Below are 72,089 nucleotides of genomic sequence, written 5' to 3'. Positions count from 1 at the left end.
CGCTTTGACATTAGACCAAAATTTCTTAGGATTTTCTGCCAAGTCAGTATATAGAACTTTACTTTCGAAATCATTGAACGCCTCTCGCATAGCCCTCCTCACACTACATTTCGCTTAGCGTAATTTTTGTTTGTCTGCAAGGCTTTGGCTATGTTTATGCTTGCTGTGAAGTTCCCTTTGCTTCCGCAGCAGTTTTCTAACTCGGTTGTTGTACCACGGTGGCTCTTTTCCATCTCTTACGATCTTGCTTGGCACATACTCATCTAACGCATATTGTACGATGGTTTTGAACTTTGTCCACTGATCCTGAACACTATCTGTACTTGAGACAAAACTTTTGTGTTGAGCCGTCAGGTACTCTGTAATCTGCTTTTTGTCACTTTTGCTAAACAGAAAAATCTTCCTACCTTTTTTAATATTTCTATCGCCTCGAGTCGGTTCTCTGTTTAACTGCTCAAGGTAGTTTTCAGATAAAGCACTTAAAAAAATTTCACTGGATTCTTTGTCCCTGCCACCCGTTATGAACGTTTGAGTCTCCCAGTCTATATCCGGCAAATTAAAATCTCCACCCAGAACTATAACATGGTGGGGAAATCTACTCGAAATATTTTCCGAATCATCCTTCATGGGCAGCTGTACCTGTACACGCCATCCAAGCTGTTTTTGACTCAACGCCCAGGCGTATCAAGGCTTTTATTACAGCTAGAGGTGGTTGTTCTGGGTACTGATTTCTCAGCATTTATGCACCCAAATTGCGTGAAAATGTAATCACATGTCAGTTCTAGTATAATTCATTTGTCCAATGAATACCCGTTTATCATCTGCATTTCTTCGTGGTGCAGCAATTTTAATGGTCAGCAGAGTAGAAGGCGTGGAACTAATGCAGTCATCCATTAACACGGTCGCATGCAGTGTTTGGTAACTACAAAAACAGGATAGATTAGGTGAATGAGAAAATACATTCAGCTTAAAAATTAAGATATCTACCTTAAATCAACTTTTTAAAAGTTTGTTTCCGGTGTAAGGTGTCAACTGAGCATTTGACAAACACCTGTGGGTATTAGAATGTCTCGCATTGGCTAGAACGACAGTCAGTTCGCCTACCACGACTTCATACATTGAGGTGCCAAAGTCATGGGACATCGATATGCACACACACGGTAGTATCGCGTTTGCAAAGTAGAAAAGGGCAGTGCATTGGGGGAGCTGTTGTTTGTACTCAGGTGATTCGTGTGAAAAAGTTTCTGACGTGTTTATGGCCGCACAACAGAAATTAACAGACTTTTAATGCAGAATGTTAGTTGTAGCTATTCCGTTTCCGAAATCGTTAGCGAATTCGGAACTCCGAGACCCACGGTATCAAGAATGCGCCGAGAATACCAGATTCCAGGCATCACCTCTCACCATTTACAAAGCAGTGGCCGACGGCCTTCACTTAGCGATCGAGAGCAGCGGCGTTTGCGTAGTGTTGTCAGTGCTAACAGACTAGCAACACAGCGTGAAATAACTGCAGAAATCAACGTGGGACGTACGACGAACGTAACCGTTTGGACAGTGCGGCGAAATTTGGCGTTAACGGGCTACGGCAGCAGGCGACAGACGCGAATGCCTTTGCTAGCAGCACATCACCTGCAACGCCTCTCCTGGACTCGTGACCCCATCGGTTTGACCCTAGACACAGGAAAACGATTGTCTCGTGAAATTAGTCTCGATTTCAGTTGGTGTGATGTGATGTAGAGGAGTAAGTATTTGGACGCTAGAGATGGAAAAAACGATTAAAGAAAAAAAAGAAACTTTGAAGATCTATGTAAATAATCGCACTAATAAAAAATAGAGCGATTATAAAGAGAAGAGAAATAACGTGAAATGCATCTCAGAAAGCGCATGCAGAATCATAGCAACGCTTTGTTAGCAATAAAGACCATGATTTACAAGGCGGACAAACAGACACTTATAAAGTGATGAAATCAGTCAACAGACAAGAAAATGATCGCATACGTGTTAGTAATATAGGAGAGAACGAAAGGATAGCTCATTACAAAAAAAGTTTTGGTATGATGATGTTTCAATTCAGATAGTACCTGAGCTAAATGTCACAAACGGCCTGGACAATATTGATATGAGAGATGTGACAGAAGCTATAAAAGCTACAAAAAATAGGAAATCCACTGGTCTGGACGGTATTAATATTGGACCGAGGAAATACGGAGCGTTATTCCCGCATCTCAGACTTCATATGTTGGAGAAATAAGAAGGTACCAAAAGCCTAGTCCAAGGAATAGAAAAGCAACTGGAATCACTCAACAGAGGAAAGTCCACTGGACCTGACGGGATACCAATTCGATTCTACACAGAGTACGCGAAAGAACTTGCCCCCCTTCTAACAGCCGTGTACCGCAAGTCTCTAGAGGAACGGAGGGTTCCAAATGATTGGAAAAGAGCACAGGTAGTCCCAGTCTTCAAGAACGGTCGTCGAGCAGATGCGCAAAACTATAGACCTATATCTCTGACGTCGATCTGTTGTAGAATTTTAGAACATGTTTTTTGCTCGAGTATCATGTCGTTTTTGGAAACCCAGAATCTACAATGTAGGAATCAACATGGATTTCGGAAACAGCGATCGTGTGAGACCCAACTCGCTTTATTTGTTCATGAGACCCAGAAAATATTAGATACAGGCTCCCAGGTAGATGCTATTTTTCTTGACTTCCGGAAGGCGTTCGATACAGTTCCGCACTGTCGCCTGATAAACAAAGTAAGAGCCTACGGAATATCAGACCAGCTGTGTGGCTGGATTGAAGAGTTTTTAGCAAACAGAACACAGCATGTTGTTATCAATGGAGAGACGTCTACAGACGTTAAAGTAACCTCTGGCGTGCCACAGGGGAGTGTTATGGGACCATTGCTTTTTACAGTATATATAAATGACCTAGTAGATAGTGTCGGAAGTTCCATGCGGCTTTTCGCGGATGATGCTGTAGTATACAGAGAAGTTGCAGCATTAGAAAATTGTAGCGAAATGCAGGAAGATCTGCAGCGGATAGGCACTTGGTGCAGGGAGTGGCAACTTGTTCAAAAAAATGGTTCAAATGGCTCTGAGCACTATGGGACTCAACTGCTGAGGTCATTAGTCCCCTAGAACTTAGAACTAGTTAAACCTAACTAACCTAAGGACATCACAAACATCCATGCCCGAGGCAGGATTCGAACCTGCGACCGTAGCGGTCTTGCGGTTCCAGACTGCAGCGCCTTTAACCGCACGGCCACTTCGGCCGGCGGAGTGGCAACTGTCCCTTAACATAGACAAATGTAATGTATTGCGAATACACAGAAAGAAGGATCATTTATTGTATGATTATATGATAGCGGAACAAACACTGGTAGCAGTTACTTCTGTAAAATATCTGGGAGTATGCGTGCGGAACGATTTGAAGTGGAATGATCATATGAAATTCATTGTTGGTAAGGCGGGTACCGGGTTGAGATTCATTGGGAGAGTGCTTAGAAAATGTAGTCCATCAACAAAGGAGGTGGCTTACAAAACACTCGTTCGACCTATACTTGAGTATTGCTCATCAGTGTGGGATCCGTAGCAGGTCGGGTTGACGGAGGAGGTAGAGAAGATCCAAAGAAGAGCGGCGCGTTTCGTCACAGGGTTATTTGGTAACCGTGATAGCGTTACGGAGATGTTTAATAAACTCAAGTGGCAGACTCTGCAAGAGAGGCGCTCTGTATCGCGGTGTAGCTTGCTCGCCAGGTTTCGAGAGAGTGCGTTTCTGGATGAGGTATCGAATATATTGCTTCCCCCTACTTATACCTCCCGAGGAGATCACGAATGTAAAATTAGAGAGATTAGAGCGCGCACGGAGGCTTTCAGACAGTCGTTCTTCCCGCGAACCATACGCGACTGGAACAGGAAAGGGAGGTAATGACAGTGGCACGTAAAGTGCCCTCCGCCAAACACCGTTGGGTGGCTTGCGGAGTATAAATGTAGATGTAGATGTAGATGTAGACTAGCTGAGAGCCAAAGTAATATATGTCTTTAAAAAGGGCTTCAAAAATAAATGTAGTAACTACCAAGGTATAAGCCTCTGGATTCAGCCTATAAATCATATGGCAAAATTCTGAATGAAAGACTTAAAAATATCATGGAAAAGTTAATACCTGAAGAACATTCAGGTTTTAGAAAAGGAACATAAGCTACTGGCAATGTTCTTACACTGCAGCAAGTTATACAAAGCGGCTAGAGTTCAATACGGAAACCCGTCTCGTTTTTGTGGATATTGAAAAAGCTTTCGATAATGTGAATAGGAATATCACGGCTGAAGGAGGTTATCCATCTCAACTCATAAACGCTATTAGGAATCGACACACAAATATCAATATTGTTATAGATATGGGAAATATAACAACAAAGCCAATGAACACAAACATAGGAGTACAACAAGAATGCTGTATTTCTCCAGCACTCTTCAACGTATATATAATGCAGTTATCAGCAAACTGAAAATGTTGAACATAAACGGAGTTCTTTTACATCATGATACTAGATCAAACGTAATTTTATGTGCAGATGACTTAACTCTGACTGTAGAGATGACCTTCAGATGGGAGTCTATAAGTTGCAGCACACAGTCAAATTACAACCTAACATTGTCGGTAGATTAAACGAAAGTGATGGCATTTCAGGTCGGACTGTTGTATCCACGGACCCAACCAACCAACCAACCAAGTCGCGCACGCGCGACATCGTTGGCCACAGTTCCTGTCGCGGCCGTCGGCGTCTCAGGGCGTTACCGCCGACGGAAGAGGTCGCGCCTGTTGGAGTGATCGTGATGAGACGGTGGCGTAATGTAGCTGGCTATAGATTGCTTGGAGTGGCTGCCTGAAGAGAAACTAACTTCACGTATTCAGTGGCCGTTTATATTACATTTTTCTTAGTTGTCAGGCGAATGACTTGCCTGGTCCGCGGTCACGTGACGTTGTTACTATCGCTTATGGAGGACCTGCAGAACCTATGATGCCCGTGGTCTGTCCTATCGATACGACTTCGTCTATGGATACTAAAAATAGGATAAAAGCAGTCATATCATTCTTGAAGGAGGCGAGCATCTGACAAATTGAATGAAACGCTATCTGATGAAATGCATCTGGACGCTCCTACGTAGTGCATAATCGAACAATAGATGTCACTAGAGGCAGACCCGTGACTATAAAAAGCGGTGGGGAACACGCAAATATTGCTGAATGGTGTCCGCCGACTTAAGGTTGTGCCTCTTGACAGATGGAGCAGCTGTAGTTGAGAAGATGAAGAAATTCAACTTCTTTTAGGCAGAGAAAACCGCTCACTTCTGTAGCCTTACCGAACATATTTAGCCGATGTAGCAGCTTGTAGTCTGTTACTGTTGTTTAACACCACAAAGTGAGACACTTTTCTTTGATTTCGGAATGCAGCCCAACAGGAACAAATGTTTCCCACAGCACCGAGGCTTCTGAAACGTTGTGAGGCAGTTAAATACGTTGGCTCTCGGTTAGTGCGGTGAGCAACCACACACAGTCACTTAAGTTCAAAGTATAGGATTCAATAACTCTAGAGGATACATGAGAATTTGCTTGGTTTTACTTTTAATGAATATGAATTCGGTAGTAAATATCAGCTGTCAGTTGCACTGAGTGGTCACACGAGTGGAGGAAATCCGGGTAAAGCAGCCATCCTAAGAAAAATGTTGTTTTCTCTGAGATCATGTCACAGATAAGCAAATGAAATATATCTAAATAAACTGTATACATTTTGTAACAATAAAACAATTGCATTATTATTGAAACCCTTCTTTTGTAGTAGAAAAGTGAGATTAAAAGAAAGTTTGCAGGATGGCCACTTTGCCCATTACGTAGGGAAAAGTGGTCAGATAGCGAGAAAGGAAAAGTAAGACTCATATAAAATGGAATCTGGTTTTCTCAAGCTTGTGTTTCGATGTCTCTTGCTGAACTGTGTCACCCAATTCTTGCCTGCGACGTTTTTCTCTTTGTTAAATGACTGTGAAAGATTATTCCGTTCAGCAAGACGAAATGCCAAATGGCATATATCATTTACTTATATGCCCTAATATCATGTGTTCTTTAGCATCATGTTTCTTTAAGAACGCTTCTTTTTAGGGAGTTTTTTGAGACACTGAATAGTTTGGCTGTTGTGGCAAACGGGATACTTGCTTTTCTTACAGCATCTAATGCCTGTTGCGTAGCTTGAGGAACCATCATTGTTGCAGCGGTTTTCTTAAGTAATTTGATGGCATCTTAAGATACACCTGTAGTAAGAGGACACAGCTTGACTCTAAGTTTTTAATACACTAATGCCTTGGTACACTAACCGATGTTTTGAAACAATATAAATGCATCACAAAATAGGCGACTGGCCACTATGCCCGATCGACCCCCATTGCACTAATGGTTGTCTATATACGAAATTACATTATCGAAGTAATTCAAAAACACTTGGTATCGAAGGTGAAATATAACGTTTTACAATCATTGAAGCAATTAACTTTCACAGTACACATTTTTTAATACATGGACATGAACTGGTTATTTGCCGCACATCAGACGTGGAGAAAATACAAAGTATTTCAGTGTAGAGAAGCACGTGCAGCTGTCCCCAAGAAATTCGCTAATAAAACCAAAGAATTCTCTTTGAACGGTTTTAAATCTTCGCCATTAGGCTGTAGCAATCTCCAGGTGAATAAAATGAAGAGGTCACTCTAGTGTCTGTTAAACCGTTAGACAGAGAGCATATTGTGCTCCCGCTGCTGATAAGGCGTGAACACCGTTCGTTTGTTTTATATTTTTACGAGCATCAAACAGGAGCAACTTATGTTCAGTTATCTGAATGGTTACTAGTTCAGTTTTTAAATTTATTGCGTGTTTGAGTGTTTCATAGGCACAATCTAGCGTTCTAATAATTGCTGAGCACAGAGTTTTGCCGTCTTTGTTATGGATGGGGAATGTGATTGCTGTGTTCAGATGCGAACTGAGTTGTTGGCCATTCGCTCACAACTCCAGACGTTTGGTCACAGAGCTTCAGGCTGTTGCCAATGGGCATCACAATGGGGGACCGGAGGTGGGGATCTGAAAGACGCCCAGCATGTCCTGCATGTGCCTGGAACACTTCTCTACTGTGGCCGCCCCGGATACTTTCCGCACTGAAAGTGACCCTCACCCATGGTCGAGTGCGACTTCTTTCAAAGGTGTGGCAGGAGGAAAAGGCTTTCCGGGGACTGATTGGAGGGCCTCCCCAGTATGTCTGACAAAAAGGTTTCGGGCGCTATCTGTGGCTGACGAAGTCCCTGAGCCAGAGGCAGTTGCTCGCCAAGTTTCAGAGCAGACCTCTCGGTCCGCAAGGTCTGGGCATTCACAGAGGGTGGGCCTAATGGAAGTTGGGAGCTTCAACATTAAGTGCGCAATGGGGCTCCTTGGGGATATGGCTACCAAGGAGGGAAGGAATCCAGTATACATTCCGTATGCGTACTAGGCGCAGTTATTCCAGGTGTGGGAAGACTGCTTCCGGATGCCATGAAGAGCACAGGGTGCAGCCAGCTGCAGGTGGTTCATGTCAGTGCTAACGATGTGTGTCGCTTTGGATCGTTGATCGGAAGAGATTCTCTCTGGTTTCGGACGGCTAGCTCAAGTACTAAAGACCGCTAGTCTTGCTTGCGAGATGGGGGCGGAGTTCACCATCTGTAGCATCGTTGACAGAACCGACTGTGATCCTTTGGTATAGAGACGAGTAGAGGGTTTGAATCGGAGTCTCAGAGTGTTGTGCGGCCGTGTAGGCTGCAGATTCCTCGACTTACGGCGTAGGGTGGCGGGTTTCCGTTTTCCAAATGGTTCAAATGGCTCTGAGCACTATGGGACTCAACTGCTGAGGTTATTAGTCCCCTAGAACTTAGAACTAGTTAAACCTAACTAACCTAAGGACATCACAAACATCCATGCCCGAGGCAGGATTCGAACCTGCGACCGTAGCGGTCTTGCGGTTCCAGACTGCAGCGCCTTTAACCGCACGGCCACTTCGGCCGGCTCCGTTTTCCAACTAATAAGTCAGGTGCCCACTACACCCAAGAAGCAGCTGCACAGGTAGTGGTCCAGTGTAGAGGAGACTGGGTGACTTTTTACGTTAGAGCGTCTCGGGAAACTACAGAAAGGGCGTCAGTCTAAAAGGGTACAGGGCAAACGCAGGAAGATAGACCTAGCAACTATTGGTATTGTAGTAGTTGCTGGGAATTTAAGTCGTTGGGACATTTATATCTCTGATTAATAACACCCTTTGTAAGACATAACATGTTGTAAACTCTTTCGTTATATATATGTTCTGTAACTGTTAAATGTTGTGTTAGACTGCAAACCGTTGCTACTACTGTAATTCACGACATAAGAATTTGGTGCCGAAACCCGGGAACTGATTTCCAGGATTGCTGTTGTGCAACACGAATTTTGGACGCACGTCACGCCGCAGTACCACGAGGGGTTTACTGCAGCGATTTGTCACGACATGCAACAAACTCTCCGACGAAACAGCCTGTATACGCAGTTAAGCTCAACTGAATTATCACGCCACATCTTTTCTAATGCCATTTGCAATGGCAACTGATGTACTCGTATTATTGCCGCTCTATCATGCTATTGTAGCTGTTTGATTGGCGCCTTAGGGGATTATCAGATCTTACGTTACGCCTGTAGATTGTTTGTATCTGGTGCTGTCATCTGTTAGTTGTTCACTAGACTACGTACTATCTTGATCCGCTTAGACAATTGCAATCACTTCACGATGTCTGACACGGGAAACGCTGATAGCAACGATCAGTTACAACGCTTGAAAAGAGTACGGGCGGGAGCAAGTGCTTATGTTACACATATTTGAAAGGAAATACACAACTTTAACGACAGAACTACCATTGAAGATTATGAATATTCCAAAGATCGGTTGCAGGAACTATTGTGTACACTAACAGATCCTACACTATCTTCTCGATGACGCTGATTACGCTGCTGATATGTCCAGATGCGACGAATACGTAGACGCAGCCAAGCGCTCTGTCGTACGCACGTCACGGGCAATAGAGGGGAAAATTGCGAATTCCACGGCTCACACTACCATCCGTTGTTCCATCATCAGATTGCCCACTATAAAAGTTGTTTTCTGGAAATGTTGGGAGCTGGGCTCTTTTTTGGGAACAATTCCAGAAACTGATTGATCAAGATCCCACTGTATCCACCATTCATAAACACACATTTCTGCGTGGTTGCCTAGAAGGGGAAACAAAGTATTTGGTCGATGGTATTGCTGTGAACTCTGACACATAGGGATAAACCAAGAGAATCCTCACAACACACTATGGCGATGAAAATATAATTATACAAGCTCACCTGGATTATTTAGAATCTATTAAAGTCATTCTATTTCCGAATTCAGATATCCTTAATTCTACATTTGTAGACTGCAACCGCCGCATCCCAGCTTTGTGCGCGCTCGGGAAGAGGCAAATGCTTATGGTCGCTCTTAGCACCAAATATTCTCAGAACTTTTCCTGATGATATCTGCCGACTGTGGCTCATTCATGTTAAGTAATCCGGTCTTTCAGGAGGGGCATACTTCAGTTGATGGAAATTATAGCCTGCCGTTGTGGCCGAGCGGTTCTAGGAGCTTCAGTCCGGAACTGCGCTGCTGCCGCGGTCGAGGTTCGAATGCTGCCTCGGGCATGGATGTGTGTGATGTCCTTAGGTTAGTTAGGTTTAAGTAGTTCTAAGTTCTAGGGGAACTGGCCATTTGAATAATTTGGAATTTATAGGAACGGAAATAGACGCAGCGCTTGCTTCGCAGAAGATCCGCTGTGACACTAAACCGTTGACTTACACTCCTATAGCTGCAGCCCTTCATATCCGCACTAATCAGAAACAAACATTACCCAAGGGCAATAAACACTACGGTCCATTTTGCTTATTTTATGAAGAACGTGGCCATTGGGCCCAAGAATGTAAAAAAGTTACTGACCTCACTGAAAGAAAACAGAAATTGAAAAGTACTAACCGATGTTTTCTGCACCTAAAGAGATGACATAAAATGCCAGATTGCAGGAAGAAGACTAGGGCATTTTGTGCTAACTGAAAAAAACCGTATCACAAGTCGATATGCGTCGAAGGTACGACGTGTAAGAAAGCAACACAGAGCAAAGTCACTTCTGGTAGTAAAATAGACGCAACTACCCACCTTTACCTTCTTGCCAACTGCTCAGGTGAGCATTGTAGGACCAAAAGGACAAGTAAACTCACTTGAAAGCCAAACATCCTTCACAGATAAGTCATTAACATAAGATTCGAAATTGCCTGCCCTGGACTAACGGCAACTTAGCATTTGCACGTTCGAGTCTCATACCAGCTGCTCACGATGGCGTAGCCATGTCAGTTTCGAAATTACATGAGTGTGGTCTACTTCTACGACTCACATGAACGCGTACGAAAGTGACCACTACTTCACGCCAGAGTTCCACAAGACATTAAGAATGTAACACATCTCTGCACACTATAGTTAGCTGACCCACAGACAGATTCCCAAGAAGATATGTCCATCGAGCTATTAATTGGAAGTGATCATTACTGGAAGATTGTCTCCGATGATTTACCAATCCGTATTTCTAAATTCATTGTTCTGTTTCCCACCATATGCTTTTGGATCCTCAGTGGCTGCAGATCTGCCATCTCTGCCATTTATCAGTTGTTAACTTTGTACTTCATTCTCAAATGCCCACAGATGAGCAGTTGACGCGACTCTGGGAGCTAGATACTGTTGGTATAACTGCCTATCATGATGCAATAAAGACTAATAAAGATTATGCCCTCCTTCAAAAATTTCAGGCATCTTATCTTGTGCAGGATCATCTAAGAGTCACTCGTCTTCCTAGGAAATAAAGTATTATTTTATATTTTGAACACAGAAAGTGGATTTTGGAGTTTACATAAAAGTCTACTTAGAAACAATTCCTTAAAGTACACTTACCACGGTTTTACGTTGGAATGCATTAGAAAGAACGAAGTAGAACTCGTTCCTCCTGAAGACCCAAGTAACACCGTATTTTGCTTTCCACATCATGCAGTTAGGAAGCAGAAATTTACTACAATAAAATGGAGTATCGTTTATGATGCGTCTTCTCACAAGATCAACGCAACCTCCCTCAACAACACATTAGAAGCGGGACCAAATCTTCTGCCAGAAATACTTGTTGTTCTAATACGGTTCCGAATACATCCCGTGGCTATTACGAGGGTAAGTCAATTATTATCCGCAATTTAGTTATATTTTTGTTTATTTTGGTAGTACTGTCGTTTTACGGTGATGACGCAACGTTGTTTGTTGTTATATCTTTGCAATTTTCAAGCTGCTAGGTTAATTTCGTTATCGCTGCCGTGCTGTTAATAAAAAAAAAAATGGTTCAAATGGCTCGGAGCACTATGGGACTCAACTGCTGTGGTCATAAGTCCCCTAGAACTTAGAACTTAAACCTAACTAACCTAAGGACAGCACAAAACACCCAGCCATCACGAGGCAGAGAAAATCCTGACCCCGCCGGGAATCGAACCCGGGAACCCGGGCGTGGGAAGCGAGAACGCTACCGCACGACCACGAGATGCGGGCTGCTGTTAATCATGGCTGCTCTGCTGTCTATTTGCACCAAAGACGAGCAACGTCCAGTGATCCGTTTTTTGTGGCCGGAATACGTATCAGGGGCCGAAATACATCGAAGGCTTTCGATAGAGTACGGGAACAGTGTTTTGCCACAACGGAGTGTCTACGAATGGATTGAAAAATTCCGAAATGGTCGCACAAATGTTATGCACGATGAAGGAGCCGGACGACCGTTTACCGCCACAAATGAAGAAACCATTGAGCGTTCACGCGAAATGATCCTCTTAGACCAGGACCGGCCAAACGCTGCACAGTGTGCAGACGTGCGGAAGTGCTGCACATGTGCGCACGTGTGCGACAGCGAGCGACAGCGACATCTGTTATTAGACATGTGTCCTAAATGAACGGCGGCTGCTCCACTTCCCTGTTTATGTGGTACAAGCAAGAGCGTAACATACCCAGTCTCGTTTACCCCTGGTAACCGTAACCTTAACAGAGAAGTACTGAGAAATGGCAGGTACTGTGAAAAAGCAAAGGACGGGAGATCTATGTTCTCAGTCGTTTAAGAATGACTGGGAACTGCAATTCTTGTTTGTAGCCGTTGGTGAAAACTCACAGTGTTTGCTGTGCCGCCGAATAATAGGCGGCCAGCGTAAGTTTTCAATTGAAAGACACTACAATGCATATCACAAAGACGAGTGTAGTGTACTCAAGAGTGAAGAATGGCAAGCAAAATTAAATGTCCTTAAGAAAATGGATGAGACACATCAACTCGATTATCATTTCTCATGACGAGTGATAAACGTGTTTGGATTTATTCCTTTCATAATTAAAAATTATTGTTTACTAACTGTGCATTATTGCCTCATTCTGCTCCATGTTACATTATTATCAGGAAAGTTGGTCATTAAACCGATTGTTCCAATGTATACTTACATTTAGGGTTTTTTTTAATGTGTGAAGGGCTACGCTCAGCTGAAGTCGATAAAACATAACATTCATGTAATTGTCGGTTATTATGCAGATTTCAGACATAACTGATGAAAGATATAGCAATAATGATATTGAAATATCAGGTGATCATCGAGAGGTCTGCGGTTATGATTCTGTTCAGAGGTTAGTGAGACAGAAATTATGTGGGTGTAACTGAGGGCACCGAGAATTAGTTATAGGAAACCTTGCATTAGTTTAATGTTATTTGAAATCATGAATAAGGTTCGTTGGAAGTCGCTAAGTGCTCTCTTTCTTAAATACTAGATCAATTTTTTTTTCTTTATTGTATTTCAATTCCCCATCGGGGCGGGCTGGCAGCAGCATATGCGCTGCTCTTCAGCCGAAAGGCATAGAACAAAACAACAGAAGACATTTAAAAACAGCAAAGGAGAGAATAAGGTGAACATAGATAAAAAAGGGGGCAACATCATGGAAGGCAATAGACAAAAAACGGGGTGACTGTAAAATGGAGATAAAAAAACTGTTTAAAAGTAGCACACACAAAAAGCCACACACTGCGACGATTAAAAGAACACAAGGCACAGTAGGACTGGAGCATAATGGTATCGACGGATGGCGTAGCACATAACGTAACACTGACGGTGAACCTCAAGGCAGTACACAATTAAAATCACACCTCTTGACGCACAGGAGAAACAGCACTAAGCACAACACTGATGTGGCACACTGATGATGATCAATACAGAGGATCTGCCGGGCGCTAGGAGATGAGGGAGACCTGAAGAAGGGAGGGAGGGGAAGAGATGGGGGAGGTGAGCGGGGAGCGCGCTGAAGAGGGCCAGGTAGGGAGGGATGTGGGAAGGAAAGAGGCAAGTATGGGGTGCAGGGTCTCAGGGGAGCGGGGGAAGGAGGAAAATCCGCTCTGGGAGAAGGAGGGAAGAGGAAAAAGGGGGCCCTGGGGAGGGGGGGGGAACAAGGCCAGGTTACAGTTGGAAGGAAGGGTAGATGTCATGGCGAAGTTCGGGAGGGGGAGGCGTTTGTCCTGATGAAGGAGATGGAGGGTGTGGAGGTGGAGAGAGGGAGGGATACAGCGATAGAGGCGCGGCAACGGGCGGGGGATGGAGAGGAAGGAGGAAACCAGAGGGTGGGGGGGATCAAGCCTGCGAACAATGTAAAGGATGCGGAGATGTTGGAGGAACAGGAGGAGGGGGGGGAAGGGGATCAGTTCATACAGGAGCCATGTGGGGGAAGGAAGGCGGATACGGAAGGCAAGGCGGAGCGCATGGCGTTCAAGGATTTGGAGGGCCTTGTAAAAGCAGGTGGGGGTGGAGATCCAGGCAACGCTGGCATAACAGAGGATAGGACGGATGAGGGATTTGTAGGTGTGGAGGATGGTAGAAGGATGCAATCCCCATGTCCGGCCAGACAGGAGTTTCAGAAGGTGGAGGCGGGAATGGGCTTTCTGCTGGATGGTCTGGAGATGAGGGGTCCAGGTGAGGTGTCGGTCGAGGGTGAGGCCAAGGTATTTCAGGGTGGGGGTGAGCTGGATAGGACGACCATGAAGGGTGAGGTAGAAATCATGGAGGCGAAAGGAGCGAGTGGTGCGGCCTATAATGATTGCCTGGGTTTTGGAGGGGTTGAGACGGAGGAACCACTGGTTACACCAAGTGGTGAACTGGTTAAGGTGGGTTTGGAGGGTACGTTGAGACCGTTGAAGGGTAGGATAGAGAGCCAGGAAGGCGGTGTCATCAGCATACTGGAGAAGGTGGACTGGTGGGGGTGGCTTGGGCATATCAGCTGTATACAAGAGATAAAGGAGAGGGGAGAGGACAGAACCCTGGGGGACGCCAGCCGTGGGATAAAAGATACGGGAGTTGGTGTTGTGGAGGGTGACATAGGAAGGATGGTGCGAGAGGAAGGAAGCGACCAGACGGACAAAATTGATAGGCAGGGCGTAGGTTTGGAGTTTAAAGAGGAGACCAGGATGCCATACACGGTCATAGGCATTTTGGAGGTCAAGGGAAACAAAAATGGCGGAGCGACGCGAGTTGAGCTGGAGGGACAGAAGGTGAACAAGGTTGAGGAGTTGGTCTTCAGCAGAGAAGGAGGGTCGGAAGCCACACTGGGTAAGGGGGAGGAGGTGGTGTTGAGCAAGGTGTTGATGGATACGGTGGGAGAGGATGGATTCAAAGACCTTACTGAAGACGGAGGTGAGGCAGATGGGACGATAGGAAGAGGCGGCAGAAGGGGGTTTGTTGGGTTTGAGGAATAAGAGGACGCGGGAGGTCTTCCACAGGTCAGGGTAGATGCCAGTAGAGAGGACGACATTATAGAGATGGGCGAGGACAATCAGGAAGGAATAGGGGCTTTCTCGAAGGTGACGGTAGGTGACACAGTCGTGACCAGGGGCCGTGTTGCGTTTGGACTAGAGGATAAGCTTAATGTCTTGTGCTGTGATGGGAGTGTTGACGTCGGAGGGGGGCAACTGCCCCAAGTACTGGAGACTAGGAGCAAGTGGAGCGACTGAGGTATCGGCATGTTCCATGACAGTGGGGAAAAGAGAATAATCAAAGTGGGGATCATCGGGGATGGAGAAGACCTCGGAAAGGTGGGAAGCGAAGTGGTTGGCCTTACTGAGGTTGTCAGGAAGGGGGCGATCGTTATTGAGAAGGGGGTAGTGGGGAGCGGAAAGGGAACCAGTAAGACGATGGAAGGCGGACCAGTACTTGGAGAAGTTGATAGGGAGGGAGGCGTTGAGTCGTGTGCAGGTCTGGCGCCAGTCTCGGCGTTTCGTTGCTGTAATAAGGTTCCATATGTGTTGCTGTATTTGCCGGTGGCGTTGGAGTGTATCCCTGTCACGAGTGCGCAGGAAGGAGCGATAGAGGCGGCGGGATTCACGGAGGAGGAGGACAGCCCGCAGAGGGAGAGTGGGACGGTGTGGGTGGATGGTTTTAGTAGGAACATGGGCCTCCACGGCGTCAGTAATTACCTTCTGAAGGAAGGACGAGGCGTGGATGATGTCGTCAGGATGGCGATATGTAAGAGGATGGCTTTCGATCTGGGTGGAGATGGAGTCCTGGTAGGCATCCCAGTTGGCACGGCGATAGTCATGGACGACCTTGGGAGGGGGTGCAGGGTGCAGAGCCGGAGGGGGGCGGTGAGCAGACGTTATGGTGAGAAGGACAAGGAGGTGATCGCTACCTGTGGGGTCAAGGACGGCGACAGCGATACGCCCAAGGAGGTTGGCGGAGGCAATGACAACATTGGGGGTGGTGTCACTTTCGGGTCGGGTGTGCTGGGGAAGGGGAACAAGGTCACCTTGGATTGTGGAGAGGAACTGATGCCACCGCCGAAGGGCAGCAGGAGTGCGGCTATGGATGTTGAGGTCGGCGGCAATCACATAGGTGGAGAAGGTGTGGTCAATGTGTGAGATGAAGTAAGGAAGAGGAGCAGTGGAGTGGACATAGATGGTAGCACAGGTAATGGTGAGGGAGGGGAAGAAGACACTAAGGATAAGGTGTTCAGTGGGGTCATTGAGGAGAGGTTGTGGCCGGACGGGGATATGCTTAAGGTGGCCAATCGCAACTCCACCCTGCGCACGAGGACCAGGAGCGTCAGTGCGGTGGAGGATATAGGGGGAGGTGCAGATAGAATGGTGGGGCTTGAGAAAGGTTTCGTTCAAGAGGAAGGTGTCGACCTGGTGGTGGGAGAGGGTGTGCATGAGGAGGTATTTGTTGGAGCGGAAGGAGCGAATGTTCTGGAAGAGGATGCGAGACTCATGCCACGCCATGACGGGAAGGAGGGGGGGGGGAAGAGAGGGAAGGAAAGAGACTGAAACTAGGGTGTCGAGGTGGGTGAAGGTGAAGTGGGCTTCGTTGTGGGAGTAAGTGGCGAAGGTGTTCAGGTGGAAAATAGAGCGAGCAGCAAGGGAGATTTGTTGGAAGGTGTGGGGGTGCTGAAAAGGGTGAATGTTTTGGAGTACAATGGTAATGAACCGGATGATGTCCTCGGCCGTGGGGGGTGGACGGAGGGAATTGTTGGGATGGACAGGGGGATCGATGGGACGAACTGGGACTGTAAGTTCAGGGGTGGCTGGAGGGGGTTTAGCTTTACACTTGTGGGAGTATGTGGGGTGGGGGCCATTACAGGTATTACAGGAAGGAGGAGCAGCGAGGTTGGGGCAGTTCTTAAGAAAGTGGGAGGCCTTGCAATGGGGACAGGTGGGGGGGGTTTTTGCAGTTGGGAGTCAGGTGGTCATTGTACATCAGGCACCTCTGGCAACGATAGGATTGGGGAGGGGATTTGGAGGATTCAACAGGGTGGCGACGGTGGTATATCAGGGCACCCTGGGTGAGGAGATGGTCTATGGATGGGGCAGACTCAGAGAATACCCGCATGAGGTAGGTGGGACCAGAGGCATTGTGGATACGGCGGGCAGAGCTGATTTCCAAGTCTGGGTGGGAGTTCAGTTCTACCAACACTTCATCCTCTGTGATCACCGGGCTGAGCTTGGTGATCACAGCGGTATAGGTGGAGGGGGGGGGGCGACGGGGATGCTGGGGCTGACGAGAAGCGGAAAGGAAGGGTGTCAGAGAGGCGTGGGGGCCGAACATAACTCGTGGGAATTTTCGCAGGAGGTCTGTGTGAAAGGATGGGGACGGGGACTTGATAAGGACTGAGTCCCTGCGGGGAATGAGTTGGGAGATGGGAGCACCAGGTAAGTACTTTCGTATTTCCTTGGTGAGGGTACGAGCGTCTAGGAACTTAGTATCGGGAGTTGACAGGACAAAGGTGTGGAGGGTGGGGGCCGCGGTATGGGTGGCAGGAGGAGGGGTGGTGTCCATGGTGACGGCAGGGGGAGGGGGAGGTGGTGATGATTTTTTGTGGGAAGTGGCGGGAGCAGAGTCGGTAAGGACGCGCTTTTGGGGTTTTTTGGAGACTGGAGGCTGGGAGGAGGGGAGAGGGATGGGAGGAGAGGGAGGTGGCGGGTGGCAGATCCCTGCGGCATAGTGCAGGCACCGGGAGAAGCAGCTGGTTCAGTGGTGGCGATGGTGGCTCGGCGCGACGTGATGCATGCGGGAGATGCAGATGACGAAGCGACGGGGTCGGTGAGAGAGGGGAAGCCAACCACCTGAGGGGCGGCAGCAGAGGCAGCAACAGAGGCGTACGTGAGGGCGGGGGTAGTAGTGGGAGCTGTTGATGGTGTGGAGGCTGGAGGAAGGGTGTAGAGGTGTGGGTATACAGCAGGGGAGGAGATAGGGGGATGGGTGAGTGGGGGAAGGGAAGGGGAGGTGTAAGGAGGGAGGCCAGGGGCGGCACTCCAGGAAGTGACTGTGGGAGAGGGGGAGGGGGAGGTGTAGATGACGGTGGAGGTGGGAGTACTTATTGCAGACGAACGGCGACGGACAGACGGACGTGCAGCTGCAGGCGTCGGCGGCGGCGTCGGCGGCGTCGGCGATGGTCGGCGGCGAACAGACGGACGAACAGCAGGCGGCGACGGCGGCGGTTACGACGACGGCGATGGACAGCGAGCAGGCAGGCGGACGGACGGACGAACAGCGACAGCAGCAAGCGGCGGGCAGACAGACAGACAGACAGACAAACACAATCTTCGAAGACGGAGATTCCACCCTGAGAGTAGCCCAGGCTTTGCAATCTGACGCTTTCGAAGGAGGGGATCCAACCCTCTAGGTGTACTAGATCAAAAACATTACGCGTATTTACGTGCCGTCAGTCAAGCTGCCTTAATAAAAACCCACGGTTGTTAACTGTATTACTTGTCTTACTGGGTTAAACTGTTACCATAAAAGTAGACGTCTCACTGAGTAGACTGTGACAGTATTTTAAATCTTTCATACGCGAAATACCTTCCTATGGTTGGCTTGCAAGCTGTGGAAAGAGCACTAGAATGCGCCGGTACAGAGTATCCCAGCAAGTGGATAAAGCGACAGCTGTGCGTAGAAACATGCACTACATGAACGCTGACGGCTGCGGCGTGCACACTATGACCCGGAAGTTGCACGCGTGCAGGAGCACCGCACGCGTGCAGAATTTCAGGCCGGCCCTGTCTTAGACAGACCATTACCTATTGATGAAGTGGTATATTCTTTGCAAATTAGTCACGGTGTTGTCTACGAAATCATCCACAAGAGACTTGGGTTTCATAAAGTTTGTGCAAGATGCGTCCCAAAACAGCTCACACAGTTGCATAAACAAATGCGCTTGGACATATGCAAGAACAATTAGAATCACTATGGTAATGAAGGGGACAACTTCTTAGGCAGGATCATTACTGGCGACGAAACATGGATCCATCATTACGAGCCGGATAGTAAACGTCAGATTATGGAATGGAAACATCCAAATTTGCCTTGCAATAAAAAGTTCCAGACCCAACCGTCCGCAGGAAAACTGATGCTTACGGTTTTTTGGGACGCACAAGGTCCAGTACTGGAACAATATGGGGAAAGGGGCACAACAATAAACAGCGTACGTTACAGTGAGATGCTTACTGCCCGGCTAAAGCCTGAAATTCGAAGTAAACGCAGAGGAATGCTGTCAAAAGGTGTTGTGTTGTTGCACGACAATGCCCGTCCGCGTACTGCTGCCCACACTCCTGAAACGCTCCAGAAACTCAAATTTGAAGTACTGGATCTTCCTCCATATAGTCCCGATCTTGCCCCTTCTGACTATCACTTGTTTGGTCTACTCAAACAGGCATTAAGGCAGGGCCGGCCAAACGCTGCACAGTGTGCGGAAGTGCTGCACATGTGCGCACGTGTGCGACAGCGAGCGACAGCGACATCTGTTATGAGACATGTTGTAATATTGTAGCTTTAATTTTGGTATGAAGAAGCGTTACTGCTAGCCAATAGATAATGAAAGCGGGTTACAGCGGGTTGAAAGCCGACTGGGGAGGTTAACCGTGCGTTTACTGGGCCACTGTTTCACGACTGGGTAACTAGTCTAGGTTTACCACATTACCAATCAGACTATCATTGATTATAATCTTTTACAGTCATACAACAACCGGTAATATATCTATATAAAAGGAGAATTTAAATAAAAAGAAAGAAATCAGTTTATATTTGCAAATTTATTTTGAAGATTGTTCATTGAAATTTCAGCATATTATACGTGAGTTATAACTGAGCTGGTGCCTTATTTACGATTGTGAGACTGTGAGATTGGAATATTACGGAACACATAAAATATGGAGCCAAGATTGGGAGACTGGATATAACACTGCATTCATAAAACAACACACAAAGAACATTGAAACACATGCAACAGAAAGTTAACCACAACCAACAGATTCAAATTTTCAGTTAAAGAAATTATTTTCGTAGCACAATCCTGTCCGTCTTGTAATTACCCTTCACGTGGTCAACTTGGTTTACAGAAAGCGTATAACTCCGCAATAATTTAGATAATAAAAATAAATTAGATCAAAAAGCAAATTACAAAACAAAAACCTCGAACTGGTTACTAACGTCTTACTATTAACCTGATGGGTCAAGCAGTTATATAAGCACGTGGTACTGGTCTCATAAAGTACACGCCACGTGGGTTGAACATAAAGAAAAGTTGGTAGATTCAAAATCTTTTCAAGACGATACGTTATAATCACACAAGCATTTGCATTTAAGATTGATCTTACTTAGAGTTACTGACCAACACGTGGTTCCACTTTACTCACAAAGTAGTAACAAAGCAACTACCGCCAAATAATCTGAACTGGACACGAGAATCACACTCCGCTGCAATTAAAGATAACCTTAGCTATTTTAAAGCTAACCCGAAATAAAATGATTAAATTCTCAGTTAAACTGAACTTAACAAATCCATTGTCCTATGGACTTAACAGACACGCGCTTAGCCGGAGATCTTACCACTTCAGACGCTCGCTACCGCCAGACTGCTACTGCTGGACTGCCACTCTCCAACTGCTTACTCTCCAGCTGCCAGACTCCCACTGAACTACCCAGCGTGCTCCTGAGAGTCGCTCACAAAGACAAACGGAAGGCGCCAGAGGGGCAGCTTCCTATACCAACATGACAGGGGACGGACCGGACCATACTAAGAATGGAAACCTCTCTGCTTTTAGGAACCGTAGCTACCTGTTTCAACGTTGGTCCTACTGTTCTCTAGCAGACAGCCTTGTCTGCTACCCTCAAGCATGCAGCTACAAACACATTTGATCATTCATCCTCTCACACAGAAGGGAAGGGGGATGACAGTATCTTATCATACACAGTATATAAAAGAAAGCGGATGTGGGTTCCGTCTGAGACTGTGTGACATGAATTACATATAAGAATTACATATAAACTGTGCTTTAAAGTGTAGTAGTGTGACAGATCGTTCTTGTTTACGTGTAAAAGTAACACGTTCCACTACTCAGTCTCCTCCCAGATAGTCAGAAACGCCACAGTAAATTTAGAAGAGGAATTTATTCCTTAAAAGACAACAAATTTGAGAAATTAAACATGAAAGGAATCCAACAGAGACCTTTCATAACCCCAACGCTCCGGGAAAAGACTGTGCAGGGAATTTTCTGGCCATGCTAGGACATTCCCAAGCAGGCTTCTCACACCCTACTTAAACCAAAAGTGTAAAGAAAAAGGCAAAAGGTCACCAGCTACTTGCTAAAACACAATAATTTCAAACATCTTTACAATCTACCCATTTCAAAGAGAGAAAAATAAAAACACACAATCTGTGACACCTATTTAAAAGATCATGTAGACCTAAATCGGTCAGCAAGTAAAAACAATGGTTCCTGTGTCATTAATATGAAAACAATTTCTGGTTGTTACCCTTATGGAGTTCACCAGTATTTGCTCATTGCAAGAGCCAACTGATCACAGGCAAATTTATGACTGTTTATTAACAGGCAAAATTTATGAAAATAGCAAAGGTGCCACAGCAATTAAAAAAAAGAACATCAAATAACATCAGTATCATAAAGTAGAACATTACAATGCACAATTCGCAAAAGCAAAAAATCGACAAAAAAACATGTTTTACTAAGTGGTTATCGCAAAAAAATTCTATATCTTATAAAACTAATAATCTGTAGGATTAACCTAACTATGTGGCACTAATTTAATCACTCTACAATATTTCAGTTAGTTAGCAAACAATGAGCACTGTGTCATTATACTGAAAGTACAATAATTGTGTGATTGTTACCCTTAAGAGGTTCCTCACAATAAATATGCCCCATGCAAAGGCTAATCGATCACAGTCCAATGAGAATGAATAGCTATCTGACTCATAAAGGAAGCAGTGCCACAGCAATGAATTTTCGAAACAAAATATCACAGATCTAATACCTAACACAAGAACAAACATTGATCAATAAAACAGTACAATAGTCAACATCTAAAACAAAACACTAATAAATAAAACACCTGCAAAATACAAGAGTAAAAGTTTCAAAACAAAACAAAAATATAGAACACCTGCAAAATACAAGAGTCAGAGTTTAATAAACATCAATAAATCGAGTCCCTGCAAAACACACGAGTCAAAGTTTCTGTGACAGAAACACACGTATATGCATTGAACTAAGAACCGTATAATCACTGTTCACTTATACACTCACTAGTTCCACTGTTCCGTGGCACAATATAAGGGGAGGGGGAGGGGGTTCGTCGCCGCAGCTGTCAGTAGGGATTTTTGTCCATCTGTTGCGTGCAATCCCGCCGTCTCTGCCCTCTCATGCTGTTTCTCTTGTGTCACGTACATCTCGATTTTGTTCCATGTTTGTATTGTCAAATTCGTGCAGTATCCTCGATTGACATGCCAGGTTGATATTCCTGGGCAAGGATGACACTTCAATGGCTCTTCTTCGTGTCACCCTTAGCGACCAGAGAACATCTAACCATGAATTACTGTCGCTTGACAGTAGGCATCCGTCAGGAAATGTCGATAGGCGTCGTTGACGTCTGCAAGTTTCTTTGGACAGTACCTGTCAAAAGGCTCCACGCCCTTTGTGTTGTTACACCGCGGCCGTCTCGTCACGGTCGCGTGCGTGAGGTGCGTTGCCAGGAGATGGATTTCCGCGCGGTGGACCGCTCGCCCATCTCAGGTCATTCCCTTCAGGAAGGGTCGCGCGGGGCGGCCGCCCATTAGCTACAGGTGCAAGGGAAAGTGTTTCCCGCGTCCTTTTGTTGTCGGCCGCGCTCCCGAAGTGGCCTGGCTGACAGCGTGTCCCGCTGGGAAACCCGCCAGTTTACAACTAGCTGGCTGCTCCCGCTGTCTCTTAAGAGTTTTGCCGGTTCGCTTTCACGTTCTCAACTGCATTCACAGAAATTTTTCATCATCCTTATGTGATTACACAATGTCATACATAATATCACTTAGTATTGTCTTTCACAATATTTAAGAACAAAGTTAGATGAATCGACAATATAAAATTAAAAGTTAAATGACTTGACAATATAAAAAATAAAAGTGAAATGACTTTACAATGTAAAAATAAAAATTAAATGAACTGACAATACAATATTTAAATCCACATCACTAATGTGGTTCACTTGTGTTTTAATAAATCAAATGCCACTTATTAATTCACTAAAATGAATAGGGTTATGCCTTGCGCAAGTATAGGTTAGGAGAGCATGGGGTTCACATGTTATTTACACACACACATGCACACCTGTTGTCTATTCTACAAACTAACTACCCATAAACATGCATTACTCAAAATTCTACTTCTATCCACTACTAATTAATCCCACAAGCCACTTCAATGCTACTTCAACAAAGTGTTTACACCCCTACAGCACTGTTCTAATTCGCCCTCTTCTTGACGCTCGCGGCATACGTCTTGTCACATGATAAATGGAGAACTTTCCTTAAACATACACAGTAAAAAGAACAATGGTTATTTACACACAAAAACATTTATACTAGTTCACACACCTGAAAAGAGACTCGCAATAATACATTTATCATACTCATACATTCACACATGAAACAGTAAGAAAATTTCATCTAAAATTATGTTATGACAAGAATTAATCACACAGATGGCTCTGAGAAGGTAAAATATTTTAATTATACAGGTTATATTACATTTTCTTACCCATTTTGCTTCGATTTCGTTCCTTCTTTACGTTACCTTTCGCCTTCAAATCAGTTATTTCGCCTGTGGTGGTTATTCTGGATTCATTTCTCATGAATGGCAAAATTGTGGTCACCTCTATTCTGTAAAACAGTTTCATCTTTTACATATTTGAACTTACAACAGACACAAAAGATCCGAATCCTCCTGTGGTTTAAATGACAAATGTTTTGCTTCATCCTTATTACCTTAAACCAAGCTTTCCTTCGTTCCCATAATCAAAATTATTTAATCATCCTCTACCTTCAGGAGGGAAATTTCCTCAGTACAAATCCTATAGGCTGCAGTGCATCCCGCACCAGCGAAAACAATAAGCTGCAATGCTCACAGCATCAGCAAAACACATAAACGTCGCTTTTCTAGGACAAGTATTAACGCAGAATAATTTTTCAGGCTTTGGCTCAACATCAATCAAGATTACAAAAAGGATCCATATTTCCGTTCCATTCTCCATTTGCTGAAAAAAAAACTTCTCATATTTGACTACCACAATAATATTTTAGAACCACGTAAATTACACAAACCACAATTCTTCTTTCACGTTGAAGGGAATCAATATACTTACGAAATCCACAGACAGCACTTTACGTACTCAGCTATAAAGAACAAAAAAAACATATATCATCAATATTAACATATCATCGCATATTGGGAAGCCATTGGTTAAACAATCGTATTATCACATCCTGTTTTCAAGATTCCAAACTTACTCATTCCTTTCTCAGAGTTCTCCTATCTTAAAATATTCATACAGCACGCATACTATAGTAAGAGATCCTCATTTATACTGACAGATATAGAATAGTAATAGATAGATAGTAGCACTGAAAGCAGAAAATCGGAAACAAGGCTACTAACAGCTGGGGACCTGGGTTTGCCAGACCCATAATATCCACAGATCGGATATTCCCCTGAGTTCTTGCAATTTCAGCAACGATCTTGCTTCTCTCAGGAGCAACTCTTTTCAATTGACACAAAAAAAAGCATTTCACTTGTTCACAAGGAAACCTTTTATCTTTACATTTGGAACCAACCTAAATCCTAATTGCACAAGGAGAAAAAAAATTAAAACATCACTTCAATCAATCACATAGAAACATCTTTATCATTATTTTTACTAACATATTATTCAAAATTCATACGCCACAAATTTAAACTAATCAATTCATTCTCCTCTCTATAAATCCTATGTACTCATTTGCCATGTCGCTCATTTGTTCCGATTGGCGCCTTCTGGGCTGATCATTTGTCATTGCCGGTTTCGTTCATTCCCATTTGTTGGATTATGTCTGGGGTTGGCCGGCCGAATTTCGACATCATGTGGGGCTCCGCCTACAATTCTACTCCCACCGTGTTCATCGTAGTAACGATGCTGGTTGCCGTACCTGTTGCGTTCACGATCTTGTCCCCATCCTCTATCATTTCTGTTGCTCCATCTGTGTTCGCGACTGTTACCCCAGTTTCTATACGGCCTGTCTCGATTATTGTTTCGTTCGCGTCGCGACGACCAGTCACGCCGTTGATTAGTAATACGGCCACGACTGCGATCGCGCTGCTGAGCCCCGTAATAACTTTGTGCCTGATTAGGCGGGCATTCTGGTGTATTGTATTCCAACTCTTGGAGAAGCGTTTTAAATGTTTCCACGTCCTCTTTGCATCGTCCCGCAAGAATGACGTGCCGCAAGTGCATCGGCAATTTGGTGATGCATATCCTAATTAGTTCCGCAGGTCCGTATGGGTCGTATAAAAATTGATTTGCCTGCAGCATGTGGTCGAATAGGCGTGCAGGGCTGCCGAAACCAGACTGGTTCAAATTTGGCAGCATAATTATGCCATGTTTGACCCTATCTTGTGCCGCTTCCGACCAATAGGCGGAGAGAAAGGCTTGTCGAAACTCCCGAGTGGAGTTGCAGTGACGCGCTGCCGACCTCATACGACTCGCCGGTTCGCCTTCCAAATAGCCACACATATACTCTATTTTATGTGAACTTGCCCAGTCGGGAGGAAGACAGAACTCAAATTGCTCGAGCCATGCTCGTGGATGTATGCCTTTTTGAGAATTTCGGAATATCTCAAATTTTCTTACCGTAAGGAAATGTTTGAAGTCAAATCCCTGCATTTCCTCCTGGCGAGGCCCTTGAATGTTTCTATTTGTCTCATGTCTGCCCCTTAAATTACATTCTTCCCTGTCGTCAAAATCTCCCTCGTGGCCGGAGTCCCTCTCTGCACTGTTCGTACGGCTATTTTTATTGCTATTGGCGAGTTCGGAATCACACGCCATGCGGTTTTCCAGATGCGCCACGCGTTCTTGTAAATCGCCTGTTACAGCTTTGTGCTGTCTGTTCACTTCAAACTGTCCCTTCTGGAATTTAAGAAGCGAACGCACTTCTTCGGTCTCTGCGGCCGCTACCTGTGTGATATTGTTCTCGCCTTCCGTCAGCTTCATCGTGCCTACAATGTCCGCTTAAGCCGCGATCTTCTCATCTATTTGTCTCTTGTCCTCCGCCCCAGTCTGCTTCAATTGTTCGACCTGCTGTTTCAACGCGTGGATCGCTAAACTGTTGTCCGCTATTGTGTTGCTAACAGCGAGCGACAGCGAGCGACAGCGACATCTGTTATGAGACATGTTGTAATATTGTAGCTTTAATTTTGGTATGAAGAAGCGTTACTGCTAGCCAATAGATAATGAAAGCGGGTTACAGCGGGTTGAAAGCCGACTGGGGAGGTTAACCGTGCGTTTACTGGGCCACTGTTTCACGACTGGGTAACTAGTCTAGGTTTACCACATTACCAATCAGACTATCATTGATTATAATCTTTTACAGTCATACAACAACCGGTAATATATCTATATAAAAGGAGAATTTAAATAAAAAGAAAGAAATCAGTTTATATTTGCAAATTTATTTTGAAGATTGTTCATTGAAATTTCAGCATATTATACGTGAGTTATAACTGAGCTGGTGCCTTATTTACGATTGTGAGACTGTGAGATTGGAATATTACGGAACACATAAAATATGGAGCCAAGATTGGGAGACTGGATATAACACTGCATTCATAAAACAACACACAAAGAACATTGAAACACATGCAACAGAAAGTTAACCACAACCAACAGATTCAAATTTTCAGTTAAAGAAATTATTTTCGTAGCACAATCCTGTCCGTCTTGTAATTACCCTTCACGTGGTCAACTTGGTTTACAGAAAGCGTATAACTCCGCAATAATTTAGATAATAAAAATAAATTAGATCAAAAAGCAAATTACAAAACAAAAACCTCGAACTGGTTACTAACGTCTTACTATTAACCTGATGGGTCAAGCAGTTATATAAGCACGTGGTACTGGTCTCATAAAGTACACGCCACGTGGGTTGAACATAAAGAAAAGTTGGTAGATTCAAAATCTTTTCAAGACGATACGTTATAATCACACAAGCATTTGCATTTAAGATTGATCTTACTTAGAGTTACTGACCAACACGTGGTTCCACTTTACTCACAAAGTAGTAACAAAGCAACTACCGCCAAATAATCTGAACTGGACACGAGAATCACACTCCGCTGCAATTAAAGATAACCTTAGCTATTTTAAAGCTAACCCGAAATAAAATGATTAAATTCTCAGTTAAACTGAACTTAACAAATCCATTGTCCTATGGACTTAACAGACACGCGCTTAGCCGGAGATCTTACCACTTCAGACGCTCGCTACCGCCAGACTGCTACTGCTGGACTGCCACTCTCCAACTGCTTACTCTCCAGCTGCCAGACTCCCACTGAACTACCCAGCGTGCTCCTGAGAGTCGCTCACAAAGACAAACGGAAGGCGCCAGAGGGGCAGCTTCCTATACCAACATGACAGGGGACGGACCGGACCATACTAAGAATGGAAACCTCTCTGCTTTTAGGAACCGTAGCTACCTGTTTCAACGTTGGTCCTACTGTTCTCTAGCAGACAGCCTTGTCTGCTACCCTCAAGCATGCAGCTACAAACACATTTGATCATTCATCCTCTCACACAGAAGGGAAGGGGGATGACAGTATCTTATCATACACAGTATATAAAAGAAAGCGGATGTGGGTTCCGTCTGAGACTGTGTGACATGAATTACATATAAGAATTACATATAAACTGTGCTTTAAAGTGTAGTAGTGTGACAGATCGTTCTTGTTTACGTGTAAAAGTAACACGTTCCACTACTCAGTCTCCTCCCAGATAGTCAGAAACGCCACAGTAAATTTAGAAGAGGAATTTATTCCTTAAAAGACAACAAATTTGAGAAATTAAACATGAAAGGAATCCAACAGAGACCTTTCAATGTGTCCTAAATGAACGGCGGCGGCTCCACTTCCCTATTTATGTGGTACAAGCAAGAGCTCAACATACTCAGTCTCGTTTACTCCTGGTAATCCTAACATTAACAGACAAGTACTGAGAAATGGCAGGTACTGTGAAAAAGCAAAGGACGGGAGATCTATGTTCTCAGTCGTTCAAAAATGACTGGGAACTGCAATTCTTTTTTGTAGCCGTTGGTGGAAACTCACAGTGTTTGCTATGCCGCTGAATAATAGGCAGCCAGAGTAAGTTTTCAATTGAAAGACACTACAATACATATCACAAAGACGAGTGTAGTGTACTCAAGAGTGAAGAACGGCAAGCAAAATTAAATGTCTTTAAGAAAATGGATGAGATACAGCAACTCGATTATCATTTCTCATGACGAGTGATGAACGTGTTTGGATTTATTCCTTTCATAATTAAAAATTATTGATTACTAAGTGTGCATTAGTGCCTCATTCTGCTCCATGTTACATTATTATCAGGAAAGTTGGTCATTAAACCGATTGTTCTAATGTATACTCACATTTAGGGTTTTTTTTAATGTGTGAAGGGCTACGCTCAGCTGAAGTCGATAAAACGTGACATTCATCTAATTGTCGGTTATTACGCAGATTTCAGACGGAGTTGATGAAAGATGTAGGAATAATGGTATTGAAATAACAGGTGATCGTCGAGAGGTCTGCGGTTATGATTCTGTTCAGAGGTCAGTGAGACAGAAATTATGTGGGTGTAACTGAGGGAGCCGAGAATTAGTTATGGGAAACCTTGCATTAGTTTAATGTTATTTGAAATCATGGATAAGGTTCGTTGGAAGTCGCTAAGTGCTCTCTATCTTAAATACTAGATCAAAAACATTACTCGTATATACGTGCCGTCAGTCAAGCTGCCTTAATATAAACCCACGGTTGTTAACAGTATTACTTGTCTTACTGGGTTAAACTGTTAACATAAAAGTAGACGTCTCAATGAGTAGACTGTGACAGTATTTTGAATGTTTAATACGCGAAATACCTTCCCATGGTTGGCTTGCAAGCTGTGGAAAGAGCACTAGAATGCGCCGGTACACAGTATCCCAGCAAGTGGATAAAGCAACTGTGGGTAGAAACATGCACCACATGAACGCTGACGGCTGCGGCGTGCACGCTGTGACCCGGAAGTTGCACATGTGCAGGAGCACCGCACGCGTGCAGAATTTCTGGCCGGCCCTGCATTAAGGGGCCGTCGATTTGCCTCGGACGAAGCAGTGGAAGAAGCGGTGCATTCCTGGCCTGCAGCTCAACCGAGAACCATGTTTTGTGAGGGCATCAGGAAGCTTGTACAACGATGGACCAAGTGCATTGAAACGCAAGGAGACTATGTCGAAAAATGATGTTCTTGTAAGTTTCCTATTTCATTACAATAAAATTTTATAACTACTTTGCTGATAATAATTGACTTACCCTCGTATTAGCGATGTTACGAAAGCATTTCTGCAACTTATCTTGCACGAAGACGGCAGGGAGTTGACAAGATTTCTATGGCACAAAGATTTTCAAGATAGTCACGGAAACTACCCTGTGACGAACTAAGTAACGACTCACCGTTTCACTTGACTTCCATTCGGCCTGACATGCAGTCTATTCCTGCTTTCGGCAACGCTGGAAGAACATGTTGCTAGACATGATACCCACTTTCCATCGCCACATAGATATCAGCCAACAAATATTTTCATGGATGACTTCGAGTTTGGTGTAGATGACGACAGTGAAGCTATTGCTATATATTACGAACTAAGGTCTAACTTCCAATTAGCGAAATGGGACAATACTTCAGATCAGTTGCAGGACACATGGAGAACTGAAGGACGAGAGATTACTACATCTACTCAAGTTTTAGTCGTATACTAGAACACAGCAACGGACATGTTTTATATTAACACGGACGATGTCACAGAACAATTATCTGACGAACCTTCTACCAAAAGAAAACGTTTACAGCCAAGTACTTTCGGCAGTACCGTCTTCAGTCTACAGTTTATGAGTCGGGTGAAGATTTTATAGTCAGAATTGAGCAGAGTTAGTGGTCGAAAATCCTTCAGCGTAGTGCTACGTGGTGTTTTGGGTATCAGGACAATCAGTCCTTCGGTAAACTGAGATGGCCTCTTCACGTCTCCCAATAATTCATTGCATATTTTGGTGAATTCCGGTCCTATGATGTGCCAAAAACAAGCATAAAATTCTATGGGTAGACCATCTAAACCAGCAGATTTCTTTGGAGGCGAATCTTTGATTATGGCACATACCTCTTCCTCAGTTATGTTGGCCACAAGGTCGGCGTTGTCAGACGGATGGACCGTGGATTGAATGTAGAAGAAAAGCGTCTCACTTGCCGTCGAATCAGTCGCCGACACGGAGTAAAAATTTGTGTAATATTGCACCACGTAGTTTTTTATTGTAAGTTGTTGATCGTATTCGTTCTCCTGTTCATCACTGAGAGTATGGAGTACCTTTTGTTTACCTCTCTTGGCTTCCCGTGTCACGTGATATACGGACGTATTCTCCTGCGCCAGTTCAATCGGAGGACGAGATCGAACTATTTTCCCCTCTAGTGATTGTCGTACCAAAGCGCCTAGAACCGCTCGGCCACAACGGCCGGTGTCCAATTTACCTCTATTGTCTTACATTAGTATCCCACTATGGATTTCTAGTACCAAACATCGCGACATACAGATTCACATATTTTGTGACGCTTCGGAACGGGCGCATGGCGCACCGCTGTACTTCGCAGTGTTTTACACGGCAACGCAATGATTCATTTGGCCTGCAACAAGAACAGACTTGCACCTGTCAAGAGGATAGCACTGCCACGTCTCGAACTTCTAGGTGCACTTGCGGGAGCACGATTACTAAGTTATTTCTGCACAGCCACAGGGTACGACATTACTCATATAACAGAGTGACAGAAATTCATACATATACGTCCCCTAGTCAGTGGAGACATTGTCCTGGAAATGATAACCGAGCGGATCACCTAACACGGGGACTTCTTGGCAATCAAATCCAATTCGCACGTGTTTGGTGGGAAGGTCCGCCATGGCTTGCACAGCCAGAAGAGTGTTGAACATCTGGTATTCCAAATGTACGTCATGGCCTTCAGGAAGAAAGAAATAATGTAAAACACGTGATGGCAGTTGCCATCGTAGACATTTCCTAATTCAGTTCCTGCTGGAGACTAATTCGCACAAGCGGCTGGATCCTTCACTTCATACATGAGATTCGTCACAAAGATAAATTTGTTGGAGAGCTGACAGTAACCGAGATCGCAAATGCACTACTGGATCAAAATGGTCCAACGTCAATGCTTCACTCAGGAATTCCACGCAGTCCAAAACGGTAAATCGATCCCGCAAGACTTTAAAATTGGACGCTTTCATCCAGTCATTGAAGACGGACTTATTCGTCTGGAAGGTAGACTACATTTTGCAGACCTCACCAGTGAGGAACGACATCCATTACTTCTAGATGGTTCACATCGCTTCACGAGACTTCTCATTTTTCAAACATATATTGATCTTCATCATCTTGGTGTCCGAATTGTGGTATCCAAACTTCGGCAAGAATTTTGGATACTTAAGTCGTCAAACCATTAGAAAGTCCTGCATACATGTTTACCATACAAGATCATGAAGACTTCAAGAGGACAACAAATTGAATCTCCCTAACCCACAGGTCGAAATGAGACCATTTAAGCATTTTACTGTCACCAGCATAGACTGTGCTGGCCCTCAAGATAGGCATGACCATGAAAAAGACCTGTATAACACTCTTCACTTACGCAACAACACGTGCAGCACATTTTGAGCTCTGCTCCAATGTGAATACCAACACATTTTTAATGGCTTTACAGAGATTTGCAAATAGACGTGGTTTGCTGCTCACCATCTATACCGTCAAAACAAAGGCCTTTCACGCCGCTAACAAGGAATTATTGGAACTATGGAACTCACTAACCAGAGAGACCCATAGCTTTATCGCCAAAAATGGTATCACTTGGAAGTTCATTGCATCATTGGCGTCTTGGTGGGAAGGATGATGGGAGAGGATGGTGGGCTTAATCAAGCGATGCTTACGGATGATGTTGGGACGATCAAGTATAACAGCAGACCAACTTTGTATCGTCTTGGTCAGAATCGAAGCTGCAGTAAACTCAAGGCCAATCTCTCCAGGAGATGACGCAGAACCTTTGATACAACCACACTTTCTGGTTGGTAAAGGCCTGTTAAATGTGCCCACTGGACCAGAACCTACCGTCACACTCAATCTGACCAAAGAATTTAAACTACAGCAAAAGCTAGCAGACCATTTTTGGAAAAGATGGATTAAGGAGTATCTCACGGAGCTTAGGAGCTTCCACGAAGTTAGAGGCTCATCAGAAAGATGTATTGACTTCCGACCAGGTGATCTGGCTTTGATTCAAGACGGACGACCAAGACACATGTGGAAGGAAGCGGAAATAGAAAAATGTGTACAGGGAAGAGACAATAAAATAAGGGCGACAATATTGCGCACGCCAGAAAGTCAGCATCTAATAGCACGTCTGGTTCAGCTGGTCAGACCCCTGGAGGTTGACCAGGGTGGGGAGAACGCTGGGAATTGAAGTCGTCGGGACATGTATGTATCTCTGATTAATAATACTCTTTGTAAGACATAACGTGTTGTAAACTCTTTTCTTATATGTATCTTGTGTGACTGTTCAATAAAGCGCTGTATTAGACTGCAAATCGCTGATTACTACTGTGGTTCACGGCAGTTATAAACCGTCGTAGCTGTATTGGAAAAGAACCAGAGCTTCAAGCGCTAGTAGAAAGCATTGAAGCTCAAATCGTTATAGGTACCGAAAGCTGGCTAAAGCAGGTAATAAGCTCAGCCGAAATGTTTACAAAGGACCTAACCGTGTACAGAAAGGATAGATTAAATACAGTTGGTGGCGGAGTGCGTATTGCTGTTAGAATTAGTGTACCTTGCAGTGCAATTGAAGTAGGTAGTTCCTGTGACTTAGTATCGGTAGAGGTTATACTTGAAAACCGAAATAAATTAAAAATTTTACCTATCCGCCGACTCAGATGATACAGTTGCTGAAAAGTTCAAACAAAAGTTGGGTCTCATTTCAAATACGTATCCCGCTCACACAATAATGATTGCAGGTGACTTCAATCTATTCTCTATATGTCGGCGTAAAATACATGTTTAAAGTCCGTGGTAGGCATAAAACGTCGCCGGAAATCGTACAGAATGCGTTCTGAGAAAATTATTTTAAACAATTATTTCAGGTGCGTGCCCTAAGTGTCAATGGTTGCGAAAACGTGCTTCACCTCTTAGCAACAAATAATGCTAAGCAAATAGGGAGCATCATGACACATACAGGGATCAGTAACCTCCTGGTTGTCGTAGCGAGACTGAATACCGTACCATCCAAACCCACCAAAACGAAAGGCAAAATACATCTATTTTTTGAAAGAAGCAGATAAAAATTCGTTTGACGCTTTCCTAAGAAACAGTCTTCACTTCTATCTGTCAGAGTATGTAAGCGTAGACCAAATGTGATTTAAATTCAAAGAAATAGTATCGACGGCATTTGAGAGATAAATTTCAAATAACGGCACTGATCCCCCATGGTACACAAGAGAGGTTCAAATGGTTCAAATGGCTCTGAGCACTATGGGACTTAACTTCTGAGGTCATCAGCCCCTAGAACTTAGAACTACTTAAACCTAACTAACCTAAGGACATCACACATATCCATGCCCGAGGCAGGCTTCGAACCTGCGACCGTGGCGGTCGCACGGTTCCAGACTGTAGCGGCTAGAACCGCTCGACCACTCCGGCCGGCACAAGACAGGTCAGAACATCGTTGCAGAAGCTACGAAAAACGCATGCCAAATTTAAAAGAATACAAAACTCCCAAGGTTGGCGAAGTTGTACAGAAGCTCGAAATCTAGTGCGAACTTCGATACAAGATGCTCTGTCTCGAAATCTGGCAGAAAACCGAAAGAGATTCTGGTCGTATGCAAAGTACACCAGCTGCAAGATGCAATCAATACCTTCACTGCGCGATAACAATTGTGATGTTACTGATGGCAGTGCCAGTAAAGCAGAGTTACTAAATAAAGTTTTCCGAAACTCCTTCACCAAAGAAGACGAAGTAAGTACTCTAGAATTCGCATAAAGAACAACTGCAAACATGAGAAACTTAAAAGTAGATATCCTCGGTGTGGCGAAGAGGCTTAAAACACCTAAGAAAGGCAACGCATCCGGTCCAGATTGTATACCAGTCAAGTTCCTTTCAGAGTATGCTGATACAATAGCTCCTTACTTAGCAGTCATATGCAACAGTACGCCTGTCGAAAAATCGTTTAAAAATTGGAAAGTTGCACAAGTCACATCGATACCGAAGAAAAGAAACTAATGTAAAATTAGAGAGATTCAAGCGCGCACGGAGGCTTTCCGGCAGTCGTTCTTCCCGCGAACCATACGTGACTGGAACAAAATGGTTCAAATGGCTCTGAGCACTATGCGACTCAACTTCTAAGGTCATCAGTCGCCTAGAACTTAGAACTAATTAAACCTAACTAACCTAAGGACATCACACACATCCATGCCCGAGGCAGGACTCGAACCTGCGACCGGAGCGGTCGCTCGGCTCCAGACTGTAGTGCCTAGAACCGAAACGGCCACTCCGGCCGGCCGACTGGAACAGGAAAGGGAGGTAATGACAGTGGCACGTAAAGTGCCCTCCGCCACACAACGTTGGGTGGCTTGCGGAGTATAAATGTAGATGTCATCCGCTGAATTACAGACCCTTATCGCTAATATCTATTTGCAGTAGGGTTTTGGAACATATACTGTTCTCGAACATTATGAATTACCTCGAAGAAAACGATTTATTGACAAATATCCAAAATGGATTCATAAAACATCGTCTTTGTGATACACAACTAGCTCTTTGTTCTCACGAAGCAATGACTGCTACCTACAGGCGAAGTCAAATTGATTCCAAGTTTTTAGATTTCCAGAAGGCTTTTGACATCACTCCTCCCAAGCGACTTCTAATAAAATAGCGTGCCTATGGAACATCGTCTCAGTTGTACGACTGGATTCGGGATTTACTGTCAGAAAGCTAACAGTTTGTAGCAACTAATAAAAAGCCATCCAGTGAAACAGAAGCAATATCTGGCGTTCCCCAATGAAGTATTATAGGCCCTCTGCTATTCCTGATCTACATAAACGATTTAGGAAACAATCTGACTAGCTCACTTAGATAGTTCACAGGTGATGCTGTCTTTTACCGTCCTGTAAAGTCATCAAATGATCACAACCGACTGCAAAATGATTCAGGCATTATATGTGTATGGTGCGAAAAGTGGCAGTTGACTTTAAATAATGAAAAGCGTGAAGTTATCCACATGTGTACTGAAAAAAATTCGCTAAATTTCGGGTGCAGAATAAAACACACAAATCTAAAGGTTGTCAATTCAACTAAACGCCTTGGAATTACAATTACGAAAAAGTTAAATTGGAAGGAACGTATAGAAAATATTGTGGGAAAGGCTAACCAAAGACTGTGTTTTATTGGCAGGACACTTAGGAAATCCTCAGGGATTACGATTACGAACAACTTAAACTGGAACGATCACATAGATAATGTTGTGTGGAAGCAAACCAAAAGACGGCGATTTATTGGCAGAGCACTTACAAATGCAACAAGGCTATTGAAGAGACTGCTTACTCTACCTCCGCCCTCTTCTGGAGTATTGCTGTGCGGTGTGGGATCCGCATCAATTGGGATCGACGGGGGACATCGAAAAAGTGCACAGAAGGACAGCCTGTTTTGTATTATCACAAAATAAGGTAGATATAGCTGCTGATATGATACGCGAACAGGGGTGGAAATCACTAAAAGAGTGTGAAAATATTTTGTTGGCGTCTACATACGTAGGGAGAAATATTCATCATAATAAAATAAGAGAAATCAGAGCTCGCACGACAAGATTTGTTTTCATTTTCCACGTGCTGTTCGAGAGTGGAACGGTAGAAAAATAGCTTGAAGGTGGTTCGATTATTCCTTTGCCAGGCACTTGATTGTGAATTGCAGAGTATTCATGTAACTGTACAAATGCTCTTCTTTGCCTTATCTATTCCAGTATATGTTTGCGCGAGAGTGTAGTTAGAATGCTTTATTGAAAACACGACTGGTTTCGCAAATTAAATCTTCATCTTCAGGTGTTTCACTGTATACAAAGGCATAAAAGAACTTACCATAAATTTAGCCATGCCAAGAAACGGACAAATAAAAGTAATAAGTCTGTGTCTACTTACAGTCAAAACATTTACATTTACACGGATACTCTGCAAATAACACTTAAGTGCCTGGTAGAGGGTTCATTGATACACCTTCACAATAATTCTCTGTTATTCCAATTTCCAACAGCGTGCAGAAAAAACGAACACCTATATCATTCTGTGCGAGCTGATTTCCCATATTTTATTGTGATGATCGTTCCTCCCTTTGTAGGTCGACGTCAACAAAATATTTTCCCATTCGAAGGAGAAAGTTGGTGATTCAAATTTCGTGAGAAGATTCCGCCGGAACGAGAAACGCCTTTGTTTTAATGATGTCCACCCCAAAACCTGTATCATGTCCGTGACTCTCTCTCCTCTATTTCGGTATAATACAAAATGTGCTGCTCTTCTTTGAACTTCCTCGATGTACTCAGTTAATCCTACCTGGTAAGGATCCCAGACCGTCCAAAAGAGGACGGAGAAGCGTAGTGTAGACAGTCTCTTTAATAAATTTATTAAATTTTCTAAGTGTTCTGCCAATAAACCGCAGTCTTTGGGTTACCTACCCCGCAACATTTTCCATGTATTCATTCCAAGTTGTTCGTAATTGTAATTACAATATATTTAGGTGAATTTAGCGCCCTTAGATTTGACTGATTTATCGTGAACCGAAGTATAACGGATTTCTTTTAGCACACTTGTGGATGACCTCATACTTTTCTTTATTTAATGTCAATAGCCAACTTTTGCACCATACAGATTTATTTTCTAAATCTCTTGTAATTTATTTTGATCTCCTGATGAGTTTACTAGACGATAGACGACAGCACCATCTGCAAACAACCCAAGACGGCTGCTCAGATTGTATCCTAAATCGTTTATGTAGATCAGGAATAGCAGAGGGCCTATAACACTACCTTGTGGAACGTCAGAAATGACTTCTGTTTTACTCGATGATTGCCCGTCAATTAATACGAACTGTGACCCCTCTGACGAAATCACGAAACTAGTCACATAACTGAGACGATATTCCACAAGTACGCAATTTCACTACAAGCCGCTTGTGTAGTACAGTATAAAAAACCTTATGGAAACCTAGAAATACGGAGTCAATTTGAAATCCCTTGTCAATAGTACTCAACACTTCGTGTGAGCTAGTTGTGTTTCACAAGAGCGATGTTTTCTAAATCAGTGTTGACTGCACGTCAATAGACCGTTCTCTTCGAGGTAATTCATGATGTTCGAACACAATATATGTTCCAAAATCCTGCTGAAATTGACGTTAATGATATGGGCCTGTTATGGAGAGGATTACTCCTACTGCCTTTCTTGAATATTGGTGTGACCTCTGCAACTTTCCAGTCTTTGGGTACGGATCTTTCGTCTAGCGAGCGGTTGTATATGATTATTAAATATGGAGCTTTGCATCAGCATACTCCGAAAGGAACCGAACTGGTATACAGTCTGCACCCTTTTTCTGTACCAAGGGGGATCAGCTCCGTCGTTAATTTATTTTGTATAAATCTCTCAGTTTCTGTAGATACTATTTCTTCGAAAACAAGCCACTTCTGGTCTACACTTACGTTATTAATTTGGAAGGAATGGAGATTGCCTCTCCGGAAGGCGTCAAGTGAATTTTTGTCTGCTTTTTGAATAGGTATATTTTTCGTTTATTTTTGGAATATTTGGGGTTAGAATATTCAGTCTCGCTACGACAACCCCATGTTCGCTAATCCTAGTATCTGTTTCATTCTCGCTATTAGCTCAGGATTATTTGTTGGTAAGAGGTCAAGTATGTTTTCACAACCGTTTACTAATCGAGGGGGCTTATGAACTAACTGCACGAAATAATTAATTAGCACAATTTCGGATGATGTTTTATGCATACCTCTGGATTTAAACATGTATTTTCGCCAACATATCGATGGTGAATTAAAGTCACCACCAACTATAATTGTATGAGTCGGGTACGTGTTCAAAACTGAACTCAAGTTTTTTGAAATTTCCAGCAATTGTATCATATGAGTTGGGAGGTTAGTAAAAGGATCCAGTTATTATTTTCTTTCTCTGTCCATACTAAATCACAGGAACTAACTACTTCAATTTCGCTACTAGATAAACTGCTTCAACAACAACAAACACGTCCCCGCCAACTGTGTTTAGCCTATCCTTTCTGAACACTGTTAGGTCCTTCGCCAATAATTGAGGCCGAACTAATCTCCAGCTTTAGCCAACTTTCAGTGCCTGTAACGATTTGAGCATGAGTGCTTGGAGCTCCGGTACTTTCCCAACACAGTTACGACAATTTACAAGTGTTACACCAATGGTTCCTATATCTACATTCTTCCTGTGTTCACCCTGCACCCTTTGCAGCTGAAGCCCTTCTTGTGTTTTATCGAGATCCTCTAACCTAGAAAACCGCCCAGTCCACGCCACACAGCCCCTGCTATCCGTGTAGCCGCCTCCTGCGTATAGTGGACACCTGACCTATTCAGCGGAACCCGAAACCCAACCACCCCATGGCGCAAGTCGAGGAGTCTACAGCCTACACAGTCGCAGAACCGTCTCAACCCATGATTCAGACCCTCCACTCGGCTCTGTAACAGAAATCCGCAGTCGGTCCTGTAGACTATGCTACAAATGGTGAGCTCTGCTCTCATCTCGCAACCAAGCCTTTAGCACTTCTGTTAGCCGCTCGAAACCATAGAGAATCTCTTCTGATCCGAAGTGACACACATCATTGGTGCCGACGTGCGCCACCACATGCAGTTGGCTGCACCCTGTGCTCTTCATGGCATATGGAAGAACCGGTTCCACGTCTGGAATCACTACATTCGGTATGCACACGGAGTGCACATTGACTTCTTCCTCTCCTTGGCAGCCATGTCCCTAAGGGGCCCCAAAACGCGCCTAACATTGGAGCTCCAAACTACAATAATCCCACCCTCTGTGATTGCTCGAATCTTGCAAGCTGAGAGGATTCCAGTGAAACAGGACAAGCGACTGCATCTGGCTGGGGATAGTGTCAGCCACTGACAGCAACTGGAACCAGTTTGTCAGACTAACCGGGCAGACCTTAAGCCGTCGGCACACGGACCGTGCTGTAGAACGTTAACGTTGAGCGTGCCAAGTTCAACGTGTTGCTGAACGCTCAGGAACGATGCGACTTATGCATACGGTACGTGGGCGCCAACGTGGTATACGCGATCACAACGCACTCCAGCGGCAGTTGAGGGATGCTTCTAGCTCGTAAATCACACTGTTTACTCAATTCCCACGTTAGCTCTATTAAAACGCACATTTCCTCCATCGTTCACGAAAAGGAAGGTACTATGTCCAATCAATAAGGACACAGGCTTATAAAACCTCCATTACAAACAGTGCGGTACAAATTTGGAATACTTCTCCGCATAAGAATAATAAATAATGTTTATTATTTCATCATTCCCACATTTTAGTAAAACCCCAAGGTTAGTCTTACTTGATCATTGTTCCTACTCACTTGCAGAATCCTTGCAACATGTGAATTACGAAGCGTAAAAGAAAAAGGAGCAAAATATCTTTATACAAGTAGCGCAAGCTGTCTAGTAGATTAAGTCAATCGAACAGTCACCCCTCAAAAAAAAAAAAAAAAAGGTTAACTTATATTTATATAACATCAAATATTATAGTCTATACTTATATTAAACTAATAATAAAGTATCAGAACCTAATAAAAACGCGAATGTTAGGAAAAAAATCTGGAAGTGTCCAGACGCGAACTACCGCCACCACAGTTAACTTACTATAAGCCGGTGATTCTACTCATTCCGCTAAACGAACGACAAAGTACTCGTTGTACTGGTAGTATCTTATTGCATGCTGAAACCTTAACCGTAGATAATTACTAATAGAAATTTAATTTTAACAAATTGTACCAAGAACAATGCGTTTTTGGTGGATCTTCAGCGTGTCGCTGCCCTCAAATAGCCTACTCTCATAATACACAAGTTACAATAATTCGTTCGCCAAGAATATGATGTTTCTCATTATTTTATTGGAACGGATCGCACAGTTGACAACGGGTTTTCCAGTGATTCTCAATTTTCTGGTGCTCAGAAACGGCATATATACATATAGGCTTGAAATGAATGCCAATATGGCGCCTCACAACTCTGTACTGAAGAGAGACGACGTGCGTGTGACGTAGGTGGCGATGTGCCACCTCATTGGTCAACGCTCAGACGCACGCTCAGAATATCTGACATGCCAGATATTGCTCTGCACGCTCGGAAAGACTCCCGAACGTGCTATTCCACGCTATGACGTCAGAAACTGGGTACGCTCAACGCTCAACGTTCGGATGCACGGTCCGTGTGCCGACGGCTTTACGTGCACCCTCCCTGGGAAGTCTTTCGCTGCGTGGCACGCCCCGAGGTGACCTACTCGACTACGGGTGAGGGGTAAACCTCAGTGCGACCAGTAACTGGACTGGCCACCGGTGCGGACCGGTCTGAGGACTCAAATGTGCTGGACGTCCGTTGGATCCCCACGGCAGGCCCACAATACTGACGCCCATCCACCCATCCACTGCAGCTTCAAGCTGTGTAAACGAAGCTATCGTAGCCTGGAAATGAGAGCGAAGTGTCACAACTCGGCTCGCATCCGCACGCAGCAGTCACAGTCCCTAACCATACTAAAGACCGTGGAAAACTACACTACATAGACAAAAAAGGAACAATAGACACGCGCTACGGAACTCTACTGCAGACACGCAGGAAGCCGCAAGAACTGTGTCCAATAAATTAGATTAATTCGCAGAGATTCAAAAACTGAACTACCAAAGCACTCAGGTCAGACCAAATAATACGCTCCTGATTAGGAAATTGTAATATGTCACAAAATCGGTTTACTTTCCGTCACAAACGAAGCGAGAACTGCACCTTTTAAATATTGAATTAACACATAGAAACTGAAGAAACTAAACTACCACAGCGCAAGAATGAAACTATACAATTCGCTCCTGGTTAGGAACTCGTAAAATGTCACAAAATTGCTTGCCTCCCTGCTGCTGCAAGTGTCTCGGCCGGCTGCTGCTGCCTGACAACTTTAAAGGTTCATTTAAACCGGATAAAGCCGTTCCCAACATTTATACCTGGGTATTTAAAACTTTCGACTCACAAACGTGCGAGCGTCTATGATAAATATATTGGTGGCTAAGGGCATTCCCAGTCTAAAAAGACCCAGTAAAAACGTCAAAGTAAGAAAGTAGTAGCTACTGAAATAATTTATAACAAGAAACAATTAAGACATTTAGCAAAAACGCCCCGTTTGTAACATCAAAAGACAAACGATTGTCAATAGTGTCACACTTTTTCTCCATTGTAGACAGCCTGGGGAGGAAGCGTTGCTGTTGGCGGCGCCAACTGACCGCTGTCTGGAACCGCGCGACCGCTACGGTCGCAGGTTCGATCCTGCTTCGGGCATGGATGTGTGTCATGTCCTTAGGTTAGTTCGGTTTAAGTAGTTCTAAGTTCTAGGGGACTGATGACCTCAGAAGTTAAGTCCCATAGTGGTCAGAGCCATTTGAACCATCTGAACTAAGCGTTATCCGTAACGAGGCCTACGCGGAAAGGCTCACATGCGCAGTGTCACAGACATTAAGTAACCAGATATCTTGATTGAAATGTTGTGGGCTGCCTGTACATTTTAAATTACCATACTGCAATAATCAGAAATAATACGCTCTGTTTGTGAGTCGCATAAGTCAGAATTACTCTTACAAGTAATTTCCAAAGTCTTCCTGATACTGTCTAGGCTCCTATATACCAGCACTATACAGTGCAACGTACTTAAAGTAACCAAATGTGTGTGTTCAGTTCACCATGGAACAGAGTGTGAACGGAACATTGCCGTTCCTAGATTTTTGAATTTCGCTACAAAGAGAATTTCCAGTTCTGATATTTATACAATTTTTATTATAAATTATTTCAGTAGCTACTACGTTCTTACTTTGACGTTTTTACTGGATCTTTTTAAGTTGGGGACGGCCTTAGACCTCAATACATTTTATCATAGACGCTCGCATGTTTGTGAGTCAGAAGTTTTAAATACCTGGATATAGATATTGGGAATGGTTTATCTGGTTTAAATGAACCTGTAAGCTTTTGACTGTAAGTAGACACAGGCATTGTTACTTTTATTTGTCCGTTTCTTGGCATGCCTAAATTTCTGATATGTTCATTTACGCCTTTGTATACGGTGAAGCACCTGAAGATGCAGATTTAATTTGCGAAACCGGTCGTGTTCTCCAATAAAGAGTTGTAACAGCCGCAGCGCTCTTGCTTATTCAGATCATGGAATATTTCAGCTGTGATTGCTCTACATATGAAGCAGTGTGTGGAGTGCGGTTAGCTCTCATATTTAAACCCAAGTTTTTGCGCAAATAATTCTGCAAATTTCAGCACTGTAAACTAATTTGAAGACCGTCATCAGGTAACTAGTAAAATTCAGAGCCCCATCTTTTCTCTGTAAATCGCTATATTTCGGTGCTACTACACGAAAGCTCTGCTAAGACCGAAACTTAGGCTCATGCACCTAATTGTACAACGGTCAAACACTGCGGCGTTCCAACCGTGCAGAATCTGTCTCCGTAACTTCCGGTAAACTTACCCACTCAAAATTATACGCGAATCCTACTCAGGTAACCTCTGGCTCACACGCTCTCCCTCATCCTGTGTCCCCCATTTCTATATACCAGCACCCCCACTCTGCCTCCATACTTTTACTACCCAAATACAGAAAAATGAGGATAAAAACTATATTTATAGCCTGTATTCAAACCGTTGGCACCACAGAGTGCCAGTTTCAAAGCTGCACTTACAGACGCCAAATACGGCAGTTTTTGCATTTATTGTCTGCCTTCACTTATCATTTATCAAATTTCGCTTACAAAAAGTTACTGTACTTTTTTATTTCAATAAAATTATTAAAAGTAAGCATTAGCCCTATTATTTAAAATGGATTTTTTCTGGTCTTTCCACTGATAATAACCACATGTCTCTAACTTCAATAGTTCTTAATGGATATAGAAATTAATTACACCGAGGACTTCATAAGTGTGCTGAACCGAATTCCTGAATTCTTTTTACTTTTGCAAGTCATTACAAAATTTAGAAGAATGGACAACTGATCATCGGGTGCAATTTTTTTAGAAAGTTAGGGTTAGTTTATGAATAAAAAACATAGATGTTGCAGTCATTACAGAAAGTCGTAGATTTACCTTTTAACAAAGCTGGCTTGGGTACATTCTTTGAAATCCATAAGATAGCAGGGAGCGAAAGGTTATCTTCAGATACACGACAGCAGTTATGAAGGTCGAAGGACATGAAAGGGCAACGGTAGTTGAGAAGCGTTGAGATGGGGTTGTAGCCCATCCGTTATGTTAATCAGTATGTATAAAGAGCAAGCACAAAAGCAACCAGAAGAAATTTGGAAAGGAAATTAAAGTAGGGAGAAGAAATTAAAATTTTGAGGTTTTGCTGAGGAAATTGTAATTCTGTCAGAGACGGCAAGAGACTTGGACGATCAGTTGAGTGTGATAGGTAGTATGTTGAAATGAGGTTGTAAGATGAAAACCATCAAAAGTAAAATACTGGTAATGATATATAGACGAATTAAATCAGGCGACGCTGAGAAATTAGTTTAAGAAATGATACAGTAAAAGTAGTGGTCGGGCTTTGTTATTCTGGGAGCTTAATAAGTGACAATGTTTGAAGTCGAGAGCATTAAAATACAAACAGGAAATGCAAGAAAAGTGTTTTTGAAAAAGATAAATCTTTTATAATCGAATATACACTGACAGAAAAAATTGCAACACCAAAAAATAATTAATTTAGAGTAATGAAATTTCGGGAATCATTTGTATAGGTAACGTATTTAAGTGATTAACATTGCAAGGTCACAGGTTAATGTAAGCGTGAGATACGCCACTGCAAATATGAAATGCTGGTACATTGATAACAGGTGTAACCACCAAAATATTGTATGCAAGTATGGAAACGTGCATTCATTGTGTTGTACAGATGTCGAATGTCACTTTGCGGGACTGCGATTCATGCCTGTTGCGCTTGCTCGGTCAATACAGGGACGGTTGATGCTCATTATGGATGACTCTGGAGTTGTCGTGCGATGAGCTCCCATATGTGCTGGATTGGAGACATGAATGGTGGTTGAGCAGGCCAAGGCAACATGTCGACGCTCTGTAGATCATGTTGGTTTACAACGGTGGTCTGTGGGCGAGTGTTATCCTGATGGAAAACATCCCCTGGGATACTGTTCGTGAATGGCAGCACAAGTTGAGTCACCAGACTGACGTACACATTTGCAGTCAGTGTGCATGGGATAACCACGGGAGTGATCCTGCTGTCATGCGAAATTGCACCCATTCCCATCTACAGCTACATCTACATCTACGTGATTTCTCTGCCATTCACAATAAAGTGCCCGGCAGAGGGGTCATTGAAATACCTTCAAGCTGAATGAGACTTTCACTCTGCAGCGGAGTGTGCGCTGATATTAAACTTCCTGGTAGATTAAAACTGTGTGCCGGACCGAGACTCGAACTCGGGACCTTTGTCTTTCGCGGGCCAGTGCTCTACCATCTGAGCTACCCAAGCACGACTAAAGGCCCCATCCTCACAGCTTTACTTCTGCCAGTATCTCGTCTCCTACCTTCGCAAGCCGGCCGGTGTGGCCGTGCGGTTAAAGGCGCTTCAGTCTGGAACCGCGTGACCGCTACGGTCGCAGGTTCGAATCCTGCCTCGGGCATGGATGTGTGTGATGTCCTTAGGTTAGTTAGGTTTAAGTAGTTCTAAGTTCTAGGCGACTCATGACCTCAGAAGTTAAGTCGCATAGTGCTCAGAGCCATTTGAACCATTTTGAACCTACCTTCGCAGGAGAGCTTCTGTAAAGTTTGGAAGGTAGGAGACGAGATACTGGCAGAAGTAAAGCTGTAAGGAGGGGGCGTGAGTCGTGCTGGGGTAGGTCAGATGGTAGAGCACTTGCCTGCGAAAGGCAAAGCTCCCGAGTTCGAGTCTCGGTCCGATACACAGTTTTAATCTGCCAGGAAGTTTCAACTACCTTCAAGCTGTATCTCTACCGTTCCACTCTCGACGGCACGCGGGAAAAACGAGCACTTAAATTTTTCTGTGCGAGCCCTGATTTCTCTTATTTTATCGTGATGATCATTTCTCCCTATGTAGGTGGGTGCCAGCATAATGTTTTCGCCATCGGAGGTGAAAACTGGTGACTGAAATTTCATGAGAAGATCCCGTCACAACGAAAAACGCATTTGTTTTAATGATTGCCACTTGAATTCACGTATCATGTCTGCGTCACTATCTCCCCCATTTAGCGATAATACAAACCTATCGGCCCTTCTTTGTACTTTTTCGATGTCATCCGTCAGTCCCACCTGATGCGGATCCCACACCGCACAGCAATACTCCAGAATAGGGCGGACAAGCGTGGTGTAAGCACGCTCTTTAGTAGACTTGTTGCACCTTCTAAGTGTTCTGCCAATGAATCGCAGTCTTTGGTTTGCTCTACCCACAATATTATCTATGTGATCGTTCCAATTTAGGTTATTTGTAATTGTAATACCTAAGTATTTAATTGAATTTACAGCCTTCAGATTTGTGTGACTTATTGCGTAATCGAAATTTAGCGGATTTCTTTTAGTACTCATGTGAATAACTTCACACTTTTGCTTTATTCAGGGTCAATTGCCACTTTTCGCACCATGAAGATATCTTATCTAAATCATTTTGTAATTCGGTTTGGTCATCTGGTGACTTTACAAGACGGTAAATGACAACATCATCTGCAAACGGCCTAAGAGAGCTACTCAGATTGTTTCCTATGTCGTTAATATAGATCAGGAACAATAGAGGGCCTATAACACTTCCTTGGGAAACAGCGGATATTACTTCCGTTTTACTCGATGACTTTCCGTCTATTACTACAAACTGTGACCCAAGACTATAACATCAGGTGTAGATTCAGCGTGTCTAGCATGTAGACATGTAGAATGCAAGCCGTCAACTGATCTCCTTCTAACCAACACAGAGCCATCACGACATCGAAGCAGAACCAACTTTCATCAGAAGACACACGAGATCTCCACCGTCCCCTCCGATGAGCTATCGCTCGATACCACTGAAGTAGCAGATGGTTGCGGTTTGGGGCCAGTCGAATGCACGCTACAGGACGACTGTCTCGGAGGTGTCTTTGCAGCAATCGTTTTGTAACAGGTTCAAATGGCTCTGAGCACTATGGGACTTAACATCTGTGGTCATCAGTCCCCAAGAACTTAGAACTACTTAAACCTAACTAACCTAAGGACATCCCACACATCCATGCCCGAGGCTGGATTCGAACCTGCGACCTCAGCAGCAGCGCGGTTCCGGACTGAAGCGTCTAGAAGCACTCGGCCACAACGGCTGGCTCTGCTATAAGCGAGCAATGTACGAAGTTAAGGATAAGCGATGTGGCAAAGCAAAGAAATGATGGGAATGTGCACCTGGACAGAGGAGTACTATCATTCACGTGCAGTGCTCCCACTACTTAGAATGTAAACGAGGAGATAACGCGTCCTAATGAAATAAACACAGCTGTCGCGCTCCCACGGCAGCCGCTGTTTGGAGTATCTCACTATCCGACCGCCTCGTAGTCACCACTTGGGAAAAAGTGCACACCGTCGTAACGCACAGATCGTTCATGTAACCACGGGAAACTATCAGTAAAGTTCTTCTTCGGGATCTTGTTCAATTCGCGCAAAACGTTGGCTTCAATGTCGTCTATGCCATCGAAGCATTGAGCCTTCATATGAATTTATGTAGTTTTTAGTTTTGTGGCGGGTTCGTATTGATAACACCAGGCTTACAAAATTGTTAAGGCTTTCGTGGCCACTTGTTGACAAACTGCCTATTGGCTTTGTCTCGGGTTCTTTGGCCGACGTTCATCTAATGATTTTTCTGGCGTTTCGCCAGCACGAGTGGCTGGCATTGTCAAAGCTTCGCCCTCCATTGCCGGTGGTGAACTGGAGCCTAGCTAGCGGCCGCAGACTATATGTACCTGGCGCGCCAACGTCCGAGGGCTTCTCCGCGGTCATTTCTGGTGCGGTTCTCTCTTGCTACCTGCGACGGTCGTTCGCTGCAGTACGGGAAGCCAGGATCCGTTTACCTTAAGGCTTTCCTCTTTCTTGTTGAATCTGTTCGCGTGTTTTAGTATTTCTACAGCTTCTCTGAACAAGCGCGTGTGATAGAGCTTCTCTACACCCAGTAAAGACGATTTTCAAACCGACAAGGAAGATCAAAGAGTGTCTTAGATCGGCGAAGGAGAAAAGAGACCCACTTGCAATGTCGGGAGTATACCGTATACCATGCACATGCGGAAAAGTTTATGTCGGAATGACTGGACGATCAATTAACACCAGGATCAAAGAGCATAAGCGACATTGCAGGTTGGGGCAGGTGGAGAAGTACATGAATAGCACGTGCACTCCGCACTAACAAAAACAGCTACTGCAGCAACACCACCCGGGCTCCAAAAGGCAAATGGAGGTACTGTTTCCGGTCTTCCCTTGTGAGGGAACTATAGGGGGTGGGGTGAGGTCCCGTTCGTGAGCGAGGTATGGGGTGGGGTGAGAACCCGTCGTGGGCGAGCTGAGTGCGGGGTGAGTGTCGCAGGGAGGTAGAGTGGGGGGATCCTCCACTGTCGCCCTGACTTTTGTATTCTTTTGTATTTTTGTTTTTATTTTTCTATTTTCATTTCTACTACTAGCTCCATCTCAATTCTATTTGACTTCTACAACTTAAAAATTGTAAAAATTCTAATTAGTCTGTAAGATAACAAAACAATGTAATTAGTCTGTAAGATAACAAAACAATTGTAAACTGCCAAACACTGTTTCGGGAAAACAGTAATTAGTATGTAAGTTAGCAATAAGTACAAAATAAATAAAGAAAAGGAAAAAATGTAATACCCTCATCTCTGGCCCCAATAGAGCAACAAGCTCTCCAGCGGCCCATCCGCCTCCCTTCAGGAGCGGAAATGAATAGAAAAAAAAAAAAAAATGCTCGGCTCCAGTTCACCACCGGCAATGGAGGGTGAAGCTCTGACAATGCCAGCCACTCGTGCCGGCGAAACGTCAGAAAAATCATTAGATGAACGTCGGCCAAAGATCCCGAGACAGAAGCCAATAGGCAGTTTGTCAATACCAGGTTTCGTCATACGTGTTGATTTTTTCCACATAAGAACTGTCCGCATTTGCATCTCTATCAAGTCAGAGCTGGCGTTCACGCATTGTTGTTTCTGTTCGAGAGTCAAGGCGTTTGGGACAAACATTGAAGACTGTTCTTCTTCAAAAAATTCTCCAGAATGACGGGAATTAACAGATTTTGAACGCGGAACGGTCGTTGAAGCTAGAAGCATGGGACATTTCATTGTGGAAATAGTTGGGGAATTCAATATTCCGAGACCCACAGTGTCAACAGAATGCCGAGAATACCAAATTTCAGGCATTACCTCTCGACACGGACAACACAGTGGCCGATGGCCTTTACTTAACGACTGAGAGAGCGGCGTTTTCGTAGAGTTGTCAGTGCTAACAGACAAGCAAATCTGCGTGAAATAACCGCAGAAATCTATGTGGGACGTACAACGAACGTGTCCATTAGGACAATGCGGAGTCCGCGGCTCGTAACCTTGCGGTAGCGTTCTCGCTTCCCGCGCATGGGGTCCCGGGTTCGATTCCCGGTGGGGTCAGGCATTTTCTCTGCCTCGAGATGACTGGGTGTTGTGTGTCTTTCATCATCATTTCATCCTCATTCACTCGCAAGTCGCCGTAGTGGCGTTAGAGAACTTGTGGAGCGGCGGCCGAACCGCCCCGCGAGGGGTCTCCCGGCCACCAATGCAATATGCTCATTTATTTATTTTAGGACAATGCGGTGGGATTTGTCGTTGATGGGCTATGGCAGCTGACGACCGACGCTATTGCCTTTGCTAACGCCGGCCGAAGTGGCCGTGCGGTTAAAGGCGCTGCAGTCTGGACCCGCAAGACCGCTACGGTCGCAGGTTCGAATCCTGCCTCGGGCATGGATGTTTGTGATGTCCTTAGGTTAGTTAGGTTTAACTAGTTCTAAGTTCTAGGGGACTAATGACCTCAGCAGTTGAGTCCCATAGTGCTCAGAGCCATTTGAACCATTTGAACCTTTGCTAACAGGACGGCATCTCCGGCAGCGCCTCTCCTGGGCTCGTGACCATATCGGTTGGACCGAGACGACTGGAAAACCGTGGCCTAGTCAGAGAATCCGTATTTCAGTTGGTAAGAGCTGATGACAGGGTTAGAGTGTGGCACAGACCCCATGAAGCCATGGACCCAAGTTGTCAACAAGGAACTGTGCAAGCTGGTGGTGGCTCCTTAATGGTGTGGGCTGTGTTTACATGGAATAGACCTGCTCCTCTGGTCCAACTGAACCGATAATTGACTGGAAATGATTATGTTCGGCTACTTAGAGACCATCTGCAGCCATTCATGGACTTCATGCTCCCAAACAACGATGGCATTTTTATGGATGACAAGTCACCGGGCCACACAATTGTTCGCATTGGTTTGAAGAACATTCTGGACAATTTAAGCGAATGATCTGGCTACCCAGATCGCTCTACATGAGTCCCATCGAACATTTATGGGACGTAATCGACAGATCAGTTAGTGCACAAAATCCTGCACCGGCAACAATTTGCGCTTGAGATGTTATAAATATTAGTGCTGAACTGGGATTCGAAGAGAGATCTCCATTTTTGCGGGATTTGACCCCTTCGGGACGATACAGTTCCATAGTTTCGTTGTTTCCCCAAGATTTAAAACTCCTCAAGGTGTCCACGAAGGCACTCGTCTGGGTTCGAATTATGGTCCGCCACTAAAATTTTCATTATGCAATTTCAGGCTGTAGCATGCACACACCAAACTACAGGTGAAATAATAATGTTGGTTTTTATCGTCTCTTTATGCATTGTCAGCACTGACATAGGTGCCGGTTTCGACTCCTAGTCAGACACTTGATTTCCAGTGCAAACATGGCACTGCTAGTTGCTGGTGAAAAAGAATTCGATAGTTAACGTATCTTCGTGTGTAGCTGTAAACGGAGTTTGACTCCCATTCAGCACAGAAGTCCCTCTCACATTATTTCGAGTTCATACACGCGGACAGCTCCCTACTGTGATATAAACCGATATTTAACATCGATTCGTGGTTAGAAAACGACGACGATGAGTTCCCATTTCGAATACTAGTAAGGCGAAACTTTTTCGTCTCGTCAATTAAGTTTCACTCATCATTCTACCGGTGAAAAAAAATTGATATGTGTCATTTGACTGTGCGTAAGTAACAGTTCGATTATGCGCTGTATTCGGATCCCTGTCCAATAAAAACTTTACGTTATGTCATTTCAAGTTTAAACATATGCAAACTTGTCAGAATTAGATTTTCACTTTGCAGCGGACTGTGCGCTGATATGAAACTTCCTGGCAGATTAAAACTGTCTGCCGGACCGAGACTCGAACTCGGGACCTCTGCCTTTCGCGGACAAGAGCTCTACCACTGGGCTACCCAAGCACGACTCATGCCCCCTCCTCACAGCCTTACTTCTGCCAGTACTTCGCCTCCTACCTTCCAAATTTTACAGAAGCTCTCCTGCGAACCTTGCAGACCTAGCACTCCTGAAAGAAAGGATATTGCGGAGACATGGCTTATCCACAGCCTGGGGATGTTTCCAGAGTGAGATTTTCACTCTTCAGCGGAGTGTGCACTGATATGAAACTTCCTGGCAGATTAAAACTGTGTGCCAGACCGATACTCGAACTCGGGACTTTGCCTTTCGCGGGCAAGTGCTTGTGACTGAAACCATATTTAAGATCTTTCGTTGTTAGTTAACATACACAATAACTGCTGTGTAGAAGGAGTCGTGGGTGCAGATCCAGTACATAAATTTTCATTGTCTAATTTCACGTTGAAACGTGCTTTTTGAAATGGCATTTAAGGTAGTAAATTTGTGTTTAGAAGCTTTAGAGAATATGCAATCTCTAATAACGTGTTTCCTGATATTTACATTACAGTGGTATTAATTTCATCCATATTGATACCTATATAGAGGAGTTTGCTCTAGTGGTAGCTTGTGGCAACCATTTTGTATAGTCGAATGGCTGTACAGAAAAGAGAATAGAGGACCTGCAAGAAAGTTACGTTGTATGGATTGCATACACATCAGGTGTAACGCAGATCAGGTCGGATGGATCCTTCGAGCACAATAGTACATTCTTTGACAACTTTCTTGTTTTCTCAACATTCAACCGCAGTACGAAAGTGACACCTGCACTACATTTTAGAGATGTGCATGTTGAAATCGTCGCTTTTCTTATTTTATCTGATTTTGTTTTGTATATGGTACTGGAGAGCGTCAAATTAAAGCATTGTATAGAATGCCTAGGCAATATATAGAATGTCTAGAACTTTTTGGCAAGGTTTAATTTAATTTTAGTTTAAGACCATTCCTAGGATATGTATACGTATTTTATAAAATGCGAAATGCAAAAAGGCAAAGTATAAAATTGCAAACTACTTGTTCAAACTAGAAATTTATATATTTAATGAAAGTTAAATTAAAACGTCAAAGCTATCACATGTGTGTCTGAAAATGTCTTATTCTGAAGCAGATGTGTTTGAATAGCTTTTTAACAATTACTTATATGTAATACACAATAGAAAAAACAGTTTTTAACAATTATTACAAATGTATAACAGACAATAACTGAATGTCGGCTTTCAATTTTTATGTGCTTCAAAGCTGTAGTATTTTTATGCTTTATTTATTGCGGCAAACAGAACTGAAATGACGTTTTGAATTCCAAATAATTTTTCTTTTTACACACAAAAACCTGAAGCTCCGGCATTTATTTCTGTACATGCATTTCAGAAATCTTTGTCAAGTTCCGATAGACGAACTAAGCGTAACTGTCTGTAAAATCTTTGTTTCATTGCATTTGCACGATTATCAACCACAACGTTTTCACAGTTATCACGTGCAGTCTCCGTTTTAGCGAAAGTGACACTCTGACACAATTGGTCTCCAGCCGAACTGGGCCGAAACTGTTACTACAATGATGTCTGTGGATCTTGTAGCCGTCAAAATATATCAAATATCTTTCTATCATACTTCGCCTTAAACGTGACCGGTATTCTATTAAATGCCTAGGGAAAGTATTAAACAATATGAACTACATAGTCTGCATAGTTATTTTTAGCATTTTACGTATCATCTCGGCACTCCGTAAAATACCGGTTTTCACAGTTTGCTATAACATATACACTGTTTGAGACAAACGAGCAAATCTGTACTCCAAATTATAACTTTGTTTTGGCAAAATTGTGAATTAGTGCCTATAATAAGTAGTTAAAAAATGTGCATACAGCGAACTCTGAAAAATCAGACGTTTTTAAAGCGAATTTGCTGAAAATGCTGCAAAGTGAAGTAGTAATTTTCAAACCTTCAGGGATACAAAGCAGGAAAGTGAGTTGGAAATAATATAGGGACAGAGCATCGAGTGACATTATACTGAGTGCACTATCCGAAAATTACCTCGAGATATTAAAGAGAGAGGGCCGGCCGGAGTGGCCGTGCTGTTCTAGGCGCTACAGTCTGGAACCGAGCGACCGCTACGGTCGCAGGTTCGAATCCTGCCTCGGGAATGGATGTGTGTGATATCCCTAGGTTGGTTAGGTTTAATTAGTTCTAAGTTCTAGGGGACTGATGACCACAGCAGTTAAGTCGCATAGTGCTCAGAACCATTAAATTAAACAGAGAACCGACTCGTGGAGATAACGTCTTGGACCTACTGATAACAAACAGACCCGAACTTTTCGACTCTGTAAGCGCAGAACAGGGAATCAGTGATCATAAGGCCGTTGCAGCGTCCTTGAATATGGAAGTAAATGGGAATATAAAAAAAAGGGAGGAAGGTTTATCTGTTTAGCAAGAGTAACAGAAGGCAGATGTCAGACTACCTAACAAATCAAAACGAAAATTTCTGTTCCGACACTGACAATGTTGAGTGTTTACGGAAAAAGTTCAAGGCAATCGTAAGATGCGTTTTAGACAGATACGTGCCGAGTAAAACTGTGAGGGACGGGAAAAACCCACCGTGGTTCAACAACAAAGTTAGGAAACTACTGCGAAAGCAAAGAGAGCTTCACTGCAAGTTTAAACGTAGCCAAAACCTCTCAGACAAACAGAAGCTAAACGATGTCAAAGTTAGCGTAAGGAGGGCTATGCGTGAAGCGTTCAGTGAATTCGAAAGTAAAATTCTATGTACCGACTTGACCGAAAATCCTAGGAAGTTCTGGTCTTACGTTAAATCAGTAAGTGGATCGAAAAAGCATATCCAGACACTCCGGGATGATGATGGCATTGAAACAGAGGATGACACGCGTAAAGCTGAAATACTAAACACCTTTTTCCAAAGCTGTTTCACAGAGGAAGACCGCACTGCAGTTCCTTCTCTAAATCCTCGCACAAACGAAAAAATGGCTGACATAGAAATAAGTGTCCAAGGAATAGAAAAGCAACTGGAATCACTCAACAGAGGAAAATCCACTGGACCTCATGGGATACCAATTCGATTCTACACAGAATACGCGAAAGAACTTGCCCTCCTTCTAACAGCCGTGTACCGCAAGTCTCTAGAGGAACGGAAGGTTCCAAATGATTGGAAAACAGCACAGGTAGTCCCAGTCTTCAAGAAGGGTCGTCGAGCAGATGCGCAAAACTATAGACCTATATTTCTGACGTCGATCTGTTGTAGAATTTTAGAACATGTTTTTTGCTCACGTATCATGTAGTCTCTGGAAACCCAGAATCTACTCTATAGGAATCAACATGGATTCCGGAAACAGCGATCGTGTGTGACCCAACTCGCTTTATTTGTTCATGAGACCCAGAACATATTAGATACAGGCTCCCAGGTAGATGTCATTCTCCTGGACTTCCGGAAGGCGTTCGATACAGTTCCGCACTGTCGCCTGATAAACAAAGTAAGAGCCTACGGAATATCAGACCAGCAGTGTGGCTGGATTGAAGAGTTTTTAGCAAACAGAACACAGCATGTTGTTCTCAATGGAGAGACGTCTACAGACGTTAAAGTAACCTCTGGCGTGCCACAGGGTAGTGTTATGGGACCATTGCTTTCACGAAAGGTATAAAGGAAACAAAAGACGCTATTGAAAAACTGCACGAAATCGCTTCCAAAACTGGACTACAGATCTCTTACGAACAGACACAGTTTATGAGCACAAAGAAACTCTCACCTCTGAACACAAAGTATGCCACGATTTTTCGAAACGGCAAACTTCAAATACCTCGGTGAAACACTACAAATGAGTGGACATAACAGAGACTCAAACGAAGAAAGAAAGACTAAACTGGACAAGGCATACAAAGTAGTGTGGAATCATTACAACAAGAAGTCTATCTCACAAAAAGCCAAATTACGCCACTACGACACGGTGGTGCTCCCCGAAGCACTATATGCAGCAGAGACCACACTAATCCTAGGGCATACACGTATCAGACAACTAGAAAAAGTAGAACGGAAAATACTTAGGAAAATATTTGGCGCAACTAACAACAATGGAATATGGATCAAGAAACCTACAGAGGAACTACACAAACATACGGAGACAATCACAGAAAAGATTAGAATACGCAGACTACAATTCCTCGGACACCTATACAGAATGCCATCACACAGGCTGACCAAACAGATCTTTGACTGGGTAACCACTAGAAACAACAAATGGGTGGCAGAGGTAAAAAACGACCTGAACCAACTCAACATAACAGCAGACACAATAAACGACAGAATAAAATTCAGAAACATCATTAAGAAAAGTAAATTACATGTGATACAATGTGACAAACGAACAGGCGTAAAATGGACCGAAGAACGCAAGCAAGATCACAGCCGGAAGATGAAAGAAATATGGGCAACCAAAAAGGCAATCAAGATGAAGCCGAAGACACAAAGCCGACAAGAAGCATGGACAGAGGACCCGAAACAGAAACACAGCGAGTGAATGAGGGAAGTTTGGGCAGCAAGGAAGGCAGCAAAAGGAACTGGCCATGTAGTTTAGTCCAAATACGCTCTTCAAGGGCAAAACACCAATAATAATAATAATATGACCTAGTAGACAGTGTCGAAAGTTCCATGCGGATTTTCGCGGATGATGCTGTGGTATATAGAGAAGTTGCAGCATTAGAAAATTGCAGCGAAATGCAGGAAGATCTGCAGCGGATAGGCACTTGGTGCAGGGAGTGGCAACTGATCCTTAACATAGACAAATGTAATGTATTGCGAATACATAGAAAGAAGGATCCTTTATTGTATGATTATATGATAGCGGAACAAACATTGGTAGCAGTTACTTCTGTAAAATATCTGGGAGTATGCGTACGGAACGATTTGAAGTGGAATGATCATAAAAAAATTAATTGTTGGTAAGGCGGGTACCAGGCTGAGACTCATTGGGAGAGTCCTTAGGAAATGTAGTCCATCAACAAAGGAGGTGGCTTACAAAACACTCGCTCGACCTATACTTGAGTATTGCTCATCAGTGTGGGATCCGTACCAGGTCGGGTTGACAGAGGAGATAGAGAAGATCCAAAGAAGAGCGGCGCGTTTCTTCACAGGGTTATTTGGTAAGCGTGACAGCGTTACGGAGATGTTTAGCAAACTCAAGTCGCAGGCTCTGCAAGAGAGACGATCTGTATCGCGGTGTAGCTTACTGTCCAGATTTTCAGAGGGTGCGTTTCTGGATGAGGTATCGAATATATTACTTCCCCCTACTTATACCTCCCGAGGAGATCACGAATGTAAAATTAGAGAGATTTGAGCGCGCACGGAGGCTTTCCGGCAGTCTTTCTTCCCGCGAACCATACGCGACTGGAACAGGAAAGAGAGGTAATGACAGTGGCACGTAAAGTGCCCTCCGCCACACCCCGTAGGGCGGCTTGCGGAGTATAAATGTAGATGTAGATGTAGATCAGCTAAAACCTGCTGAAGGTGCCTGTTAAATGAAGGTGAAAAGTGCCTAGGTGATGATGGTGCAACTGACGTATGAATTTTTTTCACTTACTCTCTGGCTTTGACTGGTTTCCCTCAATGACATAACCGACTGACACAAGTGTCTGACGATTATGCTAGTTATGCGAATGTTTCACTCAGTCTTTGGGTGGCTTCACATACCTACTTTCTTTTTTTTTTTCATTTATGCATGAACCATGACAAGAGATGTCAACGTTTTTAGAGACAAATAATGTATCCTATTTCAATGAGACGTGAATAAAATGTGTATTAATGAAGGTGAAATGTTTTAACAATTTATGCTTTTATTTACTTAAGTACGAATTATCGTACTTCTGGCGTTAATAATCAGTTTTTGGGTGGTTTTAAAAGTGTAATAGCTGACGCTGCACTGTAAATATATATTTAAACCAACGAACGATTACTTTCTTAATTTAAATTTATTGAAGCTCCATCTCTCTCTCTTTCCTTTGGTTATGCCCACCATCTATAATTCTCTTTTGTAAATGCTGAGGTGCCGTGAACACAAACCATACACGATATTTTTCTTTTCGACGAATTAATCACCTGCTTTATCGCGTAAACTACCACTTCATCGAAAAAAATATTTATCATCACGTTAATTTTATTTGAATATCTTGAACTAATATAGTTTCAGGATATGAATAATCCTTGCAGATATTGTATATCGCGTTGAATTTATCTTTAGGTTCACTTTTTAACCGGCCATGATTTCTCTCGTTCATTTTTGTGCACACATATTTATGTGGTAGTTAAGGCTTCTTTGTTTTCATCAGGCTTACTGGTACTTTCAGTATTATTTGTCATCATTTAAGCAGTACAAACGAACAAAATAAATTTATAAGTTCCACAAAAATCTGGTTGTGCAGTGCAGGGTTAGCTCCAAAGTGATCTTTTGTGTGAAGAAATTCACATTTATAAAACAGACAGCCAGAAAGCAAATTTTAATGTACACAATTCATGCTGACAGCCTGTGATTCAATCTAGAGATACTCAAAAATTGACAGGAAAATTAGGTTCATCCAGTTGTAAGTCAGCTAGTACACAAAATCAGTTACTCTTATTGTATCAGAATATCTGAGGACTAAGAGATAAGCTTAATGAGTTGCTTATTTCTGTTGAAGAATTAGAGTTGAGCAAACCAGTTTATATAATCTGCCTCTCTGAACATCATGTGACCGCTGGTATAGATATGTTAAATTTTGCAGCATTCAAGTTAGCTTCTTACTTCTGCAGAGAAAACATTGAGAAAGAAGGGGTTGCCACATTTGTCAGAAGCTGTTTTGATTTCAAGAATAATGATATTGATAGATTTTGCTTAGAGCAGCATTTAGGAGCTTGTGCAACAGAAGTAGTATTTCATGATAAGTCCTTTATAATAGTAGGTACATACAGATCGCCTGCAGAAATTTTAACCTCTTCATAAAAAATTTGGAAGCTCTGTTGTCCCATCTCACAGTAAAACCCAAGAAATTAGTGGTTGCTGGTGACTTTTAATGTGGATTTATTGAAATGCTCTGTCAGTGAACAATTATTGTAGTCAGTAACACTATAATTCAATTTAGTTCCTAATGTGAACTTTGCAACTAGGATATGTAAATGCTCAGAGACTGCTATTGATAATATCTTTATAAACAAATCTAGGGAAACAAGTCATATCACAAAATCATTAGTACATGGGCTATCTGATAACGACATGCAGCATCTTGTGTTAAATGCTGAAACTTGTCAGGACTTAAAAATCTGTTAAATGTGAGTACAGGAGAGTAATAAATAATTCAAAAATTGAGAAATTCTTAAAACTGCTCAAAGACATGAACTGAACAGATGCTTACAATACTTCTCACTCAAATGTAAAGTACAAAGCATTCATTAATAAAGTTAGCTCCACTTTTGAAAATCTTTTCCTCTAAAAGTAACTCAAATCACACAGAAGTCAAAAAGTAAACCATGGCTTACACAAGGAATAAAGATATCATGTGGTACAAAAAGGAGACTGTACCTACTATCTAGAAACAGCTCTGATGTTGGCATTGTAATGCATTACAAAGAAAACTGCAAAATATTGATGCAAGTAATCCAGAAATTGAAGCAGCTTTATTATGAGCAAAAGAGAATTACATAGGGCAACAAAATAAAAACTATATGGGATGTAGTGAAGACAGAGACAGGGCGCCAGAAAGGAAGAGGAACAGATAGCTCTAAAAATAAATGAGACATTGGCAAGAAGTACATGTAGAGTTGCAAACCTCTTAAACAAGTACTTGATTTCTGTTACTGACAGCTTGGTGTTATCAGGTTTGGTGAACAGTGCAATGGAGTATCTGAGACCAGTCTTTAAAAATAGCTTCAGTAAAACGGAAATGATACTCACGTCTCCCAAAGAAGTAGCATCCATCATAAAATCCTTAAAATCTAAGTATTCTAGTGGATATGATTATATATCAATGAAGTTAATCAAAGAGTGCTTAAGTGAGTTGAGATCTGTCTTAAGTTATTTGCGCAATCAATCTCTTATCAGTGGAACATTTCCAGGCTGGCTAAAATATACTGAAGTTAAGCCTCTTTACAAGAAGGGGGATAAAGAGATATCATCAAACTATCGACCAATTTCACTTTTTCCGGCTTTCTAAAAAATATTTGTAAAGATTGTGTTCAAGTGTCTCCTTAAGCATGTGACTGCAAATAATATATTGTCCAAGTCACAGTTTGGATTTCTTAAGGGTTCTAATACAGAGAAAGCTATTTACACTTACAGTGAGAATGTACTTAATTCATTAGACAATAAATTAGAGGCTACTGGCATTTTCTGTGACCTGTCAAAAGCCTTTGACTATGTGAACCACACCATTCTCTTAAGTAAATTATAATATTATGGTGTCACTGGCAGTGCTCCAAAACGGCTAATAGGAAACAAAGGGTATCATGGAAAAATACCTGTGCAGTAAGCAGACAATCTTCATCTGACTGGGAATTAATTTCATGTGATGTTCCTCAAGGTTCCATCTTGGATCCATTGCGTTTTCTTGTGGACATTAATGACCTCTCGTCTGTTACATTACCAGATGCTAAATTAGTTTTGTTTGCAGATGATACAAACATGGCAATAAGTAGCAAGTGAAGTACAGATTTAGAAATAGCTGCTAATCAAATTTTCACTGTCATTAATAAATGGTTTAAAGCTAATTCACTGTCATTTATCTTTGAAAAGACCCATTACATGCAGTTCAGAATCTGTAAGAGATTTCCTTCCAGCATGTGTATAACATATGAAGGCATGCAGATCGAAGAGGTTGACAGTGTTAAATTTCGGAGATTACAACTCGATAATAAATTCAGTTGGGAGGGGCATACCACAGAATTGCTTAAGCGCCTAAACAAGTCTGTATTTACAGTGAGAATGATGTCAGATATAGATGATATAAATGTAAAAATACTTGCATACTTTGCTTACTTTTACTCTGTTACGTCATACAGGATCATATTCTGTCGTAACTCATCAAATTGAGCAAAAGTTTTTTGCATGCAAAAGTGTGTAATAAGAATAATTTGTGTTGTAAATTCAAGAACATTATGTAGAAACCTGTTCAAGGAACTTTGTATTCTATCCACTGCTTCTCAGTATATTTATTCCTTAATGAAATTTTTTGCAACTAATGTATCTCTATTTCCAACCAATAGCTCAATACATACTATTAATACTAGGAACGAGAACAATCTACCTTAAAACCTAAAATCGCTTACTTTGGTCCAAAAATGGGTCCAATATTCAGGAACTTACATTTTCCACAAATTGCCAGCAGCCATTAAAAGCTTGGTTCCAGATACAGAACAGTTTAAACAGAGTCTGAAAGACTTTTTGGTAGGGAACTCCTTCTACTGTGTAGATGAATATCTAGGGAGAGACTGTTAGGCCACCTTAAGTAAAAATGTCTGTTATATTTCAGTTTTGACAGCACTTGGTCACAACATTCAAGATTAGGTATTTAGTGTATGATAAATTTATTAATAGTGCATAACAATGTTTCATTCTGACAGCGTATTAATTCTGTAAATATTAGTTGTTCCAGTTTACTGTATTGTATTCACCTACTTTGACAGTTAGTACATGTTTATTCCTCATGTCCACATATATTTTTCTCAAGGCAATCACCCTGACGACGAACACATTCCTCCCAACTAGAGACCAGTTTGTTGATACTTTCTGTGTAGAATGTCTTTTGACGGAGCAAGTTTTGGTAACAGGTGGAAATCGAATGGGGCCAAGTCGGGACTGTAAGGAGGATGACTGTTGACAGTGAACCCATGGTGTCAGATTAGTGCAGATGTGGCAGTGGTCGTGTGTATTCTGACATAATCTTGCCGAAGGAGACGGTGCTCCACGTTGTAACGAACGCTTCAGATTCGGAACTCGATTACAGTACGCTGTTTCTCTCGCACCGACAAGTTACGTTGTAAACAGCCATGTTACATGCTACAATTCGGAGCCCTCAACAACTGCAAATATGTAGTCACGAAAAATAAAGATGTAGGGTGTTATAACGTTGGTTTTACTTGCAAATCTTTAAGAGTTTTCACATGAAAAAATCGGAGGCAATAATTTTCAACACGCTCTGTAAAATGTAGCAGGTACAGTGTTTCACGGGTATGAGGAAATACAACTCACATTCACACATTGGTACTACAATTTCAAGTTAACTCCATCCGAAGCCACCACTGTAAACAGTGTGTAATCATGTTAAAACTCTGCTGGAACGCTGGGAGCGACAATGGACCCACCTGATCACCGGCGCATTCAATTCTGAGAGGAAACAATCGTTCATTTTCATGTCGTTAAATCATTAGTGTTGACTGCACGTCGTTGACGCCTGTCGTCACCATCGTTCTCTTTCCGATATGTGCAGTAGCTTTTATTTCAGATTTTCGTCCGCGTTCCCGAATAGTGCGTTTACGTTGTAATGAGTGAGGTATGTCTCTGTGTCAAAGTACCGAAATACGCTGTGTGGGAGTATTACACGAAAACTGACAGAGATGTTGCGGTTTGCACGAGCTGTAAAAGGGAAATATCTTTGAGCAGTTCATCCAGTATTCCAATGATCATTTGAATGGCAACCACTATCAATTATTAAACATTGCGTCTCTCTAGAATTCGTCAGAAGGTACAACATGCAGTCAGTTCGCTCGATCTACTGTTGCCACCATTTCTACGTCTTCCGTCTCTGGTCCCACGATGAGTTTTTCTCTATTGGCACGGCTATGTTCATGGATGTAGCACGTACGTCCAGTACGCAACCTAGTTTCACAAGATGCAGCCCACAAGGATCAAGAAAAATACCAAGGCAGGCATCGATTTTTGGTACTACGGAGGTAAAAGATCTATCTAGTGATAACATGAAAGTGATTGACAACGTCCTCGTTGACATTTTCTTTGGTTCATAGTACGAAATTTATCAAACTAGTTAAGATTCTAGAACCACGATATTTATGCCTTCCAGGAAGACCCTGACAAACAAACTGTTATATGATCATTGTCTTGATGTTAAAGAAGTTACTGACGATAAACGGGATGAAACTAAATATATCACACTGACAGTGGACATGTACATCAACACAAATACACAAGGGTTTTTGACAGTTTATATATCGGTGCAACTGTAGTCTGCTGTTCTGGCTGCTGTGCACATCACTGATCGGCGCACTTCCGGAATCATTACCGAGAGTGTTAAAACAATTGTTTATGAATGGGGAATAAATAAAATGGTTTCTCCTGTCACTAACAACGCAACTGTTGTGATGGATGTGGTAAAAAAAATTAATGTTGACCATTTGGGTTGCTCTGCTCACGCACTTAATAGAACTGTTAGACGTGTTAAACAATCCTGAATCAGCAGTACTAAGCTCCTTGACATAAAAATGTCGCAAAATCGTTGTCGTTTTTGAAATCGTACAGTAGCCAGTACAAAACCACTAGACAGCAAACTCAGCTGAACCAAAAAAACTGAAACAATTAGATCTCTACTTTTCTTATGATGCGGCGCTTAGTGTTGTCAAAGATGCCTTCATAATACACTGACGGAAAAAATTGCAACACCAAAAGCAAATTAATGTAGAGTAATGAAATTTCGGGAATTCATTTGTCCAGGTAACATATTTAAGTGATTAACATTGCAAGGCCACAGGTTATGTAAGCTTGAGATAAGCCACCACAAACGTGAAATACCGGTACAATAATAATCAGTGTAACCACAAGAATGTCGAATGGAAGCATGCAAACGTGCCTGCATTGTGTTGTACAGGTAATGGAGGTCAGTTTATGGGATGGAGTTCCATGCCTGTTGCACTTGGTCGGTTAATGCAGGGATGGTCAATGCTGTGTGAGGACGATGCTGGAGTTGTCGTCCAGCGATGTCCCATATGTGCTCGATTGGAGACAGATATGGTGATCGAAGGGGCCAAGGTAACAAGTCGAAAATCTGTAGACCGTATTGGGATTCAACAGCGGTATGTGGGTGAGCGCTATCCTGTTGGAAAATGCCGCCTGGAGTGCTATTCTTGACTGGCAACACAAAAGGTCGGCCGGCCGGTGTGGCCGAGCGGTTCTAGGCGCTTCAGTCTGGAACCGCGCGACCGCTACGGTCGCAGGTTCGAATCCTGCCTCGGGTATGGATTTGTGTGATGCCCTTAGGTTAGTTAGGTTTAAGTAGTTCTAAGTTCTAGGGGACTGATGACCTCAGACGTTAAGTCCCATAGTGCTCAGAGCCATTTTTTGAACAAAAGGTCGCATCACCATAATGACGTACAAATTTGCAGTCGGGGTGCGTAGGATAATCACGAGAGTGCCCATGCTGTCATCGTACCCCATGTAGGTCCAGTGTGTCTAGCACGCCGACAGGTTGGTTGCACGCTCTCAACTGGCCTCATTCTAACCAACACACGGCCCTCATTGGCACCGAGGTAGAACAAACTGTCATCAGATAACACAACTGACTTTCATCCTGCCCTTTCATCTTGCCCTTTAATGAGCTATCACTTGACACCACTGAAGTCATAAGTGGTGGTGTTTTGGGGTCAGTGGAACGCACACTACAGGGCGTCTGGCTCGGAGCTGTTTTTGGAGTAACCGTCTTGTAACTGTTCGTTGTGCACTCGTGATGCCAACTGCTGCTCAAATTGCTGCTGCAGACGCAGAACACGATCGTCTTCCCTTTCGGTAGCGCCACGTGGTCGTATGGAGCCCGGTCCTCTTTCGACTGTACATTCTCGTTACCATAGCTCCCAGCACGCCAGGATCTAGGGGGGGGGGGGGGGGGGGCAAGCGGGCGGGGTATCTGTTCCGGGTGGAAATTTCAGGGGGCGCCAAATTCATATTCTTGAGGAAAAAAACCTTGTTTCTATAAGCACTTAGCATCCAGCGCACGTTGGTATATCGATTATTCATACGATTTTGAAACGCATCTCAGTTGGTTTTTTAGCATTTTTGAACATATTCTAAGTTGAGTTCTAAACGAATCATAAGTTGATTTTTGAATGCGTGTATAGTGTACATGATGTCTCTGCCAGGGGAATCCCTGTCGCATCTAGAAATAAAAAACTTTCTCGAATAAACCCGAACGGGTGTATGAATGATCAGCGTTGTTATAATTATTAGCGAAATCCGTAGATTCAGATTACCAGAGTGGAAATAAACGACTAACAGGAATAACAGGTAAAAAAGATTGCATATTATCTCCTATGTATATCCAAGAAAATGAAATTATGGCAGCTAATTTTTGGCAGATAGCTCCACTATCAGTTGTATAGTCCCTGTTTACCAGACGCTTTAAGTTCTATTCTCGGAATTGCGCGGAAAATGCGATGTACGAACGCATAATAACGCCTAACCGGGGAATAAAAAAATGGTTCAAATGGCTCTGAGCACTATGGGACTTAACATCTATGGTCATCAGTCCCCTAGAACTTAGAACTACTTAAACCTAACTAACCTAAGGACATCACACAACACCCAGTCATCACGAGGCAGAGAAAATCCCTGACCCCGCCGGGAATCGAACCCGGGAACTCGGGCGCGGGAAGCGAGAACGCTACCGCACGACCACGAGCTGCGGACACCGGGGAATAAACACGAGATAACTGTACCAGTTTTTCTGGCAGGGTTAGTGAAATTAACCGCAGGATAAGTTTTAACAGTGTCAGGAACGGCTAAGGAACTAGTGATGACAAGTTGTTTTTTAGAACGAGGAAGGAGAAGAAACAGGGACATCGCACAAATTATATGGAAGAATATGACGATTCCAAATTCATATAAAAATGTCGTACTACCATTTTTCGATATCATGCTTGAGAAACTGGCGCGCATGAATGAAATGTGGAACTATTTCCTAACATAAAACTTTTTGCTTGTAGTAAGCCTAACAGGCATCTGATATTGGTACTTCGTGAATGACGTTCTGTCGCTATTTATGTAAATGAGGTACATAAAAATGACAATTTGTGCCAAAAAAGTCTCTCTTATTTGGCGTATGTTACAATTGGTGCAATATGAGAAAGACCTATTTCGTTTTCCAGTAATTAAAACTTCCGGGCTAAGAGGCCGTGGTCCAATAGTAGAAATACTTCTCCCTGACGTTTCGTTGCCAGCTGCGGGCAACATCATCTGAGGTGAGTCTACGACTGGCTGCTAGGCCGTGGAGGTCCTGTTTATATAGAGCGTGTAGAGGGCGCCACCACTCGTCACGTGTTGTCAAACCTCTTGAAGTGAGTCAGAAATATTCATATCCGAGAACTACGTTATGTGACAGACATAAAACTTCACGGAAAACAAGGAGCTATCAGTGAAACTTTTTTACCAACGATCCAGTATTTTTCCCAAAACATTCATTCATGAATAGGAAGTAATGTTGTACGATCAATGACACCTTCCAGGAAGACTGCACTCAGTGCCACATTGGTGGAAGTGGTGCCCATGAGAATTGTGTGCATATGCAGCTGAACAGTCTTTACTGTGCATGTGATAATGGTCCTCAAGTTAAATGAGCCGATTGCAACCATGTCATTGATGGATTATTTGATTCAATGACTTCATCGACATTTAAAATTGTGTGCAGAGAATACGCTAGGATGAAGTACAATCAGGACATCTCCCGATAATTGTTAATGAACTGCGTTCATATCACAAATTTGAGAAGAATAGTGACGACCGGTGTAAAATTTTCGCCTGTGTCATGTATCAGTATTGGCGAAATTGCTATATTATCTGGAGTTCAAAACGAGATGATGTGGATTCTCTGCGCTGTAAAAAAAAAAAAAAAAAAAAAAAAAAAAAAAAAAAAAAAAAAAAAAAAAAGGAGAAGCTGAGCATGCCTAATTTATTGGGGCGGAATTTTAATGAAGTAGATTTATTCCTGATACGTAGTGCTACTAGCGATGAAAAATGCTATATTTCTTATTGAGTTACATGAACCGCGAGTCACTAGCATGTTCTATCATAATGACGTAGAACGAGCCAACATACGGGTTATTAACTTTATTTTTTATTTAAATATGGCTGAATACTAACCACTAAAGATGAATTCTTATAGAACAAAAATATATATAGTTTAATAACACAAAGATGTATGTAATAATTTTGAACTAAAACAATCCTATTTAACTTTTTATACATGGGATTCACAGTCAAGTAGAACTTTGTAAAAGACTTCATATTTACGCCAGTGACTGTAACTGTTTCTTTATTTCACGATTGCAATTTCGGTCTTAGGCCACAATCAAGTGCACATTTTTGTGGGTTAAGCCATGTTAACTTAAAATGAGCTGACACAGTTGTAAGTCGTTATCATTACTATTAAATACATTCGTGACGCTGTTACATATAGTGAGCACTCATATTCATATGTCATAAAATAACATAGTCTGTAGACACTCATGTTCGTTAGTTCATCACTAGTCGCTTATGCATAAGTGACTAACTAACTAAACTTTGTGTTCTGCCTTACGGCAGGTCTTGTCATGGGGGAAGCCTCGTCAGAGAGGTCCACTGCATGAGCGTCTAGGGAAGTGATTCCAGTGGTGGTTTCTCGTTGCCTTCCACTGGTGATGATGAAATGATAATGAGGACAACACAACACCCAGTCCCTGAGCGTATAAAATCTCAGACGCAGTCGGGAATCGAACCCGGACCCCTTGGCGTGACAGACCGCCGTGCTGACCAATCAGCTATCGGGGTGGACATAAGTGACTAGTGATGACACATGAGTGTCTACAGACTATGTTATTTTATGACATATGGATATGTGCGCTCGCAATATGTAACAGCGTCACGAATGTATTTAACAGTAATGACAACGACATATAAATGTGTCAGCTTATTTTAAGTTGACATGGCTTAAAGGCACAAAAATCTGCACTTGATAATGGCCTAAGGCCGAAATTGCAATCGTGAAATAAAGAAAGTGTTACAGTCACTGGCGTAAATATGATGTCTTTTACAATCATATTTGTTGCTGTTGCGGTCTTCCGTCCGAAGAGTGGTTTGAAGCATATCTGATCACTAGTCTATCCTGTGAAAGGCTCTCGCCTCTGCATAACTGCTGCAACCTGTTAGGTTGGCGCTTAAGTTCGTAGTATTTTTGTTTCGCATGGTGGTATTCAGATTGCTATGGGTTTATTTAGCAATTGTCATTCTTACTTGTAGTTCTCAGTTGACATTTCTGTTCACATTTTGTCATTTGAAGATAGTGAGTGGAGTTGTGGACGCCAGAAAATGAAGTGCCAAGTGGAGAAATCGGAACACTTCCTACGTATTCTTCTGCTTGAGTTCAGTAAAGGAGTGAGAACAGCGGAGGCGGTCGGAAACATTTGCGTTGTGTATAGGGATATTGTCATGGGGCAGAACACCCCAATAAGATGGTTCTCGTTTTAAGAAGGATCGATTTGACGTTAGTGACTCGCCACGTTCAGGGAGACCTTCGCGGTTTGATGAAGATTGTTTAAACGTATTAATTCACAATGATCCGCGATAGTGTAATCGCCGACTGGAAAATGTGATGAACTATAATCATTCCACCATCGTGCGATATTTGCATGCAAAGGGAAAGGTTAAAAAATCGGGCATGTTCGTACCGCATGCTCTAAGCCAAAATCACAAAAATCAGCAGGTGGCCATATGTGCATTTCTGCTTGCTCGTCATCAATTGGCTCGTGAACATCGACCATTCCTATCGTGTATCGTTAATGGTAACGAGAAATGGTGTCTTAATGATAACTTAAGGAAAAGAAAAGAATAATTCAGCCCCGACAGAACAACTCCCTGTACGAAGACCTGCGCGCATCCACAAAAGATACTGGTGAAACGGCGACGGTGTGGTTCCCCGAGGGATAACAATCACTGCTGGCATTTATCGTCAACAACTGAAACTTCTTACTGATGCAACCCAAGAACAACGACCAGGAAGACCGCATGAAGTGGTGCTACTCCACGGTAATGCCAGCCCGCGTTCTGCTAGACTGAAAAAAAAAAAAAACACTATACAGGAGTTGGGTTGGGAAGTCATTCCGCACCCATCTTATTCAGCTGGTCTTGCACCGTCAGGTTTTCACCTTTTCCGCTCCCTATCAAGCAACCTTCAAGGAACTTCCTCTCCGGATGAAAATGCGGTTCGAACATAGCTCGACGAGTTTTGGCCTCAAAACCACGTGATTTCTACAGTCTGAAAATTACCACGGCGTTGGCAGATTGTTGTAAATAGCGAAGGAGAATGTACTACTGATGACTAAAGCCTCTGTGATATGTATCTGTTGCGTTTATTAAACTCATGGAAAAACGCTAGGAACTCACACACCAACCCAACACATACGTTTGAAATTGCTTACTGTTGTCCCCCTCTACAACCTTTACCTCCTTCTCCACAAAATTTCCTCCATTACGAAACTGCCTCTGGATGATGAGGGAAGACAGCAGCAGTAAGAGGAAACCTGCATGTTTATCTGTGTTATTGCCACGCCCGGCTCATTTAACAGAGCAGTACAAGCGAGAAGCGGTCTGATAAGAAGCGTTTACCCAGCGATAACACTAATTCTTAATGACACACACCTTTGTCGGAAGAAATTGTCTGTTATTACAATATTAACGGAAGGTCTAGGACACAAACAACGAGGAAGCACGAATAACCTGTATCTGCGTCATGCATTCATTGTCTTTTCTCAGAATCTGTCAGCTTTACGTCAAGACTTTACACAGTGTCAAGCCTTCGAAACTAGCAGTGAGGAGTAAATATGTTTAATGTACTTACAGCTGTATCTGTGCTTTCCCAATGTCTGCAGAGCTGGCCGCCAAAATGTTGCCACACATCACTCCAATATGGGGCGCTCTGTTTGTCTAGCACATGTGACTCTGGAGTGACAAACCGCCTGTTTTCTGTCACGGGTTCCTTGACCGATGTTTGTCAGACTCGAGACAGAAGCCAACAGGCGGTTTGTCAACAAGTGGCCCACAAAGCCATAACAATTTTGTGATACTAGCTAATGTGTTGAGGCCATAGCCTATGACTTCCATATTAAAGTAGAATGAGTTGCTTGTTGAGTGTTGAGTTGGTTCGGAAATCCTGTGCAGTTGCAAAAGATGTATGGGAATTGCGTATACGACCCAATCTCCTTCTCCCCCTTGTCTTCGTCCATTTCCTCCTCCTCTCTCTTCTCACTGTCCATCTCTTTCCCCAACTCCAGTCTCTCTCCATCTCCTCTTCAGCCCTCTATCCATCTCCTCCTCACCCATCTCTGTCCACCACTGTCCTCTATACCCTCTCAGTCCATTTTCTCCTCTTCCCCTCTCTGTCCATTTCCTCTACCACACTCTCTCTGACCTTGAGCCTTGTTTATTGTTATTGCAAACGAAACCTCAACTGGGAAATGAAGTCACTTAAAATGTATGGGAAAATCGGTTGGGATTGTTAATATAAAGGGTACAGGAGAGACCTCTCCAGCTGCTGGACCTGTGAGGGTAGCAGCTCCAGTGACGTTATTCCTCATAGTTTTAATCTGTGAACGGGTAGGATTGCAAAGTTTCGGTTAATTTGGATTCCATTGTAGTATTCCAATCAAAAGTCGATAAGCAGTAAATACAATATTTCTCTTTCTTCGTAAAAACTGTTTGCTACGAGGAAAACGAAACAGCACACTGTCATGTATACAATTGTAGTTTAAAATTACGCATAAAGAGAAAGAATGTATGTGGAAGAAACAATATGTCTAATGATTTAAATGCCCTGATATCAAAGTTAAAACTGATTGCGAGAAAGAAAACGAAACTACAGATTTTCACAGCCCAGTATTTTTTTTCCTCACCGTCGGCTTTAAAAGAAAATCTGTGCATTGTTGTGTAAAATCTATGTAGCGTATGACCACCTGAATGTTAGTAGAGTACTGTGTCATTGGTTGAAGTTAAATGATCAAGAACTTTTCGAGATTTTTGTGAAAATATGTGGTGTAAAAATTTGAAATAATTTCGTCAGTTGTTTTTGGAGATTCTTACTAACGAATTTTCCAGTTTATAGTGTAAATGCATATACTTATATACCATATATATTTAAAAACGTGTAGCCTATGTCCGTCCGAACGTTTATTATAGTATCGTACAAAAATTTGAAGTAAAATGATTTAGAACTTTTCGAGATTTTTAGTAACAACGTAAGACTTTTTTATGGAATAATATAGATTATTTAGTTATCATGTACTGTGAGACAAAGCTACCTGTTACGGAACAAGTCAATATGTAGATTACAGAATGCTGTTATAAACGAACGAAATAAAAAAATTACTAAAAACCAGAAAAGGTTCTGAGAAGATACTAGAATAAAAAGAACAACTGCTGCGAGGAACTCCTGTACAGAACAGGACACTTTAAGGAAAACTTTCAACTTAAAATTGAAGACTTGATGTTTACCATTCCGTTTTCTGTTGGACGTTTGTTGAAAATATAACCTGCTGAACAGTATACACTTTTCTATACGACGTGCAAGTGCAAATCGTTTTTGTGTGTAGTGATCGCTGAATGAATATTGCACTTTCTTCTGAATGGGTAAATATTGCCAATAACAAATTCCATGATGAAATATAGGTACAGGGTATAATATCTCTATTATTTATATCTATATATTATTTATTTGCCTTTAACTTTCTGTACCTGTACCATTAGTTCCTATCTTTCAGATTGTAACATTTCTTTTTACTCTGAAAAGTCGTCAGAAGAATATGTTTACTTTGCTTCAGGGATTCAGGGAATTGGTGACGACGTCAATCAAATACTAGAGATTTATCAGTAAAGTTTTTCTGTAATAGTAATACATCCGGAATTTGATTAATACAGATAAAGAATACAGAATACAAGTTGTATAGGATAATTGCTGCCTTTTGCAACCGTAATAAAAGTCTTATTAAGACCAGATGCGTTTCTCTTTATTTTAAAGCATCTGGTCTCAATCGCAAAAGACGGCAATTCACCTATACAAGTTTTATATGTGCAGCTGCGGAAAAGAGAGATCGAAAAACAAAGAACACAACAAATATAGAATGCGCTGTTTATACACAGCCTAACAACGAAAGCGAAGCATCTAGAAGGTGTGGAGAAACAGGTTAAGTGGCTATCTGATGTTATTTCGGTGATTACAGAATCGAGTCAAATTTATAAAGAACTTGGCGATCAGGTCATTTCTCAATGAGACGTTGCACGCCCTCTGGCCTGGGTACATACACTTATTCGGGTGCGAAGGGTGTCATATAACTGTTGCGTCCTCCCTTAAGGCAAGCTGGTCCACAACTGTTGTAACTGGTTTTTCGTTACTCTGGATATTGCGCCCGGGACTAGTTGACATCCAAGCTCATCTCACACTTTTTCTATCGAGGATAGATCTGGAGAGCTTGCTGGCCTCGGGAGTATTTCAACATCACGCAGACAGATCATACAGACGCGTGCCATGTGTCGGTGGGCATTGTCCCGGTTGAAAAATTACATCAAGATACTGTCGCAGGAAATTCATGAGGTCGGAGGATGTCCGTGATGTACCGTTGGGTCTTCAGAGTTCCCTCAGTCACTATCAGCCATGGTCTGAATTCATATCCGATGGCTCCGTACACCATGACGCTAGGAATTACAACCGCTCTGCCTTGCCAAAACATTGGAAAAGTGAGACCTCGTTCGAGGTTGTAGCCATACCGGTCCACGGTGGTCACCCGGGATAGCGCAGAACCGAGAATCGTCATTCATCACTGAACACGATTCGATGTTTTACATCAGCAGTCCATGTTTCCCGGTCAAGGCATCTCTCCAAACGCAGCCGTTGGTGTTGTGGTGTTAACGGTAGCCTACTACACAGGGGACACTAATTGCCTAATCAAGCTGCTGCTAGTCTCCGACCAATCGTGTAGGATGTCACAGAATATTGCTGGGTGTCCATTACTTGTTCTCGGATG

The sequence above is a fragment of the Schistocerca nitens genome, chromosome 5 (genome assembly GCF_023898315.1).
Source record: "Schistocerca nitens isolate TAMUIC-IGC-003100 chromosome 5, iqSchNite1.1, whole genome shotgun sequence".
Classification (NCBI taxonomy): domain Eukaryota; kingdom Metazoa; phylum Arthropoda; class Insecta; order Orthoptera; family Acrididae; genus Schistocerca; species Schistocerca nitens.
The sequence above is the reverse complement of the archived record's forward strand: the minus strand, read 5'-3'. Positions refer to the sequence as shown.